The sequence below is a fragment of the Abrus precatorius genome, unplaced genomic scaffold, assembly GCF_003935025.1.
Source record: "Abrus precatorius isolate BTA unplaced genomic scaffold, Abrus_2018 Scaffold2, whole genome shotgun sequence".
NCBI classification, from domain to species: domain Eukaryota; kingdom Viridiplantae; phylum Streptophyta; class Magnoliopsida; order Fabales; family Fabaceae; genus Abrus; species Abrus precatorius.
This window is the reverse complement of record NW_020874362.1, coordinates 27,991,313-28,062,432: the sequence shown is the minus strand read 5'-3', so window position 1 is coordinate 28,062,432 and position 71,120 is coordinate 27,991,313. Positions and strand designations below refer to the sequence as shown.

Sequence of the window (71,120 nt, the reverse complement as noted above, 5' to 3'; positions counted from 1 at the left end):
GTGACAAACTTTAAAGCACCCTTCTTTAGAAACCAAAGGGACTCACTTCCTCCTGCGCGCATGCACCATTCACACGTTGAGAAGAAGAAGAAGGTTGTGAAGAAACTATAGCGAAGTGAAACAGTGTTTTGAGAAATGGTACCTCTGAAACGTGTTGCAATGGTGAATGAATGTTTCTCAGATAGTTTACTCAATTGAAAGGAAAGGCTTTGAAGAATCTGAAAGATGAAGGGTAAGAGAGGAGTTGAGAAATTGGGGTTTCATTTCAGAGGCAGAAAAGTGGAAGCTGAAATCAGAGTCAAATTGCAATGATGTATGGTACAACATGCATGGTATCAAACTCCATCGCGAACACACAAACTTCATTCACCTTTCAAACCTGCTTCTGTTTTTCTTCTTTCTTATTATGTTTTGGTTTCTTTCAGATCTCAATCAAAAAGAAAAAGGAAAACTTTTAACTTCTTCCTCTCTCTCTCTCTCTCTCTGCCCAACACAGAGAGACACTCTTCGGAACCTGTGACCGAAACAAACGACCAAACCAAGTGGTCAGCTTACCAAAAATTATAATTTATTTATTGTTTAAAATAAATTATAAGAATGTGAATTTTATTTTGGGGTTTTAATTATTGTCATATGATGTGATAAAGATGGTAGGGGTTAACGTCGCGTCGCGTTATTATGTCAGAGAATATCGCGAGTTTATATCGAACCGGGAAAACGGAAGAGAAGCAGAAAAGAAGTGTGGTAAAAATCAATATTAATATTTTCGCTTTTATTGTTTTATATTATATTTACATTCAGTTTTTTATTATATTATTTATCATATTTTATGTTCTAAAACTAATTATTTTTTATTCTTATAAAAATATTACATTTAAAACCTAATTATAAATACTATTAACTTGTAGAAATTATTTTTAAAAAAAATTAATTATAAATACAACAACTTTTATAAAAAAAAATTCATTTAAACCTTCATTTTACTTATTATCTCTCTTTTACTTTTACCATTTCATACTCTTTCCTCGGCTTTTAGAATATTATTCGGTAAAGATTGACAGTTAATTGGAAAGGCTTATATTTTTTTAATAATTTTTCCAAGGTATATTTAAAAATCGATGACTTAAATTAAGTGAACATGAAAAACAAAGCGCATGAACTGTGTGAAAATATTTTAACTTATTCGTATAATACTAAATAAAAATTTCATTATAATAATACAAAAACATTTATTATATTCTTTGTCTTTAATACATAAATTTTTATTATTGTTAAATAATGGTAACATATTTTAGTTTATATATACTAAAATATAATGTTTCAAGAAAAATTATAAAAATATGAGTATTTTTCAAAATAACAAAAATCACAAATATTTTTTTTTGTATTTGAAATTTTTTATTATGGCAAATTTTTATTATTTTAAAAAATTTGTTATTATCGAACTTTGAATTTTAAAATATTGTTAATATTTAAAAAAAATCACTTATGAGTTTTAAACTTTTTATCATATTATCTTTAAATATTTATACCACATTAAAAATCGTTATTCACAATGAATTCCATGTTTTTAAATGGGATTCAAATAGAGAATAAAAAAAAAATTAACACATAAATATAAGTAATAAATGTAAATTCAAATGAAGATTAATGTTTAGTAAAAATTTTAAAATAATAAATTTTAAGTATAATTTTAGAATGTTTTTAAAGTTAAGATTAACCTATGAATATCTCTACATATTTTTTATTAATCAACTTATAGCTTAATTAATTTATTTTAATTAATATAGAGATAGAATTGAATAAATCATTATAGATAGCTAATAGTTAAAATTCTTTTGACACCTCTATCGTTCGCGGAGATTGATGAAAGTTATTCTCGTATATTGTCCTTCTTTAATCAAACAACTACTTTCCAATTAATATTCGATTTTTTTCTTTAAAATAAAAGAAAAATATTTAAAAAGTGTTAATCAGTATTTAACAACATTGATTATGAAATAGAAAAATATTTAAAATATATAACTAAAACATTTTTCATAATTTTTGTACAATTTAATATACTTTTAAAGAATTTTATATTTTAAACTTCTTAATTAATATTTTCAAGGCATTTTATTAGTAATACTTAAAATAAAAAAGTGATTTTGATAGTAAAAAAGAATGGAATAAAAAATATTTTAAAATATATATTATGCTAATATTAATTTTCCAAAAATATATTTGACAGATAAATTTTAGAAGAGAATAGAACAGAAGATATTTTTTAATTTTAAAACAAGAAAATCATATATTATTTATAATAATAGACATATTAAATTAAAAGTAATATTAAGTTATAAATTTTATGTTAAATTGTAAATTTTAAATATATTGATTCAAAATAACAAAAAATATTATTTTCTTGTAAAAAAAAACTTCCCTTCTGAAACAAGTTTTATATAATAAGAAGAGTGGCATTTGAAAGGCTGCCAAAGTGAAACGTGGGTTGTATGTTGTGATAAAATAAAAAAATTACAAAGAGAAAAATAAAAATAAAAAAAGGAAAATAAAAGAGTTGGGTGCCAAGTATTGGATAAAGGCCGGCTCTCTACCTTAACTTTATATGCCGAAAGTAAAAGAATGATAACACTGTTAGTTCTGAAAATGAGTTTTCATCAGATTCCAAACATGAAAGCCATGTTTTCCCCCCTTTTCTAGGTTTGAGTTTTTCTCTTTTCGGTGAACTTTTCCTCCTAAAAGCCACATTTATACCTTGATATTATATTTTGTATATAGAATGAATCCAACCCTTTAAAATTGACCACAACCCTTGTACTTGTGAATACATACTTGTTATTTTCTACCAAAATAGCAATGCAAAAACAGTTCAAATCAAGGAGGATTTCTCACTACAAAATTATTTCTATTCATGTTACCATAATCTGCATTTTGCTTGGGGTTATAAGTAAAAAACCACTTATAATTTTTTTATCAACATTTTGATCATTGATGTTACCCAGTACATGTTTGGCATATCGTTTGGGTCTTTAAAAAAATTTAAATTGATAAACCCCTTTTCTTTTTTTTTCTTTCTTCATAATGTTTGATAAAAGTTCGTTTGTTATAATTCAATTTGAGCTCAAAAGGTCGGAAAAATATACTTCTTCTGTCAAAACTCATTTTGAGTTTTCAACCGTGACTCTTTGCATATTAATTATCTTGAATAATTTTTTTAATCATTAATAGAGATAAAATAACATAAAATTTAAGGACAATTTGTAAATGCACAGTTAAAAGTTAATTAGAATGACACAACTCGAATGATTTTTTTATTCGAACTACTATTAAGAAAGTGTTATCAGTACTTTAAAAATATTAGTTAAGAAATTTAAAATATTCTTTATTGAAAAACACAAGAGTGTATTTATTCATGCGATTTTAATGTATCTTAACGTGATTTTCAATAAAAAAAAATGTTATTTTGTTGATTTTTGAATTATTTTTCTTAAGAAAATAATTAACAAGACCCTTACTTTTAACAATAAAATATCCAAAAATAATTAACAACTATAAACTCATGTTTACGTCAAAAAAGATAGCAAAACTTGTTTTTGCAAATGAAAACCCAAGCACACTCCCATGTCTTTTGTTGTGTTATTTTCTGCTTCTTTGATGGTGATTGAATGATGAACAACATGGCACTTATAAATTATAAAGGTGATAGATATCAACAAGGAAGATGGGGATATCCACATGCATGCTGAAGTTAGCTTTTGTCTATAGCAAGTGAATATGCTAATAAGATGGCATCCTCATCCCAAGAATTGGCTTTCAAAAACCCCGTTTGGTGATCATAAACGAGGGGACAGAAAAAGTTTATCTTGTTCTTTTCTTGGAGGCTGCTGGCCCCCTAAATTCTCTGGTGCCTAATAACACAGTGGATCTGACTCAGTTAACCATGTAAAGATACCCAGCTTGGATTATATAATGGAAGCATAACCCTTTTATTTAAACTTGTGAATTGTGATTCAAAATACTCATGCCAAAGTAATGGTAGTAGTAGTTGTTTGAAGTAGGTGTACTTGAGTGTTCCTTCATTGAATTGTATTAGTTTTGATAAAAAAAATAAAAATTAATTAATCTTATGCAAATTTTTGTAATATCATTTGATCAATTCAAATTATAATATAAAAATAATTTTAGTCAAGTTTGAGTAATTTTTTAAAAAAGGTTTTGAAGAAAAAAATAATAAAAAAATGAATAGTTTTTTTAATAAATTATGAATAGCACATGTTTTCTATTTTTAGAAGCTTTTTCATTTAATTTTTAAAAATAAAAATAAAATAAATTATTTTTAACTTGTGAGTGAAATTTTATTACTTTTATATCATTTTTATGATAAGTTATATATATATATATAAATATGCATAAACTGACATAAACAAGTTGTACAAAGGCTAACCACCAGCTAGTACGATATATATTGCCGATTTAGAAATGTTAACATCAAATATAAAAATAATAAATGATACAATAGAAGAAAAAAGAAAATAACAAAAAATAAATACAAAATTTGACAAGCATTGTCAAGGTAAAAGTTAAAATGAATGAAGGAATAACTTTCTGAGTTTTGATCCAGCTGCAGCAAAAGGTTAGGAATCAATCAGATCTATTGCCTTTGCTACATCAATGGGGGTTTAAGTGAAGTGACAACGTTGTTACTGTCAATTAATCATAAATAAATGTCTTTCAAAAGGATTTAATGTGTGTTTTTGTACATATGCCAATAGCAAGAAAGAATGCAACAACAAGAAGAACATCAATATCAAAATCTAAATAAAAGGGGGAAAAAGGAGTTGATAAATCAACCTAAAAAAGATGAGGTTTGGAGAAGTAAAAGATTGGTTGGTTAAGGATCAACGTTGTTACCGACATACAACATGAAGACAATTAAGAGACGAAGATGAAATGATAGAAAGAATCAATGCAGAGAGAAATAACAAAAGAATTGGATTATTCATCTTATTCTTATCTTCAACTCAAAGGCCATCAACTTAACATGTCTCATTTTGCCGTCCCAAACTGTAGATTGGGGCATATTTATCATCATGCGCTTATTATTAGTAATAGTTATAATGCCTTTCTTTCTTTTCTCTATCCATTGGGAAGTGCTGCCTCGCTTGTCCTTAGTCTTGTTCCTTTATGTTGTTATGTTGTCCCTTAAGCTTAGGTAAACCTTTTTTCTCTTAGATTCTAAATATCTTTTAGTAGAGTCAATTTTAATAGAATATATTATTATAAACAATCAAATTCTTCTTTTAAATATTTAAATGATATGTTAAGCTAAAGTATAGACAACATTTAATCAAATAAATCAAATTAAAAGAAAAGAATTATTCAACCAAATACAATATAAAATAAAATTATTACAGTATAGAATTCTGGGTGTTTATAGGAAATAATAAACAGTTAAAGATTATTTTTGAAGAAATAGAGAAGGTGGTCTCTGGGATAATTGAGTGAGATGTATCCGAAAAGTGCATAAATTAATTTGGGTTGACACAAAATTGTAATAAATGTTGGCATTGGGTCCCCAGAAATTGACAAATGAACTGAAGTTTGGGCATTGTGCTTCTTTGTGACTGTGTGCCCAAAACAACCGGCCACCATGGAAAATTGAAAACTGAAAAGAAAAGGAAACCCAACCAAAGTAAGAGCGTCGCTTTCCCCTTCTCTGCCGAGGGCTGAGTCTCAGTAAGTCTGACAATAATAATTCATGATAGCATCTATGTCAATTCACACATTTAACATAATTTCATATCCCTAGCTAATTTCTTCTTTTTTTTTTTTATAATTTTTTACTACCATCTTTAGACACATGTATTTCCCAAATATTCAGATAAAACCTTTGTTACTCAGTTTGAATGTAATTGACTTAAGTAAAAATAACTGTAGTTTTAAAAAGAAGTGTAATAGAACTTACATTATATTACATAAACTCTTCAGATAATTTGTTAATATAAAAAGTTGATTAAATTGAATTGTGTGGGAGTGATTTGGGATTTGGAGTGGATGTTTAGGTTGATTGGAGCTAATTTGAATATGATTTGTTTGGACTTGAAAGTAAGAGTAGCATAGTACATATGTGACAGCTAGAGACAACCCCATGCTACATGCTATATGCTATGGTGGGTGCAGGAATGGATGGATGGATGGATGATGGTGTCAAACTCTGTTGCTCTTCGTTGGCATGGCATGGCATTTATGACATACGTAAGGTGTGGCCCCCACTGCATGTTGATGGATTGGACGTGGATGGTCTCTCTCTCTTTGGAGTAAGGAATCTCTGTCGTTGTGTTCTCTCTGTCACGGGAGAGAGAGAGAGAGAGAGTCGGACATTCACACAGTGCTCTCACACTTGACACCCCTTTTCACTGCACCACCCCATATTCTACCTTACACATAAATTACAACTACAAAGCCAAATGGCAAATTGAAAGAGCGTTAAATAGTGAAAGAATGTGTGATGAGATAGTAGATGAATCCATGGCATAGTTACTTGACAAATGATAATGGCAAGTGTCGTTTCATGCAATATAGATATTAGATAGAGTAGGGGAGCGTCACAGCGTGCCTTGAGCTCCTTTTCATCTTCATGTCGTTCTCTGCACAATTACAATGTCGGCTCAGAAGCCTGCTACCTTTCTTTGCTTCTTCTCTTACCCTTCTACTCTATTTAAGACCACTAAGCGTCTTTTTAATTTTAAATTATTAAATATAATTCAAATATATGCATGAATTTGTCTATATTATATATTTTTATTAAAACAGTATGTGTTTTATATTAGAAAATGTAGTAATTAATCTTTTAATTAAGAATCAAAGGGACTAGAATTAGTTTTCAAATAATTGATTTTTGATTGGTAGAAAGTGTGTACGCGCCTTAAAGTTTACAGAAAATGAAATTATAAATGTGTGTAATGAGTATTAATTTTTAAAAGAACATTGAAACAGATTTTAAATAATTAATGATAGTGGAATTTTATTGAAAAATATGTATTATATTTTTATAACTTTAATAGAATAAATGTAATTTTTTATGCTTAAGCAAGGTTAAGAAAAAAAAAATCTTATTGAAAATGAAAATAGTGGCTGCACCATCCATTCATTCCTTCTAATTTTGTTAATATCCCCTTAGCATGAGGAAAAGGGAAAGGAGCAATCTTTGTAGACCTCAACCCAACTAGAAAGCGACATTAATAATTAACATCATAAGGATGGAATTGAACTAAAACAAACTACATATACAACATGAACACAATTTATTGTTTGAATTGACTTTACTACCAGAAAGTATGATAAACAAAATATCTAATTCACTTTTTAATTTTTATCCATAAATGGACTAAGCTATGCATGCTTATGGACTATGGAGAGGGGATTGGGAGCATGTTACTGCCTCAAAATAGAAAGTTAGGGTACGGACCATAAAGGATGGAAGCCTATTCACCTACGTTAGGATTAATAGTGCACATGCATTGATATCATGCCAATGCTCTCATGGTATATATAATTAGCTATATACCATAGGTGTTAGGGCATGTAAATCTAGTCTTTTAGACTTTAGAGGTAGAAAGGTACATGGGCATTCAACTAAAGTTGGAAACTAGCGTTAGAAGGTGGGGATGCAAGGACATAATAGGTTATTAATTCAAGTTTCACGTTAGAAATTTTGAAAAAAATTTGTTTTTAACCATACAAATATATTTAATTCTGTAGTTACTATAATAATATATAGGGTTTTGAGTCCATGCAGTTATGTATCATGTGAGAGTCTATAATTTTGTCTTTTAAAAAAATATAAATGAAAAAATTTATAATAATTTTTTAAAAAAATAATAAATTTATAAGTAGAGATTCTCTTTCTTTCTCAAACAATAGTATCAAAATTGATGATTCATTTAAGCACATGGACATTCAACTATATTTGGAAACTAGCATTAGAGGGTGGGGATACAAGGACACACTCCTTAATCACATAGGAACATTGCAATTCATGGTGATTCTCTTCAAATGGAACATGTATATACTTAGGAGTGTCAAGGGCAAGGCATGAAAAAAGCAACAAAGTCAACAAATAAACAAACTTCCAAGTTCCAAGTGCTTAACCTTTTGTTTAATGTTTGCCCATGAACACTAAGCAAATCTTGTCGGTAAGAATTACAATAATAAGAATAAAATCTTATTTTCAACCATAAAAAATATAAGTGATAAAACTTTGGTGGTCATCCAAGTATAATTCTTCAATAATGCAAAGTGTCACCACTATTCATTTATTCCGTCTCTTAATAATGTTTATACTTTTAGTAGTTCAAATAACCAATGATGAATATTAAATGCAGGAAAACCATTCATCAAATAACGTTTCATTTAAGAAGAGGATTTACCTCCTATAAAATAAACAGTGAACTTCAAAAGATGAATTTCAAAGTTATAATTGCTGATTAAAAAATTGATATTTTAATAGCGTCAAATTTGCCCTTTGGATAATTAGGATAAGTATTGCCACTTCTCTTTATATAACGTTTTCTATAAAATATGTTTTTTATCTGTTAATTAAATCAACAACAACAACAACAATAATAATAATAATAATAATAATAATATTTAAATAAGAAACTTCAATAAAGAATAATAATAAATGAGAATAAATTTTTTTGAATAATTATAGCTTCTTTTTCTTTTTTGTTCAAGTGGATGATCATAGTTTGAATTTACTATGAAACCACTTATGCCTTGTTCCCTTGGGTTGGGAACTTCAATTGTACCATGTACATGTTCACAAATGTGACTATGGACTGCCTCAGAAATGTCCATGACTTTGGATTTACAAAGAGCTTATCGGGGGTCTGCTTTGCGGTTGTGGCAAACAAGTTTCGAAATAAGTCTACCAAAAACTCTCCATTCAGATGAATGAAGTTATCTTGACCCAAAAACGAAAAAGAATTTAATTTTAATATACTCACTTAAATATTTTTTTTTTACATTTTTAATTGATTAAAAACAACTTTATACATGCCTTTTAAAATTACTATCATAAAATCAATATTTTTTTTAATCATATGACATTTTGTGATTAAATAATAGTGTAAAAAAAAAAATCTCAATATATTTTAAATTAAATTAAAAAAGCTTAAAACGAAGAAAATGTGCCAAATGTAATGAACAAGATCATTTTTCACTCGGATTATGTTTCACTTCCCACATTCCTTTCTTGTTTTAACCTTGTAATCGATGCCATGATCCTTTGCAGACATGAATAGAATAAAAACCTTACTTTTAGTACCTAAAATTATAAATATCACTTATTTTTATCCAAAACTTTACAAATATTTATTTAATAATACAGTTAGTTATGCTAATATCTTTTACTTTATTTTCCAATATTATTTCATAAAAAAAGAGACTAGTGAATAGGATTTGCAAATTCAAGACCTAAAAGAACTTGATAAAACAAGGGAGCTAAGTGACTAATGTTCACAATTTCAAGAACTAGAATGGAGTTTAGTTGAAATAAATAACATTATTACCGAGAAGGAAGTTGAAGGGAAATCGTCATTCAGGCCTACATGTCAACAACCTAAGCGAGTTCTTTCACTATAAATTTTGTTTCTTCTCCCCCCTTCATGTTACCTGACATATTGATATCATTGTCTTTGATCGTTAAATTCATGTCTTTGCAACACATCCAGCAGGCAATTTCAAAGAACACCTTTTATTTTATTCTCTTCCTTCTCAGAATTTTCAACACATTGTTTACTTGAATGCCTAGCATGCAGTGAAGCACTGATATCATCTTATTACCTTTTATTCTACCAATCAATTTACATAAAACAAATGAATGGTGATGCTAACTTGCTAATCGATATAAGATTACACCAGAAAAAAAGTGAACAATAAACAAGGAGAATCCTGTTTAGCACTAACACTCAATAAAATCTAAACATAATATTATCCTAGAGAATTTCCAGGAAGGTTTGATGATCTAGACAACAAAGAAGAACATCTAACACTCACCTGGGTGGCTTTGTTCCTCATTTCTAAGACCACCTTGTGAGAGTTTGAGTGCAATGATGCTACAAAAGTAGGGCTAGCTGCAGGCCGGTATTCAGGAAAGAGCCGGCCAGACCTGTATCGAACTCCACAAGCGTTGCACAGGGTCTTGGGACCCATTGGTCCCTCTCTCCATTGTGGTGTCTTTGTCATCTCACAATGCATGCATTTTCTGGGTGCAACTGACTCCTGTGATGAGGATCTCTTTGTCTCCGTTTTACTAGTTAGCAGGGAAATATCCTCTTCCCTCTGCTTCTTGTTGACACTGCTTAATAATTTCCCAGTGGGCTGTATTTCTAATTCAGAGTCATCTATCCTTGGACTTTTTTGAAAAGACGGCAAAGTAGAGGAGAAAGGAATTGAGAATAGTGGGCTGGAGTTTGAGGGACGCTGGCGTTTTCCTCGGGGACGCTTTGCCAGGATAAAAGGTAACTCCAAGGTGGAGTTCACAACTGAGGAAGCACTACCACCTTCAAAAACAGAAACTGGACTGTAGGTTTGACATTGGTGCAATTCTTTTCTGTCAAAAGAGACATTCTGGATGGGAATAGTTTTGCCACATGTAGGTCCAGCAGTCTTTGCTAGCTGTTTTATTGGGGAACCAGGAAACACACATCAAATCCTCAAAAAATATATAACAATTAGATCCACAGATGATGGATATGTTGCTATGTAAGTATCAGAAAAAAATAAATTTTCAATAATGCATGATGTTTTAAGTAATCAGAGACAGAGGAACTAGGTAATTTCTTCCAATATTTACATGTGTACACCACAGAGCTGTTCATATGAAAGGAATGCTACAATTTAAAGACGTATATTTTTTAATTATCAGATGCCATAAAGAGTCAATAATATCATGAACTACAGAAGAAGTTGGTAAAATTATTCGTGTCTTTTTGCAATTTCAGTTTATGATTTGCACATGCTTGTCTATTAAGTATTTATCTCCAAATTCAAGTGTATGCTAGTAATGCTACAACTTGATCTACTTCTTATTCCTGCCATGAGACAGTTTCTACTTAATCTGTGATTCCTGATCAGTCTTAGCCTAGCTGTCACCCACCTTACTGATGCATGTTTCGTGAATTTTAAATCCATATAGACAAGAAAAGCTTTGGCCAAGAGGAGGGTTATACATTATCGTGCTACCCAGCCATAAACCAAGTTCAAGCACACACATGAAACGTCTATCATCTACTTGTAAAGTATCTGAGAAAGCAAATTTTGCATCCTTTTATGTTATAAATAGCACATATTCATCATTCAGAATAACCAAAATACTTCCAAGTAATGTTTATAGAACTTTATCACTTTCTGAGAGCAATACTCGTTAAAGTTAAGACATGAATACCAAGATAATTTTGAGACAGATTTTTATGGTGTCAACTACTATGTTTATAAACTAATAACTGCAAATTTAGCATATAATAAAAGTTCATGTCAGACATACCTTTATCTCATTAAATGCTTCCCCTTCTATGATTTGAGTTTGAAACCAAAATACTCAAAAAGGGGGAATAAAAAAAAAAAGCGTAAGCAGGACACTCCAAGGGAATTGAGAGTACCACTGTAAGCTAGCTGTATTCTTCTTAGTACTGTACTGGAAGAAACATCTAACCAGGATGGAATCAACTCACTAGCAGACCCTAAAATGTCATGCAACTATGGTAGCCCTATTATCCTGCTTACCAAGAAATGCATGAAAACTGAATCTTTGGCATATGGTTTCACCTCAAGTTTTTCTTCTGAACTGGACTGAAGTCATTCAACTAATCTTTCCAGTTACCCCCATATGATAAACTATGAACTTACATAAAGCACTGATAATCGTACCACATAATTAATCAATCAATTAATTAACTAATCAGATATAAGTGAACTGAATTGAAGTAAAACTCTGATCTTCCCTCTGCATAAGGCAAGGGTCAACATGCCACCACAAAAAAGTTAATCAGACAGAGACATCCAGAGCATAAGTGAGGACAGGAAACTCACAGAAGCAGAGAAACTGCACTCATGTTTTGCATTCTCATTTAGAGTTTGAACACTCAGCTCCGACGATGATACTGAAAAAACTCTAAGAGATGGCTCTTCAAGTTTAAACTGATCATCCCAATCTTGTTCCACCCCATCAATTTCCACATCTTCAAGTGGGAAATCAAAAAATTCAATAACATCATCAAGAATCTCATCCGATAGACCATTCAAATTATTGTCAAAAACCCAACAATTCTTCATATTAGCAATACCTGAAAAAGAAACACAACAAAGCCAACCATCCATAATTGCTCCATAAATTAAAGAAGCTTTAAAGAAAGTGATTGGAAATTTAAATAAATCTTATCTTATTCTTGTCTGACATAGCTCATTGTTATAATGGGATTATATTATTATATGAACAAAGCAAAAAATAAAATAAAAAACGGAGCAGCAACAGCTGTTAAACCTACTGGAGGAACGTTAACGTTGCCTCATAAATAACGAGATGCTGAAAATTCAAAAGCAGGAAACGTAAGAGTGTACATTGTTTAAACTATTGTAAAAACAAACGCGAAATGCATAGTAGAAGATGAAATGAAGCAGAGAATAAAGATGTGTGGTGGTGCAGAGTGACAGCGTCTGAAAAACAAAAACAAACGTTTGAAATTTGAAGACACTGACAGGGGACACATGAACTCAACTCAGTTAGATTCCTTTCAATCTCATTTCTTTTCGTTTTTACGGCGGTGGCGCTTCAATCTCCATTGCCGAAGCTTATCGTCTTAACTCTTAAATAAATAAATAAATAAATAAATAAATATTTTCTTACATTTTTGACCTTTTCTTATTCCCCCACCCTCACAATTCTATCCCACAAATATTCTTTTCCTAAATTCTTTATTGTTGACTGCTTAGTTAAATAATTAGTTACTTATGTCAATACATAAGGATTGTCTCTTACTTTTTATGCATTAAATTTATACAATTTATACAATTTTTTTATTTTATTGATTACAATTTTTTTATACATGGGTATGTGTATATGTAAAATAATATTCGCATGACCGGAATTAAATTGGAAAAAGGAATTGTTTCAAGCATAAATAAATGAACTTTATTATATCTTTTTAATTATTATTTAAAGATACACAATAAAGAAATTAATAAATAATATATTTTATTAAAAATTATAATATTTAGCATTATCAATGAATAAGTTGTGTAGTATTAAAGTTAAACACATACAAAATTTATTTTATAAAACAAATATAAAATAAAAATACAAGTATCTACTAATTTAAAAGTTTAAGTTTAATATTTGTATTTAATAATTAAGAAGATTTATATAGAAAAAAAAGTTTTTAAAAATTATTCTAAATAATTGATGGATCTGAAGAAATTAACAATCATTTTAATGATTGTGTTTTGGGCAGATTTGATGCAGCTGACGAGGAAAATCACGCTCCAATGTAAATTATTGCATTGAAATTCCTTTTCTATTTTCTTGGCAGTTAATAATTGCTGGCATCAGTAGTAGACTTGGGACCGTGCATGGCAGTTGACATTAACACTATCAATAAATCCAAAGTTAGAATACTAACACAAGTTTGGAAAAGATGTTAGGATACACGTAACAAGATGTCTTGATATGTTTACATTAACATAAAAAAACATTCATATGTAAATTCATTTTAATGTTATAATTTATTATTTTTATATTACAATATGATTACGTGATTAATGTAATTTTATTAAATTTTCAAACACGTACGTAAAAATTATAAAAATTATCTTTGACACAGGAAATACACACACCAAAATGTTTAAGTTTGGGGGGATGCAAAATAATCATAAAATAATTGAAAAAAATAACAGTTAAAAGAAATAACTTTAAATTCAAACATAAGCATCTTTTAACATATATGTATAAAATGTTTTTTACGAAATTATTGAGCCTATTGTTGGTTAGGATCAACAGTAATTTAATCTTAATTTCAATAGTGTATAGATACGTAAAAGAGAACGAGAAGATACACGAGTACTCGTCAACCTATATTGCCCTGATTCCCTTATCAAGTTATCATATTGTTTTTGTGCAAAGGTTGGTTGGCATAACAAAATCTTTGGAACGCTTTTAAACTACTTCGAATTCTCTTTATAAGAAATCCTTGCTATTACTTTTAAGTCTAAAATATTAAAAATAAAGACTTATTTTGAGATGTATGAATATGAAATATTTTTCTATATCTTTATTTAATAAAAAATTTATATTAATAAAATCTTCACTTATTATCCATATAAGTAACTACATTCATTCATTTAATTAAATCTTTAAATTACCAATTTAACTATTTATTACTATAAATTTATGACGACTTCGTTCTTAAAAGTAAAAACAAAGGAAACAGTTAATTGGTAATAATCAGAGTCATAGTTGCAGAGTCAACCCCACAACCAGCTGATTGTCGCCAAATGAAAAGGAAGAAATTTCAAGAACATGAAAATTAAAAATAGAAAGGAAACATCAAAAAGATATTCAGAACTAAGCTTTCCATTAACGGACAAAACTTGGAACAAATCCAGTTTGAGCTATATACGACCGGGAATGAGATTATCGGTCTCTCAAACAAAGGCTGAACGCTAATCTGGTCTAATATATTTGTTCAATAAAATCTTTTAGACCCTGTTATCCCAGAAATTGTAATTCAATTTTTTCACTTCTTAACTTTCGACGTTCTTCTTCTTCTCGCATTTACAATTAGTAAGAATAAGAAAAGGAGGAAGAAAAAAGTAATTGCTAACGTAAGGACCTTCCAGAGGATGATGCCATATGCACCGCTTGATATGTTGTTCCATCTCTCCTGCAATTTAACACAGTATAAGGAATCAAAATTCAAGACACAAGATTGCGCTGCAAGTTACCAAATGTCTTCAGGCATCTGTACTATTGGACATGCAGAGAGATCTAAAAGTTACCAATTGTGGTCGTGCAGCCAACTTTGCACAGTACTATCCCTCTCATTTCTTATCCATTTTTATGCCTTTTATATTTAAATAAACTTTATTTCTTGGACAACAAATACGTATAAATACATCACACATAAGCTTCATATTAAAAGATATAATTCATGAGGTTTTTGTTAAAATTAAACCTACTACAGATGAACCATTTACACTATGAAGATAAAATTTAAATAAATAATATGCATAAAATAGATAAGTAACTCTAGATATCAAGTCTCTAAGTTACTGTTGTGACCATGATTTTTATGTTTTAAAGTTGTTCAAAATTAAGATACCCAAACTATTGCAACCATCAACTCCCATGGATATATGATTATCTGAAGAGCGAGAATATATTGAACCAGCAGTCATACCTCAGTAATCTGCAATGAAGTTTTATGTTGCTTAGAGAAAATGGCTCTCGCATATTCATAGAGCTCTAAGTCAAGGTCATTAAAAGACCTTATCTCCTGGAGAACCTCTTCAGGAACCTGAAAACGTGCCTGTAAAATCACAAAAATCATTAGAAAGTAATACAATGGTACAAGCTAATAACAGGCCGTAGAACTCTCCGACACCCAGGTCAAATAGGAAAATTCATCAAACATTAGACTCAAAGCAACTGAGAACTGAAAAGTTACAGATGTTGAAACAGTTTGTCAAAGTAAAATAAGTTCCTATTCATGTCTATGTATGTATACATGCAATTTGATTTGCTTACATGATATTCTGCACCATAGATACCAATCAAAAAGGATATGCAACACATGCATTTCACACAATACATTTTTATTATCTTGTAATCAGCTTCTTTAAAAAAAAAAACATTGTATGAACCCACAATTAATTATCTTCTAAAGCAGGGATATGGATTACGCTTGTCAAGAAACCCTTGTCACAGAATCGTGCAATTTCCAGCTAAAAATGCAACCAAACTCTGTGATAAAGTGTCCTTGCTGTTTTGAAATCCTGTGGAATGATTTTAGAGATGCACAAGTTTACATAATGAAAGTGAGCACATGCACAACACAAGCATCCCAGACTGAACACCACAAATTCAAAACCAAAATCTCAATAGCTTGAAATACAGGCACCACCTACCCATGCAAGAAATACATATGCTGGACAGTGGTAGAAGTCTACACTCAAGGGTGACTTAAAGAGGAATAGATATTCATATGCACATACATAGAATGATATTATGGTTATCATTAGATTTGCTAAGCTTACCTCCTTTGTAAAGTTCACTGGAGAAATCCTCTTTAAAGAAGAGATGCGTCTGCGTGATTGGGCCTTCCGTAAATTGGAAATACAGACTTCATAAGCATTCATGAGTTCTCTAACAGTCATCTAAAATCAATTAAAGATCAGCATGCTGCTAACTATAAGAAACGGCTAATATCTGAAAAGTCCACAAGATCATCGTGCTTGCTAAGATAACAAGCTTACATGGGATTCTGCTGCTTCTCCACTTTCACTTGAAGTAACCTCACTTGCTCCCCTGTCTGAGGTGCTATTCTGTCTTGCGGCAAAAAATAATGTAAGAATTCTTCCATATTCAAACTTCAACAACAAAGTTCTTTCATCAAAGAGATGCTTCTTACCTGATGTTCACTGCTATCAGGATCAGAATCGGAAAATGAGCTCCTGTCTGCAGTACAAGTACACGATCAATACCACATGTCAATGAAAATACAACGCAATCTATGTCCAAGACTATAAATTTCAACACAAAAATATGGAGAAAGGTCATTTGAAAGCATGATATTTGACACAACCACCCATATGAAAATAGTACTTGTGTAGGTGCAAGCAAGAATATGTCCATTAGCATCATGCTCCAAATTCTAAACCATCATAATGACTGATTTGCTTTTGTAACTCAAGACAAAGTTTGATGGAAACAAAGAAGTGTTAACCTGTGTTATCAGCAGTATCCAGGCTAGTGTTTGGTGTATTAAGCTGTGATATCACCTGAGCACCAACCACATTTGCAAACATTGTTGCAGATTCTCTGTGCTCCTCAGTAAGACCAACATATAGCATATCATCCAGTCTCTTCTGCAAGATGTACAAGCAAATGTCATAAATGTATCGAGGAAAGGAACAGCAGTTGGAAGCAAATAACCATATGATGCAACTGTCACAATTTTAAAAGCTCATTTATTACCTTCGCAACTTGTAGCACATATTTTCCAAGAATCTTATAATTCTGTACACAATGCCTCACTTCATGTGCTTCTGCTGTATAAGAATTGTTTGTCAAACCTGCAACCTGTTGAAGAGTCCACCAAAATTTGTTACATATATGACAGACATTGCTATCAAGCAACTTTGTGCGTACAAGATTTAAGCTTTTTAATTATATTTTGGGGTTTAAATTTGTAGGACATATACAACTTAAAATTAGGCATTCCACATCCCATCTTGTTAGGTACGGTGTTTGGTGTTGAGGCATAAGCTGAGAGTGGGTCACGCAACAGTAATATGGGTAAGTGGTCTTGTAGCTTAAGGGTATGTTTGGGAATTAGAGGGAAAGGGGGGAGGAGGACAAACATAATGGGTTTCTCTCCTTTTTTTTCCCCTTATTTTTATAATCATATAACTATTAATTTTAAAATAAAATAATTGTCGTTTCTTCTCTTCCCTTCCCTTCCCTTCAAAAATCAAACTCCCAAACAAAATATATTTGCATCACATTTTTTGTGTCAATGATTAGTGGCATCAGAACAGAAACACAGATTCCAGGCAACATACTCTAGTAGAATCACGACTTTGGAAAACAGTAAGATATTTGTTGTATTTACAGAAATTGATGAAGCATAAAAATCTATTATGTAGATTCTGCAGAAATACCTGGAATGTGGCTCCATTATGTACAATATCCACAGCCACAGGATGATTGATGTATTCTTGTAATGGCATTGCAAAGTCTTCCATGTCATAAGAATCATTGCTCTCCATGACATTTGGTCCCCTAATATACCTAGCATCTCTCTGTCCATTAAGGTCAACATCAATCATACATCCATCACATGGAAGTATGAAGAACATATTTAAAAAGTAATGGCCACTTGGTATAATCCAGTCCTTGATAAAATGATATTACATTAGCCAACAGAGAGACAGCATGAAGTAAAAATTTCATTTTCGTTTTGGCAACTTTAATGACATATTTCCATCTTCAACAATAAATGAATGGCTACGTTTTCCTATTTAAGCACATCTACTTCTACATCCATAACCATACCAGAGAAAGCAAAATTGTGTCCAAGATTACTTTTGAAACAAGAATTAGGCTCCATGCTCTTCTTTAATACAAGTTATAGAGTATCAGCAAAATGACTCTTGTAGAACCTCACATGAATTTAGATGCATTGAAATAGAATTCACAAATAGCAAATATCAGACAGTAAAATAAAGTATACCCTCGCAAATAGGTCTTCCCTCATCCATGGAACCAGATACTTCCATGGCCAGATATCCAGTGTGCTTACTCCCTTAGTCTTAGAGCTTAGGCGAAAAGCCATCCGTGTTGCAGATGTCAAGTTTGGATGCACCAAAAATCTAGCAGCAACCTCAATTGAAAATTCGTAAGTACTAAAGATGCGGTCAACTGGATCCCTAAGTATGGTAACCACAGAAGTTCTCTCCCTTGGAAGTTTGGATGTCATGCTATAGTCATCATGTGTAACTAACAGCCTGCATTTTGGTTTACTGCAAAATCACAAAAACAATAGAAAACAACACATAAGCAATTTATGTAGGATTCTATAGTGAACATTTTTCATCTAAAATGTGCCTTTTCAACAATGGACTGAGACTATTGGTGAGAATGTTGTGACCTTAGAGAAGCTGCTATGCTTTAGATGCGAAGAAAAAACAGCTTGAAGATCTGTCATAATTTTGTTGAGTAAAAATATTACAAAGACTGCTGTGAATGGTATACAAATTAGTGTGTAAAAAGAACACCAGCAAAGAAGCCAAAAGCGTCTAGATTTACAGAAACACGGATTACAATGACAAGCTACAAAGGCCTAAACTCACGAGAGAAAATGTCAGCGGACTTAATAAATGTTAACGGACATTTCAGGTATTATAAACGTCCTTAAACAGTCACAGCAGCTTAAAAAATGTTATCTAAGGCAATCCTCAAAACCTCTAGTGACTTTTTTATCTTTTATTGTCGAAAAGTGGCACCATCAAATAAAAAGCCACAAGCCCACAACTGTGCCGAATGGAGTTACTCACTAGAAGTGCCCACAACATTACTCCACAAACAACAAAAACAACAATCATTGTAGCATTTTAAAAAACTAAGAAAAGCCACTCACAGTTATAGGCATAATAATTGAAGAACAGTTATTAAAATAACAAAGTACGATACAAAGAATTCAGGCAAAACCTTGGATCAAAGCGCAACTTATCATAAGAGCGAGGGCATTCCAGAGAGCTGGGGTACAACTTTTTCAAAAAACTGCAGAAACAACACAATCAACCTCAATATCAATGAATTTCGTAACAGAGGAAATGCTTCAAATTAAACTTGTATCAGAAATTACCAGTGAAAATAAGTGCGCCCTCCCGTTCTAGGGACATGGAGGAAAAACAGCAAATCCCTTAGCGTGTGCTTATCTTCTTGTTTCATCTCTTTAGCTAGCGACGAGTGAGCCCAACTCCTAACAACTCTTTCGCAATGTTCGAAATCATTTTTCGCAAAAGACGCATGCACTGGTACCAAAAAGTCATAAAAATCAAACATAAGTTAATCCACAAACACATAAAGAACAAAAAAAAAAAGAAAAAACGATGCATCATTGATATACCTAATCCGAGAAGGATGAGCAACAACGAAAGGAACTTGAGAGCAGGATCCATGCACGAAATCCCTACTCCTGCGAAGCGAAAACCCTAACGAGGTGAAGCGTGAATTGGAGGAGAGGGAAACGAAGGCATCAAGGAATGAGAAAGAGAAAGGAACAGCAATGGTAGATAATGGACCTACCTGTATCGAACTCCGGGATCTCGTGCTCATAAATGTGTCGGGACTCGGATGATAGAGCTGGACCCACTCGCGCAAAAACGCCTTTGTGTTTTGAGCGGAAGCTGATTTTCTCGCCAACCGAACAGGAACTTTCCCGGGAAAACAAATGGGAACGAAGTTGAAGCTCGCGGCGTTTAAATTAGGACGCAAGAATGAAGTCTAATTAATTGTTCGTTTTACTTGGAAAAGAGTTGAAACACCGAAGAAATAAGAGTGGGGACAAAATGGTAAAAACACCATTCCTGTTGGGTATTATTTTAATAAATTATTTATATTTAATACTATTATAAATTATAAATTATAATTTTAGTTGATAAATAATATTTTAAAAATTATATTTAAATTTTGTCTAAATAAAAAACGAAATCAGATCACACAAATTGGAGGGAGAATATTGAATGAATTATTTAATGCTAGTATTTGTTATAGGTTTGAAAAAAACTTGATTTTAGTGTTCTACTTCAAATAAATATTAGATTAGCATATGATATTAAATGGCTGATGGGAAAACGTAAAATGAAATATTTCAAGTTTTGAGACTTATTATATGATATTGAACCATTAGTAGTGTGAGGAAACTTTAGAAGGAGAAGCTTAGAAAGTGGTACCCAGCGTGTCCATGTCATGATGAACGGTTGGAGGTTCTGCACTTTCTGTTTGTTGATTTAACTTTTGAGTATGATAATGGATTAATGGTAGTGGACCTTCAACTCCAAATGTCACCCCCACACTTTTTAGATCACTTATCTCGATACCAAAATCATAGTCGCATGTAATGGAATCCAATTCTTCAATTTCATCGCTAGTCCGCTATTGTCACCCTCTCCACAGTAACACCATTTTGTGTCTCACTAAGTAAAAAACTTTAAACTCAACGCCATAATTATAATTTTAGTTGCTATATTTTCAATATTTTTTAACTCTTCACATTCAATTTCTTATCTTAAATTTCAATATAATATTTAATGAAAATTTAACAAAAGCATAATATAACTGTAATTTGTGTAGATTGTTTTTTTTTTAATCTCATTTTTTATTATTTTTTAATTTTTATTTAAAATGTGTATAAGATAATATATAAGGTCGGAGACTTAATTTTAACACTTAAAAATTTACTCACAAATTAAATTAAAATTATATATAAATCAAAGTAAGGAAACTAAAATATAATTAAGCCTAATATAATATTTAAAGAACGAAAGTGTTTATTTATAGAAGTTTAAGATAAATATTTCATTAACACAAAATTTATAATAAATAAAGATACATAAAAAAATTTAATAATTATTTTTTTAATAAAGAAGATGAGAGGAATATTATGTTGTTAATTCCTTGACCATCTCTACCCTTAGTATACATAAATAGACATGCATGCAGCATGCACATGTGTTGCCGGTTACCTTCTCCCCGACCGAGTGTGTCGTGTCCCCCGAGACCAATCCAGAGTGAAATAAATAACATTCAATTGAAAAGATTGAAAACAAAAAATACTAATTATAATTGAAGATACATTGCAAAGATTCATTTGGATAAATTACACACCATCATAACAATGCTCACACAGCTCCAAAAACTGCTGCAAGATTCAAATCACATTGGGTGAAATAATGGCTCTTGGGAGTAACTTTAAGAAGAAAAAATAATCTCATTTGAATTGAAAAATGATAAGATGATTATATACTCGCAACATTTATACAATTAGTCAGGAATAGAAAAAAAAAATGAAAGAAGTGATAGGTACTATAATATAACAAAAAGAGAGAGACCATGTTTTGAAGTTAGCATCTATGAATCGATCCAGAAAAGAGCATTCTGATGCATGTTCCGCTTCACTATGAGGGAAGTTTCTGAACTTGAACAAGTGTAATAATCAAAATGTGTTTGGTTTACTAATGTATCTGTTAGATAAATCACAAACTAGAAGGGGTAGCAACTTGCAAATCGTCGTTACTCTCACATATGTTAAAAGTAGAGTTGTAATACTCCTTTGAATAATTTTTTTTAGCTTTAAGATGACTAATGTTGTTTAAAAATAGTGGGAATTCTTCTTACAAAGCTTGATTAAACTTAATAATTATTAGTTTTTCATCTCAGATAAAAATAACAACCTCTAAGATTTGGGGGATTTGGGAATAAAAGGCTTGAGCAAACCTTTTTAGTTCTCCATCTCATACAAAAGTAGCAACGTCTAAGATTTGGGGCACTAGGGAGACAAAAGTTTACAATTTCCCTGTACTATAACATGTATGGTTGGTAAAACAAATTCACTTACTTGCAATTACAGTACACTTACTGAACAAAAGAATTAATTTTGTATGCAGTGATAAAAAAGTTTTATGCTATCATTCAGCGAACTATTGCCACATCATTTAATGAATTTATTATCACATGAATTATCAAACTTATTAAATAACGTGGCAAGATGACAGTTTAGAATGTTTTTACATTACCACTGCATCAAAATTGAAGTCTAAATAAAATTTGATTTACACTCGTCAAGGTACCTAAACATTGAAAGAATCTTCAAATAAAACTGATCATAATAAACACAGCCTGATCTTCTTAAACAAGAGAGTCCTTGCTTGATTTCTTAGGCTCATGACTTTCCTTTTCTTGGTTGTCCATGTTTTTCCCAGTCAAAAGTGGTGAGTTATCTTTATCTTTAACCTGTAAAGAATCAATGATAAATAACCGAATTCTTTGAACATCTATCAACATTATGGTGGCATAAAGTGCAAAGAAAATTTCAGAAAACAGAGAGAGAAAAATGATAGTTGATCACGTTCATACCTGAGATGCCAGTGGGGGATCAACTAATTGTTTCTTTTTGTTCTCCTGAGTGCAGAAATAAGAATACAAGCCCATTCCAAAAATGGCAACTAGGATTCCAATAATGTTCCTCTCAGTGAAGGGGTCATGGAGCAATGTATACCCAAATGCTAGAACAAGGCAAGTCTTGAGGTGGCCTAGAACTTGATATGTTACTGGAGATGTTTTCCCTATAACTAGAAAGGTACTAAAGTTCACTGAAACGGCTATCAAACAGGACAAAATGATGAATATCTGAAAACAAAAACCATTTAACAACATCAGTCATATTTTATATGGTAATTTTATTCATGATCTAATATAAGACATAGTGAGGCTTGATATTTCATATTATTTACCAAGACTATAGGGGAATATTTGTATGCAAAGACATTTTGCTTGGTGAGCATCTGATCCACTAGAGGGCCTGAAACAAAAAGAATTGCTGCTTGGAATGGAGCAGATTGGTAAAGCAGTTGAGTGGAAGAGACGTTAAGCTTCTTCTGTATTGTGTTGGTCAGCTGAATTTCACACAAAGTTAAGAATAGACAACCTTACAATTTTAAGTTTAGTGATTCTAAATCATTATAGCTAGTTAATATTTAATAACAATAAGTACATGCTAACAAATAACAGGAAGAGTGAGCAGTGAAGGATACAATTTGGCCAACACATGTTGTTATGATAGCTAGAACTGAAAGAACGGTTCCAACAAAATTGAGCTGAAGGTCTGTGATAGAGGCAATGCCAACTCCAACAAGTAAGAGGAGAAGAGAGAATTTTATTTTCTGGCTGCACATAGTAGCAAGAGAATTTACAATTAATAATTAACATGACCATTGTTCTCTTTAATTTCAATATTACCATTATATTTAGCCTTATTATTAACTTGTTACCTGAACTGTTTCTTGAGGAAAATAGTTTCTAGCATTACCGTGAATGGTATGATTGCAAGTTTTGTCATCTATAAATCAGGATTAAAATCAATAATCTGCTGAATAATTCAACAGTTCAACAAATGATAACATATCTTCAAGTTAAAAGATACGTTTCAATATTGCATGCAATTAAGGGTCAATTTTTGAATATATTATAATAGTAAGTATTGATATAAACCTGGTAGAACCCAATGGAATTGAAGCCAAGACTCAAGTTGAGAAATCCAATGGAAACTCCGTTCAGAATGCCAAAAAGCATGACTGTCTTCGTGTCAACGGGTTTGGCCTCAAACAGATTCAAGCGTAGAGCCGCATGAAGGGTGCAAAATGTAACCATCAAATGCCAACTTGTAAGTGTTGTAGCTGGTACAAAATGGAACAACAAAAACGTTTATAAATTGACTTTTTATCGTGAAGGGTATCTAATTTTTTTCTAAGGTGACCAAAATGATAATCACCGAAAGGGAAGCCAAGATTGCTCATCAAGGCTTTGTTGCAAATGACAATGGAGACAGAGGAAGCCACTGAGAGAAATAGTGCACCAATAACACCCAATTGGAAGCTTGATATCTCTCCCATCTTTGCTGCCTATATATTTTAAGATTCTTCTTAATGCGGGACTAAAAGCATATATAGTCACACATATATGTAACGTGGCTTATATACATAGCATTATCGATGTATGAATGTATATATATACAAAAAGACTGCTTAAAACACAAAACTGAAACGTAATATTATGGTGTTAAAATTTAAGATGAGAACACCCATTCTCGTGTATCTTTATATTTTGTGAGATCTAGAAAGGAAAAATAGGTAAAAAATTGAAAGTAAAATACCAAGTCCAGCAAGATAAAAATGATAGTTTTTGTCATGTATACTAATGACTCATTGTAGGAAATGCGTGAGTATGATAATCTTATTAATCCATAGTTAGGTACGGTTGGTGCCAAAAAGAAATTGATATAAACCTACTGTATTTAATCTTAATTATTGAGGAATAAATGCAATATTTCAGATAAAGAAACAAGATGGACCTTGCAGTACATGCAACGAGTCCTGAAAGTGAACAAGTGATCACACAATACAAGGAAATCAAGTTGAACACACAAGTCCATGCCCCATACATAACTAGTCATCATCTTATCGCATCACATACCTTAATTTGAAGAATGGAAAAACGCAAATGGCTTTAAAATTCCAAAAGATAATCACAACCCGAGTTGACCAGTTAAACAACAAGGTGTGTATGAATAAGAGCTCCAAATCTAAGTTAGAGACAAGAGAAAGAGATGACAGTGCTGAGTATAGCTTGTTTGGGAATATAGTTTTTGTGGCCTTTTTATTTTTTATGAGAAGAAGTTCACAAAGTTCATATGTAGTTTGGTTGAGTTTTGGTCTGGCATGGCTGGTGGCTCAACTTAACACTTTAACGGCCATTTGAAGCAAAAAGAAGAGCAAGTATGACAATTTGGAAATCCAAAGCCTCGTTGGTATATTGTTCTTGCAATGTCCAAAAGAAGGAGAAAATGGGCACAATAGATAGCTGAGATGTTAAAATCATGAGGGTGTTTTAGTCCAATTGGATGCAACATATTCTATTCACATTTTCATCACCAAACAATTATTTGTTCCATGTAGCTTTCATATATTTTGTGTAGTAAACGAGTCTTGGCTCACAAGGCAGGATGGTAAGTGAAATCAACATTTATTTTTAGAAGAGGTGTCTGATATTCCAAGCAATACTCTCTCTCTAAATATCTCTCTCAACCCATTTCAGCATAAGCTTGGATCACACTCCTAATTCCTGAATCAGATGGCTTTTTAAAACGTTTCCTTCTAGCATCTCCTTCCCATTATTTTAAATGTGTGAAAATTGTGTATCTAGATAATGATCGGTTTTACAATTCTTTTCTTCTTAATAAGTGCATGTAGGTCCAGAATATATGCTCTTGTGTGACTCTTTTTTTATTACACCACAATGTTATGTGAAAATTTTATGCTTGTCTTCTTTATAGACATATATAAATTTTAATAAAGTCTACCTATTTAATGTCTTTTTGAAAAAAATAAAAAAATGTTAACAATGAAAATATAAATATTCGCATGAATGATCAGTGAGGGAATCTGATATAAAAATGTCAACATTTAAATTTTATAAAATTTTAAAAGAATATTAAATAGGTGTCTATAAATGTTTTGTTTTTAACAAATGACGTTTGGCTAAAAGCTTTTTCGAGAATTTATAGAAGGATTTTTTTTTTATCTCAAAATAACTAATTTAATCATATACTCAAATGACGTTTTGCTGATAACTGTATTTTTAAAAAGAGACGTATCTGTAATAATACGTGCATCCATGTATAATATAATGCTGCATTACACAGTCAATTCATGAGTAGAAGTTATTATATATACACAGTTCAATTTCGTATCGGTAAAGGTATCAAATTAGAGATAACATGACACTTACATATCCTAACGGAACACTTCAAATGAATTAAGTTCAAGTCATGTCTCATTTATCTGTGGCCATAGGCATGTTCTAAGAGCTTGATCTATCATCTGTGTATTGTATATTTTATAAATTATAATATGTTCTACATGTAAATTGAATTTGGGTTATTTCACTATTAATCAATTCGATTTTTGTAAAGTAGAAGGCGAAATTATAACGGGTGTTCTAATTTCATTGGTGCAAAATTATAACATGGTATTGAAAGTTGTATTGTTCAAAGTAACAAAGTTAATTAGGTAATCAATCTGCCAAATAGTAAGGTAATGAAAATGCCATTACACCAACGTTATTTTAAAATGAAGGGCATCTTTTGATTATAAAAGGTATTGCACCTGGAAGAGATCAAAACTAACCTACATCCTGCAAATGATAAATAAGGTAAGAGTGTTGAGAGATTCGTTCATTCTTGCTTCTAAAAGGAAATGCGATTTTTGGTAAAATTTCAAAAAGAGTACGTTTTTAATTTAATTATTTGTTTAATAAATTATTTTTACATGATAATTTATTATATAAATTCAATTTTAAAATTGATCAGAATAAATTTTTTTATAAAATTATATCAGTAAGGTTATTAAAATAAATTATAAAAAAATTATAAAAGTATAAGCTATTTTCATAATATTTTTTTAATGTCTTCTGTTCTAATGAAAATGATAGTATTCAGCAGAAGGTACCATCCACGTTAAAATTAAGAGATTTAAGAAATTGTAAGCCATTTATAGTCCTTGTAGTTTAGTTTTTTTTTTAAAAAAAATTTCATGGTTTATAAATAATTATAAAACATATATTTTTATTTTAAATTTGTCTTATATTTTTTAATTTTGTACAAAAATGATAAAAATATTATTTTATTGTTTTTATATGTTATTATTATTTATTCTAAAATGAAAACGAATATGTTTCGAATCAGATAGTAAAATTTTGTCTTATAATTCTCATGCTTAAATTTCTCGCTTTATGAAATTTTGAGGGAATAATTTTAATTTTTTCAAAATTTCAAATACACAATTTTAGAGCTTATAATTAATATAGTCTTCATTCTTTCCTCTTCAAGTAAATATGACTTGCTATTAGTATTTTATATGATCTCCAATAGCATTTGGGGTTGTAAATAATGTTAATAAAATATTTGTAATCCTACGTTAAATATTTAAAAAGTAAAAATGCTTTGTCGGCTACAATAACCTTACTCAATATATAGCTATATTTTTTTTTTCTTGTTTGGTTTATATATTTTTTCAAAGCTACAACTTTTTTTAAGAATAGTTCATTGATCCGTTGGTATTGCAGGCAGCCCAACCCATCGCATAGTGTTGGACCTCTTTTTTGGGCCTGCTTTTTTAGAATTAGTCACCAAGTCCCAAATCTTAGTATAACTATTAAGTAGAGTACCTAGTGTTAACTGACCAAAAAGAAAAAAGAGTACCAGGGGTTACAGTGGTAAAAACAAAAGAAGAAGAAGAAGAAAGAGTATATCTTGTTACGATACAGTTTTTTTATAGGCAAATATTTTATCAACGTCAAAATGAGATATTTTGTTGTCTGGTTTAATTTTGGATATAATTTAAGATATATATATATATATATATATATTATATACCATATCAATCGTTTTTTATGTTTAAAATTTAAATAATAAAACTAAAAAATAATTATACTTTGAAGACATGACAGTTAGCCTAGTTTGATAATTAAGTTTAAATAAACAAAAGAACGCTTCAAAAAATTATGTCTAATGAAGTTCAACTATGTAGGACACGGATGCTTCAGATTCCTTAAAAGACCTGTATCATGTGCAATTTCTCATTTGATATTAGGCAAATTTTCAAACTAAATTTTACTTCATTATACTATCATAAAAACAATATCTAAATTTAGGCAGAAAATCTTAACATAACAATTAATTAATATCAACAATTAATTACAATTGCATCTCTGACTTACCTTGTCTCCTTTTGGGGAAAATGAGTTGCCTCATTCTTCTTCCCTTTATAGCAAAACCGCTGACCCAATTTCCCACTTAATTTAAAAGCAAAATAGAAACAAATTTTTAACTTAAGCAGCAAGGTGAAAGAAAAAAAGAAAATTACAAAGAATAATTAATTAATCAGAATAATGAAGATTTTCAGAATTTGGAGCAGCTATGAGGTAGACCGGTATCTTGATCAACAACAACTACCTCAGTGGCATTGTTACATCTTAGAACATCTTGGCCCAACTTAGCTCCAGCAGCTTTGAGACCCTTCAGAGAAACTGGTTGATTGAAGAGGTTTAGAGATGGAAGTCTTGAAGCTGGTGGCATTTTCATTCCTGGCAAAAAGTTTCTAAAATCTTCCTTCAACAATGGCACCTCAAAGTCCTGTTTGTTATGTTTAACAACATTGTTTTTTGCACTAATATGTGCCCCGGGTTCCATATGGTTGGTGGAAAAGCTTGCTTGTTGTGGGAAATTTGGGTAGAGACTAACATACCCTCTAAGGTACATCATGTCTATGAGGAACTTCTTCCATGAAGCTTGCCATCCATTTGTTCTAGACTTTGGAATTTGAACTGGGTTGGCCTTGGCATCCTCAGTGAACCTCATGTTCATGTACACATAGAACTCTCTCCAATGCTTAGGGAAGAACACTGCCCCCCAACTACAGGGTAATTGGTGGAGGTAAGGTGTGTTGGGATGGATGTGTTTGAAGAATTCAGTGGCATTCCATTTGGGCCTTTCTTTGACAACTTCAACAAGTCTTGGAGTGTAGAGTGAGATTGAGGAGAGTTCAGGGAGAGAAATTTGAGGATCATAGTGGTAAGCCATGAGTGCATATTTGATCCATAGGTAATAGTAAGGAGAAACTTCTATGTCATCTTCAAGTAGAAGCCCAAAGTCATCATCAGAAGATGGGTACCAGCTTTCACTAACAGCCCGGATGAGCCCACCTTGGATGATTCTCCTTCTGAGGGTTTTGGGCCCGTGAGGCCACTCAAATGAACCCACTAGTTTTATTGTTGCCTCATCTACCTTGCTATCCATGTTGAAGGTAATTGGAACTTCATCTCCTAGATAGTAGGCATTGCTGAGAGATTTTAGAAGCCTTGCTAGTGAATTGACTCTATTTTGAGTAATGATGTTCACGGAAATCCTCATCCGGTTCCAATCTGCAAGAGAAAACCTATTAGATTAACTTATTAATGAAGATGCTCACATTCATTCACAGTATCCCATCATTAATAAAATATAATCCAGAATATACATTGCAAATACACTTGATAAAAGCTGAAGACTTCATATATTCTTACTTGGCAATGCTGTTGAACGTAAATCAGCCATCCAAAGAACTTTAGACACTGAAGCCCTGGGTAAAAGAACCAATGCGGTGACATTTGAATTTGTTTCTGATGCCATCTTCAAAGCGTTTTTCACATGAGGGTCAGTGTCAGCTACAGTGATCACTACACTAGGATTGTGAATTTTGATCAAACCCTTCATGCTGGTGTACACTGCTTGTATCACTGGTGCCTCTGAGTTTGATACACCAGAGAGTGATCCAATTGCCAAATCAAAAATCTTAAAACGACGTTCTTTGCAAACCACTATAGGCCATTTCAAAGCTGTTGCAGCATCTTCACAGGGACAAAAATTGCCACCAGAGACAACAATGTAGGCCTTTTTGCCAACTGTGGACCGGAACTTTTCAAGAAGTGGTGCAAGTGCTTTTACTTCATCAAGTGAGTGCGCATAAAAAAGTGCATCAATTTTTTGAGGGTACATTGCTGCCCATTGGGTCACATAACCTGTAGAAAGTGCTTTCCACCATTGATCATCTCTGACTTGAACTATGTCCTTGAAAATCACTGTGGTTTCAGACACATATGCAAGCCTGTGTTCACTATCACCCCATGTTTCCTTGTCCGTAGGGTCTGTTGGAAGAACAAAAGAGCCAGCATTTCTGTACTTCTGAAGCTGGTAGCTGCAATAAAATAAAATCATAAGAATTTTCAGCAAGCATTATTTAGTAATATAGTTCTGTTATTAAACAAATAAAAATTGACACTATATACATGACATTATATTATATACAGTTATTGTATCTTTCACTTACTTATCATTTCTGTAAATAGTATATAGACGTCCAAACAATGTACCCTAACTATATCTTTGGGATTTCAACCTAGTTTACAAACAATAAATTTTCTGCCTAATTTGTTTCCTATTGGGTAATATTGCAATATAACAATACATTCTCTACCAAGACGTAGAAAGGTATCTCAAAAGAAAGGAAACATTTTTTTAACGCAGATGAATAATCCAGTGAGAAAACAAGATAGTATTTGATATGGTCAAATTGTAATAACTAATAAGACACATGTAATTTGGTTGACTCATGACAAAAACTATATTTCCAATTTTGACTTCAAAAGAATAACAGATTATGATGTTGGTTGCAGCTTGCACTACTTGTTAGTGTTTCTGAACCTAATGTCAATAACTAGTTGAGCCCTACCAAATGCTCTTGGTGTAGTCAAATTTATCATTGTTTGACTTGAATGGTCAACGGTCAAACAAATTCACAACTAAGCATGTCTCTTTTCACCAAATAAAATTAGTAAAAAACAAATAATATTTTTTATTAAAAACTATTATTAATACATTCTCAATTTAATTTGCAATAAAAAATATTTATTAATTCATTAAGTAATGTTATAAAAGACACTAATTGGCAACCTATATAAAATTATATTCTTTTAGCACCCCAGAATAATAAACAAATCTTCATAAAATCGAAAAAACAAATGTCAGCGTGATGTAAAATGTAGAACTTGACAAACCTGAGGTGCAGATCTTCACCAGTTGAGAAGGTAAAAGGTGTCTCAATGAAGAGTGTCTTGACAAGCTCAGCAGATAGAAACCATGAACTAGATAGAAAATCCACCTGCATAATTTTATCAACCATGATATCATAAGCAGGATCTGGCAAATAAAGCCCTGCCTCTTTAGACCGAAATTTTCTATAACTTGGAAAAGTGAAGTCCTTCTGTCTAAAAGGCAATATCCTTCCTATACTTCCCAACACAGAGTTCTTGTACTTGTCTGTCCCAGCCACATGTGCTAAAATCTGCAACATCTTCCTCCCAGGAATCATGTCATCATCAACAATATACACCAAATCAGCTTCAGTTTGCAAAGCCATTTGAAATCTCCCATAGTACTTGAAATCATAGGTTGAGCTTATGAAGCTGATTCTTGAATTGTTATATGTCTCCACAATTCTCCTGAGTGAGGCCTCATTTGGGCTCCCAAATGAGAGCACCCAAACATGATGGAAAGGGAGGGTCTGTTGGAGCAAAGAATCAAGCTGAGAACAAAGAGTTTTTCTCTTGAAGTGGTTTAACAAGACTGTGATTTTTGGCCTGTTTGGACCATTCAAGTCCCATATGGATTTCATTGCCATCAGCTCTTGAAGCGTCTCAGTGCCAATGGTTTTGCTTTGGAAGTTCAAAACCTCCTCATAAAGTTCTCTCTTTAACTTGATCATTTGCACATCATTGGACTTCTTTTGCATGAAATCTATCTTCTCATTCTCACAAACTTGGGATGGTGTTGTTGGTAGAACATTATCCTCCATGATGAGAGAAGAAGCAGCTTCTTGGTAGTGACCAACAACATGGGGTGTGATCATAAGTTGCTTCCATTGTTGGGCAATTCGTGTAGCCCATGTAAAATCTGGCCTGGTTCTTAAATCAATAGAAGGACCCATATAATACAATAGGAATGTTGCATAAACTGCAAAGAAAAACTGAAGACATGTGAGAGCTGCCACAAACTTTGTGGAGGCACTTTTTTGAGCCTTCACTTTGGCCCTTCCTCCAACATAATCATTAAGCATTCCTTCCAAGTAATCTCCACTTCTCACGGTCGAATTTCGACCAAAACCCATTTTGCAAATCGGATTTGATGATTCAATGTCCTCTGACCTGCACAAGAACACAAAGATAGACACAAAGTTAGTACCTACACATTGGCCACGTTGCAATCACAACTTTGCAAAGGAAGCTCCAAGTTGATCCTAACCAATTAGTCTTTCAAGTTTCAACACAGAAACAACTATTGATATCAATGTTTTTGTGATTAAATGGGAGAGAAGAGCAACGGTTTGTTTGCTTTATATTAGTGGAGAAGGTAATAGAAAGTTAAGAAGTTCCCATGAAAATTGCATCACAGGTCACATGGGCTAAACGTTTATTGTATAATTAAGAAATGTTAGCAAACGCGTCAGCTTCATTCACTATACACTACTTCATGCATACTTTTTTCCTTAAGATATCAACAAAAGCCAAATTTGATGCCGTAGAAAAGGGTCACCCCAGCGTTTTTGGCACTGCATGGTCTCCTAACTACTCTCAACCAAATTTTCACTTTCATAAACTTGTTATATAAGAAAAACAATTTCCACACTCATGCATGCATTCGGATATTAAGGTTGTAGAGATTAGTATATAAACTAAAAAATAAAATAACAAGAAAAACATGATATAGGGGCCTTTAGTCAAAACTGAAAATTATCAAATTCCAATAAATTATGTGCTTTAATACGTGAGATACGTTTCATATAAAGAAAAACACATTATATAACGTTTAAGGCACAAACAAACACGAGAAAGAACATGGGGGTGGAAGTCATACGTACATTACACACTAGCTTTTGGCCACAAAGAGAAAACAAAGCCTTTGCTTCTTGAGCAAAACAAGTAAGAGAGCTATAAAGATTGATACATATATAATGATTCACACCGAAATAAATGGCTGATTTGCTGTCAAAGAGTGAGGGCTAATAAATTAGTTAGGACTCATTAAATGTTACATATACGTGGGTGTATGTATATGGTGTGCTTGACCTTTGAATGAAGATACGTAAATGAAATTAGCAGCAAACTTTTGTGAATGGCTAATCGCCAAACTTAGGCGGGTTCGACGCGAGAAACTCATGCCACGGTTCACTTACAAATGAGATAATTCAAATGTATCTTTGATATCTTAGAATATGAAAAATAGGTTTTGGAATAATGACAATCATTTTTTCTCACTCCCTTCCATTTTATACGTTCTTCTCACAAAATGTACACACAAGTTAAGAAGATTAATATTCTTGTTTATAGTGCCTCTAGATATTTTTATTTAGGATCAAACTTAGATATAATAATTTAGGTAATTTTAATATTATGTTTTCGTAAATATGTGTGGGTGTGTTACAAAAATACAACTAAGAAATATAATTAATGATTTTTGTACATTAACCGGCCGCCAAGAACTTTACAAGATATGAGTTGGATAAAAGCACGGTAAGAGAAAATTTGAGGTGCTTAATATGACCTCCATGATTTATTTATGATAAGTGCAGAAAATACTTTAAACTTAAATAGAAATAATGAAATAATTAAAAATGGTTAATGATATTTTAATGTTTAAAAGAATAAATTAGTAGAAATAACTTTTTTTAAAATAAGCATAGATTAAGCAAGACGATGTTGGGTGTTAAACGTAGGTAAATGGTTCATTGACATTTGTTATTACTCATTACTCAATTCGGTTCAAATTGGTATATGCATGGAAGGATGCCTTACTTCTGTGTCACGTAAGATCTATATAATACTTTGGGGGGGTTAGATTTTAATCCCCAATGACATATTTTAATGAGAATAAAAAAAATCAACATTTACTATATTAACATATTTATTGGTTAAAATCAAAATATGATTTAGATATTGTAAATTTACATTAATATTGTGAAATATTATATCAACTTCTAGTATATTAATCATATATATTCTTTTTTATACAGACTAATTATATTTATATTAGTAGTTTAATTTTTATGAATTTTTTCTACCCTTGCTTGTTTTTCATTCCGATGATGGTGAAGGGTATGCATGTAACAAGTTATTTTGAAACTACCTCCAACCATTAAATTTAGAACAAAACTTAAATGTAATATCATTTGTAAGGTTGATATTTTTTAATTAGAGTTAAAATTTTATTTTAACAATGTATATAATAAAAATTAACATTAAATGCTAGCACATAGTATCAAAACAAAACTCTAATTTTAATTCAAAAACATCAATAATATTTATATTTTTACGCTTAAATTTTATCTTAAATCTTATTATCTCTTTCTTGTCATATTATTGCTTTTGCCTCTTTATGTTTTAAAATTATTTTTTAGTTAAACAAGTTTTACCAACTTTTTAAAATATTAATGTTAATTATTTTTTGATTTACTTGAAAATAAAATTGTTGGTCAATTTATTAAGTTGAAAAAGTATATATTATTTTTATTAATAATTAAAAATATATCGTCTCATTTTTATTTTTAAATATTTGCATAAAGAAATGGTTAATATAATAAAATATTTTTATATAATTTTAAAAATAGAAATAAAAATATTATAATTTTTTATAACTGTTATAATAAAAAAATATTTTCTTTATTTAAACAAGCTTTAATACTTTTGATGGTTTCATTGTTGATAATGTAATTATATGTATTAAACTCTTAAAAAGAAATTTTTTTTGAATAGTCTAAAACTACATAATCTCGGTCACTCATATGTGTTAATTTTTAAAAAAATACAAATGTGTTACACTTTCATTAGTTGAGATTATGATATCTAAAAGTGTAATCTTCCAATATTTTCATTTCACTAGAAGTAGGCACGTGAGGACTTATTAAATGCATAAAAATGTCAACGTTGAGGTATATAGTCTCTTCCTATTCCAAGTTTGAATTAATTGGGTTTCATTATCAATCGCATTTGGTAGTGGAAACCACATAGGCAATTGTTGGAGCTTGTGAAATTTTGTTAGGACGTTTGGACTTTGTGTAAACTTTTCAAAAAGTTTTTATAAAAAAGATTAATATAAAAAATAATAAATTTTCTTTCATAAAATTAAAAATAATTTTTATTTTTATTTTTAATTGAGAATCTCTTTTATTTAACTTCTTTAAAATTTAAAAATAAATTATTTTTAACTTGTGAGAAAAAAATTATTCATTTTTATATTATTCTTTTAATAAAAACTTCTTTATAAATTATTCAAACATGACCATAATCTTATATTCAAAGAAGGTATGTTGTATACGTTGCAAGAGTATTCACTGATCACCACCATGGCCAACACCCTTCCATTATTATTATTCGATAAATGTTAAATTTCTAGAATTGAGTTTAAATAATTAACGATACTAAAATTAATTTTAAAAACATTATTATGTTTTTATAATTTTAATATAATAATAATACATTTTTAAATAAAAATTCATCTTGCTAATAAGTATTTTTAAGATATCAGTTAAAAAATTAAAAAAGTAAGTTTTATTAGAAATTATATTAGATTGCATTAAAAATTACAGAGATAAGTACATTTATTATGTTTTTTTATTGCAAAATATTTTTCCCTTAATTAATGTTCTAAGAGCACTATTAACATTTATAAATGTTATTACCTTTTAATATGTAAACTCAATTATTATTATTATTATACCAGCGTGGGTTTGGTCGGTAATCAAATTAGTCAAACCCAAGCGAAAATTTCTGGTCTTAAATGAATTGCAAATCCTATGTTATTCTGAAAAAAAAAAAGTGTACTTACACCTAAACAAAATGGACAAACCATTCCCTCTAACAAAAACAAAATAAAATTCTGAACAAGCCATTGAACCATTGGTTCAATCCCTATCTCTCTCTGAAATTATTTAGTAACTTAGTGACTTTTTTCCAGTTGCATTTTATGCCATTATTATTTTTCAAATTGAGCTCATTTTTTTTAAGAAATTATTCTATTTCTTAGAAAGTCATGTAACTTTTCCTTCACTGATTCTCATTTAATTATATTTTTATTCTTCTTGAATATTATTACACAAATTTATTTAATCTTATTTGACTTTTAAAGATAAGGGTTAGATTTAGTTATGTTTATGTACTTCATTTATCGACAATTTCATTTTTAAAATATGAACATATTTTTTTTAATCTCTTAGAAACTAAAATGATATTTTACTGAAAGGAACAACCTAATTGCATGGGCTATTTTAACTGTCATATGTTTGAACTGAAATTATTTAGATGATAGGAAATTTTGTTAATATCTAATAATGTATTTGACCTTTTGTTTTGTTACCCTCACTAGAGTGGTTTGTGTTATGCATTATCCACCGAACAACACAGAGAACAATGTTCTAATGTGATTGCTGACTTTTCTACTTCTCTTATATTCGTTTACTTTTATTGTATTTCAATATACATCAAACACAACCAATTAAAGAGACTTGGATGGATCAAAGTTATAAAAACTTACTTTTTGAGTGAATGCTTTCCATCCAATTATAAGAACTTTCCTGTCAAACTAGCCTAAATTATTTTCCACCAAGTCTTTAAAAAATACCAGTTTAGAGATCTATCTCCATTTGCGAAAAAGTAACAACTTTTATGTCGACTGTAAAAGAAATGCTAATATTAATTTTTATACTTAAATTTAAACAATTTTTTATTAAAAAATATATTTATTAAATTGAGCATATAAAAGTGCAATAAATATTAATTTTTAAATGTTTAAAATAATCACGGAAGGCTAATATCCTAAAAGAGAAAACCATGGCAAACATTAGGACTTTTACTATTTTTTTTTTGTTGTGTTTTAATGCAACAATGGGCTTGGTGCACAATGAAAGGGTGAAAAGGGAAGAAAGAGAACAAAAATCTTACAATCCTCATCCTACACGAATCCTCTTTGTGCTGTTCCATTCCTATGTTTTTGGCAAACAAATTCAGTCTTGAAAAACCAGAATTCGCATTGAACACACAAGTTAGGCTTGAGGGCTAGATTTAAGTCAGTTCTATAGTTTACACTAACAAGAAAATGCAAGTGCATAAAAGAATTCTGGCTTGAGGAAATTGTGGCCATAATAGTAGTTGTCTCTTTAACCATTAAACTAACAATTGTCTCTACCCAACACTTCCATAATCATACAGTCACCTTGAGATGTCACAATTTGAAGAGTAATCTAGCTGCTCAGTTTCCCAGCTTAGCTTAGATGCAACTCTTTCATGTTGTGGAAAATATTCCTATAACAATGTAACCAAATCATATCAGATTCAACGAATGAATTGAAACATCTTATAAAGCTCTAGCTAAAAGAAAGGTAATAATGTTAAAGGGTACTTAAGATACTGAATATTGATTAACAAGACCCTAATAATGATAAAGAGAGAGATGGTAATTACTTCCATCTTTTTGACAAGCTCTTTTGTTGATGGGGCAGACACAATTATATGGCGAGCTTTGGGGCTAATGAAGCCTTCCTCCACAGCTTTGTCAATGAATGACAATAAGGAATTGTAGTATCCATCTACATTCAGCAACCCCACCTTCCAAATCCAAAACTTGATTTAGAAATTAATACTTTCTCCATTTAAAAAAAAATGTCACAGTAGTTTTCTTTAAGTATAATTCTTGAAGGTAATATAATATTAGTTTTTTTTAAGTCTTTGAAGAAGGAAACTTACCGGTTTATCATGGATTCCAAGCTGAGCCCAAGTTATCACCTCAAGAAGCTCCTCAAGTGTCCCATAGCCACCTTCACGAACAAAAGGAACACACAACATCATTAATTATAGTTTAAAGTTCTACCTGTTTCTCAAAGTTCTAGATCCTTACAGGCTTAAAAAAGATGATTGTAAAGTACACAGAGTTGCTATATAAAATGAAATTTAAGCAAAAAGTTACGAGATGATTGTATTTTTAACAATTACTTTGTCTAACCTGGGTGAACTGCATCAACTACATGCCACTGAAGAATTTTCATAGTTTCTTTAATTTTTGTTTATGGAATTTATATTTTCAGAAACCCATGTATTTATTTTCTTAATTGGTTTTCTTTTTTTGGTCGAGTTCTTAATTGTATTTGACTATATACATAAGATTCATTTTTGTGTTTGGTCAAGATATGCATAAGATACATTTCTGTTTGTCAATGTATAATATACATATACTCACATGCAAACAATGGCCAAAATATAAATGGGCCCAATGCTGTTTCTGATTATTTTTTGTTCTGATCCACGGTCCAATGCACTTCTTAAAAGGCAAGAAGTGTCCATGGGCCCCATGATTTACTTTTATTGGGCCTGTGAGAAATAAAAAGTTGAGGGTAAACCCTAAAAAAAAAAACTTGCTAGTTTACCAAAAAGAAAATAACTTGCTAATACCTTTTCTTCAAAAATAAAATAAAATAAAAGTTAATTGCCAACATTTCAGGTTTAAGGTATACATAATGTCCCCCCCCCCCCCCTCCTCCCCAAAAAAATGCCAAGTAAATTATATGAATATACTTTCTGCACATTATTTTTAAAAATATGTATTTTTATTATATATATTATGTAATTTGTAATATATAATTTTTAAACATTTTTTATAATGCTTCAAAGATTAAGAGGACATTGTATATGAAATAATTATTATAACCATTAATATTATATTAAATGTGTATAATAGATAATAAAAATTAATGATGTATTTTAAAAAGACATAAATATCCTTTAATTTTTAAGATATTAAAAATATCATAATTTAAAAAAATATATAAAATTTATAGGTATGGTCATAAGCACCAGATTTTTATTAATTTTTTAGCCAATATCCTTGACAATACCCTTCCTATTTAATAGATTTCATATACATTTTTGTCTAGTAATAAATATTACTGTACATGTTGAATGTATAGATACTAAAAAACAGCAGTTTTCTTAAGTGCCCCTACGTGAATCTCCTTTCGAGTTAGTGAAAATTTTAACCTGAACTTAATTTCTTTTTTTATGCCTGAAACACATGGTTATATTTTTAAACTCTATTCAGTTTCGCACAAGAAAATAACACAATAACCATTGACATGCAATTCTATTCTCACAGATTATCAATCATTAACAATTTAAAAACACAATAATTATTTTCCTAAACTTAAGAAAAGTTTTTTTAAAAGGTGGTACCGAAAAAATTTGAACAAGACAAACAAAATGTAGGTATATCCAATTACAATCTTCATATTTGGCCATGAGTTAGTGGACATGGGAAATTCATTCTATAATTATATACTTAGATCCCATCTTACAATTTTATTGGTGTAATGCACAAATAAAGTAGTGCATCTGCATCAAGTAAGTTGAAAAATCTCTTATGGATCATGTGGATTTTATCCCCGACATGTCTATATTCCACCTGTGGATGAATTTTAATGTCCTGACATTCTAACACATAAATGATTTGTAGTTGACACGTCACATGTGTAAATTTATTGACATGTAATGTAACATCATCTAGTAAGCAATTGTACTTTGAGTATCACTTTCTTACTTTATTTTGAAATTGTAATTAATGATAAATAAACATGTCATGTAAATGTTTTAATTTAAATAATTAATTACACTTTTAAAAGCATTTTAAAAAAAACTGAAGCATATACAAAATAAGGAGCGGTACCAAATACATTAAGAAAAATCTTTGTTTTTTTTTCCCTCATAATTAATCAGCACTTAAATACTTGTGTTTCGATTTTTTTAACGTATATAAAATGACACATAATAAGAAATTATATATAATAAATTTTTATTAAAAATTACAATATTAAATATAATTAATGCATTAATAGTTATAATTTGTAATAAAATTTACTGTACATAATTCTTCATTCTCTGCAATATTATATATAAGTTAAAAAATGATTGATATTTAATAATGATATGTGTTTTAAGAAGGAATATTTGTGAAACCGGGTTTTACCAACCGGGTAAGGCAATAAAGGCATCAGAGTGCTTAGCCATTTCTGCTTTTCTTTGGTGCATGTCTGCTACTGCCTTCACTTCCCCCACTGTTTCCCCAGTAATCTGCAAAAAGCCACTGCCCAAATGAATCCAAATTGTCACTGAATCCAGAAAGAGCTTTTGTGTGCATGTGTAATAGCCAGTTTAAAGATAAATATCATTCATTTTAATAAAAGTAAATTTATATCATTGAATATGATTAAGATACGTGAATATTTTAATTTATTCAATGCGTTTTTATTAAATAATATATAAAAAAAATACATGAATGCATGCATAGGAATGGAGAGGAGTAATGATGAGTAGTGCAGAAGTGGGCTCAAGCGGAAATCGTATTAAGTTGGCAATTTTCCTCGGGAGAAAAACCAAACAATAGACCAAACAAAGAAAGATCGAAAAAGTTACCTCCTCAATGATAAGAAAAAATGGGGGATCAAAGAAGGGTTGGCATAAGAATCTAAAGAGGGTACATGGAACTTGGAGAGAGAGGGACAAAATTGTTCAGAAGGAAACGACCCCAGATTGCCAGGTGTATTGATAGGTAAGTTTTGAAAGAGACCCAAATTGTGAAACCAAAACAATGTGAAAAGCAAGCACAAGCCCCACTTGGAACCTATTAGAATCACTCACACACACACACACCAAAAAAAAAAAAAAAAAAAAAAACTGCAAAATCCACATATTGGGATAACAAAAGTAAGGTGCAAATTCATTAAAAGAGTATGCGTAGTATTGGAACAAGAAAAGCATATAAACATATGGTGGTAGAAAGGGAAAGTATATGTTGTAGTGTAGATAATTCTCTCTGTCTCTCGTTCTCTGTGTCCCTCTGGGTAGCTGTTTGGTCATTTTCTTTTTATTTGCAATTGCAATCATGATTCATGAAATGCCTCCAAAACATCTTAACATTACCTCTCTTGGCATCAGTGTCTTGGGAATAACTCTGCAGACAATATCATGACAAGAGATAAATAATTGAAATTAACAGCATATCTATTAATCCATCACAACACCACCAATACAAATCATAACCAAAGATGATGCTTACCCAATTACATGGCGACCTCCATCATACACTGCCTGGGAAACCAAGCCCATCAAACCAATGCTGCCTCCTCCATAAACCAGATCAATATTTCTTGACACCTTTTTAACATTCCAAACATTATCCAAATACTTCAATTAAACCTATAATATACCAACAACTCTATTTCTGTGAAACCATGTAATCACACATGGTTTTGCAAAGACCATACTACATAACATCCGTGAAAAAACACAAGCTATTTTTTCAAAATTTGAAATGAACTAAAAGAGAGAGTAATTTTACTAACTTAAAGGGTAGCCCAGATGAAAAAAAATTTCCACTTTGCATGAGGGTCTCAATTATTTGAAATGTGGATTAAGAAAATGATGGGGGTAACAAGAAACAGATCAAGGAAGACCAAAACGCAGGAGGAACCAAAAAACAAAAGCTAAAACATACAAACCACAAAACAGTACAAGAAAAGTTAAATTTCCAAGAAGACAGCAATGTTTGAAAGTAGCAGAAACATGTTTGAAGGAACATATCAATTAACAAACATAAAAAAGAGAGAGAGAGGCATTACCAGCTCCTTCCCAAGCTCAATAGCAGCATCCTTATAACTACTCTTGTTCCCAGGACTGCTTCCACAGAACACACAAATCCTCTTGAACCTTGATTGTTTAACTTTCATCTCAGTTTCAGCTTCTTCACCCTCCATCACCTCCTTTCTCTTACACTGTGCTTGTTCTACCATTTGAGAATTTGTATGAACGGTTGAGGCAAGTGTTGTATTATGCGCGTGGCTTTATATAACGGTAGGAGAAGCACACGCATTCTATTGTGGAACCATTATCACATCATGAACCATGACGATGATGACTCTTCCCAATTTGTACGTAGGAGAAAACTTGATCCACAGACGTGTGTGAGTGTGTCTTTGTTTTCTACTTTACCATGGTCCCTCCTCTGTACCAGAAAATTAAATAATAAATAAATAAAATTTGAAAAAGAGAAAGACAATCCGTGGTCCTATGTCGATATCATTGTGCGTTTTTGTTTCACCAAATTGAGTATTGGAATCGGAACACAAAACTAGAAGGTGACCCTCAACTCTCTGTTCTCATGTTCTATAATACAGTTTCAAAGACTAGGTTTGCACAGTGTTGATGCCTGTACAATTTTCTATGACACCTTTTAAGAGTTATTAACATTTTTAAAATATTATAGCAAAGTATAATAAGTGTCAAAATAATCTTAGTTTTTTTTATTCTTAATATCCACGTGGCAACTCTGAGCTAATAGCAAAGTATAATTCAATGGTAGAGCTGGGAATTGCCTTGTTCTCGTATTTATTTTTAGTTTATACAGTTTAAGAACATTATTATTCTTTAAATATCTCTCATTTTTTTAATCATATCACATCTATTAGTTATCTTTTTTATTCTTTTTATTTTAAAGAGTGCCTATTAAAATTATAAAAATTCTATTTTTAGGGCAAACAGTTTTTTTATAGACACTCACGTTCTTTAAAATACTTTTTAAAGACAAAATCATGGAATCCACAAACATTAAAGTGAATAATACTTTAAATACCAGAAGTCTAACGATACTGTACACTTATAAAAAAAATATGGAAGAAACATGTTACCCCAGTCAATGAATATTAATGGGTGTTTCTTTACATAAAATTAAGTTTTGAATATTTTTATATATTTCTAATATTCATAAATATAACTATATGCTAATTGAGCTTTAGTGTTTTAAAAGATATTATATTGGAGGTAGTACAGATTTTATTTTATTTTATTTTTTCATATCAATTTCAAGGTAACCTACAAAATGGCTTCTATTTGGTTTGTATCCAGGATAGTGGCTAGATATTTGTTAAGACAGAGGGTGTTGACCATTACTCAATTTTTGTTGATTAATGCCATAAATGTTTTCAATTCTTAAAGAACAGTAAGAGTGTGGCACACACTGTTTATGAATGGCTCGTGAAACCCTTTCCCCTCCACAGTTCATGCTTTGAAACCTTGAATTCTAGTGTTGTAGCTAAACCATAGGTATCTTCATCATGTGTTGACTTTTAATCAACTACTTTTATCACATTCTCTTCATTTTGGTATCCAACTAAACATGTCCACTCACCAACTCCCATTGTCTATCTTCTGGACTCAATGTAAAAGCCCTGAAGATTAGACATCTAACTCTTAAGGCACACAAATATGGGTGTGGTGCCATATGCCACAATACGTGTGTACATCACGTGATGCCGTAGATTATAATGTGTAACATATAAAATAAATGTACTCTTATACCGTTACACAGAGACAAGATTTACATTTAAGCTCCCAATCACATGGTAGCCATCATCCACTTTGTGGTGTATGCTCCCTCAACCACTACCTCTGACTAGACAAACTTGATGCGTGCCTAGGAAACATTGATTCCTTTTATCACTCAGGTTTAGATTCGACATCAAATAAGTTACTCCCATTCTTATTGAACGTAGACAAAACCTTGCTGTCCCTATTCTTTTAGTCTTGATGTTGTCTTTTTTATGCTTCCCTGCCTCCAATTAATTGTTAATATGCACGAATGCTGGGTATGTGTGTGTGGTATTCATATTGTTATGTGAATTAATTCCAAAGTAATCAGTAATAATATAACATCAATTTTGTGTTGTTTGTTACTATGAATTGTAGACCCGTTTGGTAAGGATAATAATAATGCTTTCCAAAAGGAAACTTCACATCAAACAGGGTTTAGAAAATTACAGTGGCGGAACATAAATATTTCTTCCAAGCCTCTTATTTTATTTACCTACGAAATCAAAGTTTCAAATATTGTTTTGGTCAATCCACTAGCTTTTAGAAGTGGATTAATCGTGCTGTTTTATTAAGAGAAAGGTTATCGATACATTTTTTTTTAAAATATATTCTTTTATTACATTTTTTATGATTAGTTAAGTTTTAAAAAAAATTAAAGTATTTATCTCATAAATTAATCATATTTTAAAAATAATTTAAATTTTTAAAAAACAAATAAATTACATGAAATGTATTTAAAAGAATGATTTTTTATTGTTCTCATATTGATATCAATTTAATCATAAATTAATTGGCTAAAGATAATTTTATCTTAATTTATCATTTCAAGTTTGAATTAGTAAGTTTTATTAATGAATGTAATTAGGTTTGAAAGAAATATTTTATCACTTATAATAATCCTACAAGTGAATTCAGCTGTATTAAATACTTAAAATAAAAATTTTATTATCCTACAATAGTTTTACCTGACTCAAACATAATTATCTTTAAAAAAAGAGAATACATGTGGTTTAAAATGTTTTTTAAAAAATATTAGTCTTTTTGTTTAATTTTAAGTATATAAAAAATTAAAATTATTATTCTTAATTACTTTAAATAAATTGTAAAGAAATATATTAACAAAATTATTAATGAAAAAAATGAAGTTTGTTTGGTTTGAATTTCGTCAATTCATCCGTGCAATAATAGATGTTGATTAATTGAGAGGGTGATGAATGGAGAGAACAAATAATAGTGAATGTGTACTTCACTGACACCAATGTTGTTTTGATCTAGTAAGAGGATATAGATAGGAACAAGCATGTGCTATCTGCTATGAGCCATCCTTTGTGGAGAAAATTATGGGTTGTGGTCACCTAGGGCTATTGGGCAGGACCATCTCATTCTCAAGAGCCAATGAAAACTTGACGCCTATGTATAACCCCATGCCCAAATTTGCATGTTGGTTTCGCAAAATTTAGTAACATTTGATTTGTCATACGAAATTACCCCTTCTGCCACTTTCATTCTATGCAAACAGTCAAATCTTTTGACTATGTTAATCAATTAGCAACGAGCTATGAGGATTGTGCTTATTCCCATAACTCATCAGATAAGATGTTTGGCATTATGTTGGGTAAACAATTGCTATCAATCCATATCTTTATCCTTTGTTGGGGGAAAGCATTACAACCAGTTGTTTATTAGATAAATATGTTAGATATATCTTTCGTCAAATTAAAATAATGAATAAAGTTAGAACTAGTCAAGATTGTGGGTGAAGAAATCATTGGTCAAATCTTGATTGAATAAATATATTATATTACCTAAGTTTTCTTTGGTGGAGGGAAGTAGTGTTAACACCTTGCCATGTTTGCTTAAGTTGCATCGACGTATTTGCAATTATAAATGAATAATTGAGTTGCACAATTCATGGTGGGAATCCTACTCAGATGATAATCCACTCATAGGTTCAGAACCTATGTATGCCCTTTTCATTTTTTTGATTTATGTTTTGTAATTTTCTTCGTGTCTTTTAAAAAAGAAAATTAGTTTTCCAATTTCCTATCAACTCTCTACCCTACTTTCTTCCTTTGTGGGCTTGTGCCACAAAATAAGAAGAAAAATTCTTCTTCATTTTTTGGGCATCCACAAGAGCGATTAAAATATGTATACACTAAAAGCTGGTAAATATGTTTTCTAGGAACTAATAAAGTCAAGTTATTTTATTGTCTTTATTCATAAAAAAATAAAATGCTCGTCCAAAGGTTGCCTTTTCGGATAAGGCACACATCTCTTTCATCAAATTGAGAACTTACAAGCATTAGACCAATCCATGCACAATGGTATCCTGTCCAGAGCACGTTGTAGAAAATGGGGTCACTTTTGTTGTTAATCAAAAGACTAGTCAATTTTTAAGAAAGCATTTGATGCAAAATTATGTGGGGAGATTTTTTTATGAATGATAGAATTGGTTAATGGGCAAAGAATTAACAACATTGTGTGAAACTTAGGAATGGGTTGAATTTGGTGATACTCTTACCTACCTTCCATATTGATTGGTACGAGTCAGTTTTGGTCCCTGCTTTCATTATTTTTATCGTAGAAAAGCTTCCCCTTTTCTTTTCCACTCTCATCAGAAAAAAGTGTATTGGAATTTCAGGGCTTTCTTTAATTCGCCTAGCATCCAATAAATTTTCAGATATCCTTTTGAGAGGGTTCTTGTGTGGTCACTTATCATTCCCATTCATCTATTAAAGTCTCCACCTTTTCATTTTAAAATCTCATTCCTCCACGTTACCCATAACACTCATAAATAGAGGTTTAGATGAATTCAATTGAATATTTAAAGTTTTTTTTAAAAAAAGTAAAAGTGACTCATCTATTTAAATGGGTTAGATTTAAATTTTAAATTTGACTTAATTTGACCAAGTATAAAAACCTTATTTGATCATAATATATGACCTCATTTGCTCTTTTTTACTTGGATCTTCTCTGTATTATCATGATGTGTGGGTTTGCTTTCTCGACTCTTTTGAATATTTAAAATCAAATGTGATTCAATAATAATAATAATAATAATAATAATAATAAACTAGTTTTCTATACAATCAAAACTGTTTCACACCTTTATTGATTGTTGTATAACAACCTTTAAAACCATATTTTAAAAAATTAGCTAGTAATTAGTTCATCAAACTATGATAATGTATGCACCACAGCAAATTATTTAGTTAATCAATAACCTCATCACTTGGAGTATGCCCTGCCATTAACAATCAATTATTTTCTTGGCGTAAATTAAGTTACGAAGAAATAAAGTTGTCTCATCTTTTGTCTACTTTCTTATTCTGAAAGATAATTTGCTTCCTAATTAGTAATCAGATCACAGTTACGTGAGTTATTTTAGATTTGCAAAAAGAATAAAGTTATTCAATTTTCTTTTTATATTCATACAATGCTTGAACTTAATAACTTAACTAGCTCATAACTTATTTCTGAGTTTGAGTTTGTTTGACTAAAATAAAAGTGCTTGACAGATAAAATTAGGTTTAAATATATTTTTACTCTTTATAATTTTATGAGATTATAATTTAATTTTTTTCTTTTTGTTTCTAAATTTTTGTAACATTTTTTTGTCATGATGTAACCTAATAAAAAATTAAACATGCAACACTAAGAAACAAAACACAAATATAGAAAGACCAAAAAGAAAAGAGGATAACATTTTATTTTTAAACTAAGAAAAACATAATATTTACAAAATAAATAAAATATTAGGTCATTAAATTTATGTTTATTTATCATAATTTTTTATTTTAAATTTATGAAATTATATTTTTTAAAAGATAAATATATTTTATTTTCATTTTAAAAATTCTCACTAAATATACCTTAATTCCTTGTTTAGTTTGGTTTATGAGGAGGGAAAGATAATGTTTCCTTGTGTGGTTTGCAAAGGATAGTGAGAGAAAATATATATAACATATTGTTCCCTTGTAAATAATATTGGAGGGATGTGAGGTAAAATAAGAATTCAGTACAACTTAGTTAACATAGTTCAAAAATTCGAAACTTTACTTATCCAAAATTATGAATATGTAAATTATCTAAATAAAATTATTATGCAATTTTTGTGATGATATTAAAAAGAATTAATAGTTTTTTAATAAAATTTATTTTTGATGAAAAGTTGTTTAGATGTATCATTTTATTAAGTTTAAAATTTGATACCATTTGATCCTAACCCAAGAGTTAAATTAAGCTAAAAGATTTTCCTTAATTGTGATATTTTCTATTTTAAACTTATTTTACTTAAAATATGAAAATATTCACTAATTAAGGGGAATGAAGGACGTTTTGAAAAGGAAAAGTAGGGCAAGGTTATGCATGTACCTTCTTAAATTACAAATGGATTAATCAAAGTCTAAAATTGTAAAGATGAGGAATGGCATGGTTGATGATGAATGGTAGTGGGTGTCAAGTTCTTGGCAATTAAACAAGTTATAATCTCGAACCACCGACTCTTGCTTTGTCCTTTGAGGAATGTGTGTCACATAATTTTCATGGCTCGTCACTTTCTTGAATTTCAACATCAAAATAAAGAATGGGGTGGGAGAAGCAAAGTGGAATACGTAATTAAGGGGTTTCCCAACCCATTTTATTGTTGGGTCCTAAAAATTCCTTTTTGCTTTATAGTTTCTGTATATTCCATCCAGTTTAAACAAATATTCCTCTTCCATTCCCCTCATTGTTTCTCCAAGGAAGACCAACCAAACACATTTTCTTCCACTTCATAATTGTACTAATCATAAATTTTTTTGTCAACCAAGACTTTCCAAAATATATTAAAGAAAAAGTTTGAATAAACTTGTGAATAAGTCCTTACAAATAAATAAATAAATTTTTCCTATAAATTAAAAATAATTTATCTATCCAAATTTTAGAGAAGTTAAATGAAAATAATTTTTAAAAAATAGAAAAATATAAGTTAATTTTAATTTATGAAAAAAATTAATTCATATCATTACTTAATTTTTTACTCTTATAAATATGTATAGAAAAGTTTATCCAATCTGCGTCAGAAATTAAGAGTTGTTTGGCTCAGTTTTTTCCTTAAAAAAATCACATTTATCTTAATAAAATTACTTTCAGTAGTTTCCAAAAGAAGTTAAAATTATTATAATTTTTTAACATTAAAAATGGTTTTATAATTATAATCTAACGAAAAATAAAATTTTATCTTTTATACAATCTCTTATACCAAACCTTTGTATACAATCTTCAAATGAAGAGAGTTGAGCCCTAAGTAATTGTAAAAAATAAATGAAATGAGCCCTAAAAGCTTAAAATTTTCATTTTTCTTTATCTTTCTTTTTTTTAAAGAAAAGTTAAACAAACAGAAATGAAGTTGAGGTATATATAAGGCAACAACTCTTATAGGAACAACATAAACACCAATAACAAGCACTCGCTGTTTATGTTTATGAACAGAATTCCTCTCATATTCCTCTTATACTCACTCATCTTTTTATAAACAAATTTTACATGATTTTATGGATATTTGTAAACATTTATGAATATTTACAAATATTTCTTAAAATATTGAAAGAATAAGAGTAAACTTTTGTTATACTCGTGCAATGTCTATTTCCTTGTAGTTGTTTTTAGCTTAGTAACTTCTTGCTTATTTTTAAATAAATTGAGAAAAATAACCATTTTTTTAATAAATATCATTTTAAGGAAAGAAATATATACTCTAAGAGTGTTGAAAAAAAAATTAGAAAGTGATAAAAGTCTTTGAAATAAATTAATTTAGAGATATTTATATATAAAGTCAGAACTAACAAAAAAATTGCTTAAAATTATATATATATATATATATATATATATATATATATATGATTTTATCATGAAATAAAAAGATTATAATATTTTATAAACAATTTGTAACAATTTCTTTTTATTACATCACTCTTTTTTTTAAACATCAACATTTTATTAAAGACAAATTTACAATATAAGGGTTAATCTAACATGTTATAATCCTAAAAAAAATTAACAATACATATCAAAGATCCTTAATACAATTCATATATAGAATCGATCTTTCCAAAGATTTTTGCCGTAAGTCACTTTCAAAATTAATATTTTAAACATTTGACCCAAGTTTTGATCCCTTCATATAATTAGATTGAGCTATAACTTGGAGTTGTGCTTCTTCCTCCTCGTATTGCAAAGCTAACATTAATTTTTTTTTTGCACTAATGCTTCAATAACAACATTGAATTGAAGGAAATCTAGTCATTGACTCAATACGTGATTAGTCTTATCTGACTTATGAGAAGACTCAATAATCATGTTATCAGATTTGTCAATAAACTCTTTTTGTATCACATCCTTGCCTCCTATTGATCCCTTATCAATAACATTAATTTGTCATAATCTTTCGTCAACTCTCATGCTTTACCAATTTCTTTTCTCATAAGTTTCGATCAATAAAGACTCACCTTGTTTCTTTTAAATACATCTTCACTCAATTACACAACTTCTACATTATTATTAAAAATCAAATCAATATTGATATTCACTTCCTAATTTAAAATATATCACTCATTTTATTATTATTTTTGTTCTTTTCTTATTTCTTTAAGTTTTATGAAAAAAGTATACAAATATTATTTTTCAATAAACATTGCAATATATTCTCTATCTTAATATAAGATCTCTATGTAAAACTTAACTATTAAAACCTTGCCATATGCTGCCATCAATAATTGAAAACCCACTTAAGATAAGATTAAATTATTGACATGGTCCCTTGCTTCGGGTTGTAAATTTTATTTTCTTCTAAGTAGCATAACAGACGAAGTTAGAGGGGCTACGGAAAATATATGCATATCCCTTTTGCTTTGACTAATGACAATTCAAATGAGTATTAAACTCTTTTGATTTTACTATTATTGATTTCATTCAACCCCCAAAGACAAATCATAACATGGCACGGTGAATGCATTTATTGACTCGTAAACTAATCCAATGCATTAAGCCCAATGCTTTTTCTTCCAAGAACCAATTGCCTATGTACCCTAAATTTACCCTCTTTCGTTGAACTAGCGAATTAAATGCAACATAGTCGACGATGAAACGTGACAAATCAATAAACATCACCATCCTTCGGGTGAATATAGGCGGCATTGGACTTCAATGTACTCTTTTCATCGTCATGGACTTACTTCATAATATATATCTTATATTTTTGTATTTTTCTTTCGAGCTATTGAATAATCATAATAGTTGGACTTTTTTCATCTGAAAAATATAATTTAAAATGGTGATACTATGTGTTAATGTAAAAAAAAAAAAATTATTTAAAAAATTTGTTTTTAAAATTTATTTTTATATATAAAAAAGGGTAATAGTTGCGTGGTACTAGTGAAAAGGACAGAGTTGAGATAGAAAGTGACAATAAGGAGTCTACTTGTAGTTGTTGTCGGGGGGAATGATGGTGTTCCATTCCATTGGAGGGACACTAACATTGCGCCCATAACTGTTAATTATGACCTTATATCATTTTTCTCAACTCATGACATTGCATTGACATCTTAAACTTGAAACGGGATTATCCCACTCAGCTTCCATTCAGACCTAAATTGTTTGCCACTTGCCAGCGTGCTAAGGGCCTTCTCATTTAATTAATACTTTTTTTATATTTTAATTCTCTTTTCACCCACCTTTTAATATTAATCCCTCAAACGTTCCCAATTTTTTGTTGTTGAAAAGTCTGCTTAATTGGAATGGGTTTATCATAAACCAACCTCTCCTTACTCATCCATGTCCTCATAATTGTTTTAATACAGTGCTTAGTAAGAGGATTTTTATAAGTTTTTCAAAATCTTAAATTAAAATGTTCTATTTTAATTATATTGAACATAGATACTTCAAAAAAATCAATATAAAATCAAACACATTTTCTTTAACTTTTTTAAAAATTATGTTTTTTAACAAAATATTTATGTTTTTAAGTGATTTTTGCCATTATTAATTATGTACTAAACTTTAAAATCTTTTTGGTGTCGATTATTTTTAAATATTCAAAAAAATAATTTTGAAAAAAAAATGTCATTTTTATGTATGAAACATTCTCAATAATTTATTATTGCATTTTTCTTGATTTTAAGGTATTTTTTATAACTTGTAAAGTGATAATATGAATAAGATATACACTTACAGTTTTTCAGCATTTAAATTAAATAGTTAAATTATATATATATATATATATATACACACACACACATAATCTTGCACCCTTTTAATGATAATGGATTAATTTTAAGGCTTGAATTTGTGACTATACCTGTAATACTTATTCGCATACACTGTTAAATTATTTGAAATTTCAAATATAAAAATCACTTCTTAATATATAAGATTTTGTTTGCAAGAAAAATATATTATTTTTTAACAACGTTTTCGCTGATTAATAATTTTTAAGAATAAAGAGAATGAATTTGATGAATTTAAAAAATTAAATTATTTTAGTTTAAAATAAAAAGTTTAACATCTAAACAAATGAAAGGTTTAATTTTAAAAAAAACTTAATATTATATACAATAAATACTATTTTTTAATTATAGTTAGAGTTTTATTTTAATAATGTGCATGATAAAAAACAACATTAAAAATTTAAAAATACTGAGATTAAAGTTCTACATATTTTATTGAGATAAACTTTAAATTTTATAAAAAAAAATAACATTAATAATATTTATAAAATTACATTTAAAATTTGTTTCTTTAACTCTTTTTTTTCCTTTTTTACCCTTTAAATTGTACTTTTTTTAAAAAAAATAAACAAAGTTTGAAAAATAAGAAGACAGATAGAAAGTGATAAAGAAATTAATAAAATTTGAAGTTAGTTGGTGAAAGAGAAATATGAAAGAAAAAAAATCTTTTGTAAATAGAAAATTATGTTCTTAAAATTTTTTTAAAAAAAGTGTCAAAAAAGAAGGTATATAAGGGCATAAAGAGAAAGCTTTTTAAGTGGGACACAAGTCTTATTTTCCCCCCTTGTTTTCCCGACCAAACCGAAGAAAGAGGCAATTTCTTATATCTTTTTTTTTTTCACAATTTATTTTTCCTTTTTTCCCCCTTAAAACAAATGTAGCGCACATATTGTTTATACAAATTATTCGGTAAATTTAGAAATAGTTAATTTTGTTATAAAATTGCTTACTTTGGTTAATTAGGAGCCCTTTTTCTTTTTATTTACTTTAATTTAATGACAATATATTATTATGATGTGTGCATTTTTTTTATTGAATGGGCATGGATTCCAAAACTTAATTAAGCGGGGAACAATTGAATTGGAGGAGAATGGATATGAGAAAAGACGAGAGCAGATAAAAGAAAGGAAGGTTTAAATCTCTCTCTTCCAGATTTTGTTTCTTCTTTAATATTGAGAAAAATAAAAGGAAGAAATTTCTTTAGACCGCAATAATTTAATTATTTTTAATTTAAAACTTGATTTTAATTATTTTATATGTCCATTATAAGAATTAATAATAATTTTTAAATTTTCTTATAAATTAACTAAATAAGGGGTTCGCTACCTCCTCTTCCATTCCATAATAAAGATGTTCCCTTCTTCTCTCTTCCATGAAACTTAAACTCCCTCTTTCTTCTCCCTTATAAACTAATTAGTGCAATATCTCATTGTTTAAAATGCTTAATAATGGCTTTTTCATAACATTTTACTAAACTTCAAATAAATTTAAGAATTAGGAGTCTTTGGGATGGATCTTGAATTTTATAATTATTGATATAGAGATTTTATTTTTCTCTATACCAAATATCCTCCATGTGATTGTTGATCATATGCTTAATGCTGATAACGAGCAAACGTAAAAGTTTTCATAAAAGGTTGATTTTATCTTTTGGAGGTCGTTCATCAAAGGTTGCTTAAAAGTTAAAAGTAAAACCACACAATTCCACATGAAACTAGCTAGCCAGGCCAATTGTCAAAGTGGGTCCATAGTTAATCACATTGCATAAGAGAATGCACTGGGCAAGTTACTGAGAGCAACATTAATAGACAAATAGCCCATTAAAACGGCTAAGGACTGAAGATTATTAATTATGAGGAATCACTAGACTATAACAATGGGGTCCAAATCTGTTTCCCTTTCCTAGCTGTTGTCCCTCTTTTGGATGTCTACTTCATATTTCAACCGCTCAAATGTCTACCAACCTTTTCCTTTAGGAGAAAAATTTCATGATTTGTTGTTGTTTTTCTCTAATAGTTAATTTTGGCACATCAAATACTTGTTTAGATTCACATTTAAATAATTCTAATTCATTTTTACTTTAATATTATTAGTTATGTTTTTTTTTGGATTAAATTCACATTTACAATATTTTCAACTTGTTTTCAATCAGATTAATTAGAGTACATACTAAAATTTACATGCTTATTAATTTTTCCAAAGCAATGAAAACACAAGAGAATTAGGTTTGTGCTGTGAGAGCATTGTAGAACAGTAGAGGGCTATGAAGCGGGGTTTGTAGTAGAAATAGTGCACTGGCGGCAAACTTTTCCAACTTGTTCGAAATATTTTTGAATAAGCTTCCTTTTCATGTCACGCAAGAACTTCACGTGGTGCCATACAATTTTCTTGTGCTATGCAAATGAATGTTTCGGTGGAACACATTCACGTTCATGATTCGACCTAATGTATGCAATATGCAGAGTCAAGTATTATGCACCATCATGAATTCGTTTTCAGTGCGTAAAGTGACTACACAAACAACAAAATAGCCCCCACCGAAAAATGAAGAAATCAACAACAAAATAGCGTAAAGAAATATAAATGATTGCCACTTTTATATTTTGATTCCTATTTTCTAGGAAATATAAAAATCCAAAGGGAATCATATAAAGCAGTTGCAAGTAAGGAAGATCCTTTAGTTACGCTCGATAGATATTCAGACAGAAATCAATCAGTCAAAGATTGTGACTTTAAAAGTTAACAATTTCAAAAATCATTGTGTTCACTTCTTTTGGTTTCTGTTTAAAGTTTCTTTACAATTTTGAAGATCTTAAGTGTAATTATTTATTCTTACATGGTAAACTTAAATTTTCATTCCTGAAAATGAAACAATTTATATACTTAATTAATTATTCTCATTTTCATATAATTATTTGTCTTTTATCATGGCATTTAATAAGTTTTTATATCAATTGAATTACTATTTTCTCTCTAATTTGTTATAATAATCTATTAATTAGTTATTTGTTAAGAATATTAATTGGGATACTTTTTAGTGAAGTAATAATTATGGCGGCAAATAAAGCATGTGAACTTTTGAGAGTGACACAGTGCATGATTAATATATGCTTAATTAGTTGATTATCTAATAGATTAGAACGCTATAATGAAAATAACTAGTACATATTATTTTGTAAAATGAATATTTTTGAAGAGTATTGTTTATTGGGTACGAAACAATCCTTTCGAATCTTGAACGATTGACAAGGCTGTTAACTGAGGGAAATTTTGAGAAATAAAATTGATCATCACACAACCAGATACACACGATCATGATTTTTCGTAAGAATTTGGCACCAAAACAATTCGTACCAATACACATTTCTACCTTTTAAAACACCATTGGTTTCACGTGAAAGGCATGCTCATTTTTCTTTTTCTTCTTTTTCGTGCAAAAACAGATTCCTTTGTCTCATTCCTACAATGTTTTTTCTACACAGAAAGTCATATATTTATTCATTATATTTATTAATTAGAACCAAAATTCAAATCACTCACTTTGGGCTATCTTAATCTCTTTCTGTCTGTCTCAAATAAAATTAATATTTTTTCATTATTGGCATAAAGACAATAAATTAACATTCGGCCGACAGTGTCTACACTATACACACAAAGTAGTCTCTTTTATTTAATTTTATTAGCTACCCATAAAGACAATACGAATTAAGTTTTGACAAATCAGACTCTGAGTGACCATGCATGGTGGTTCCAACTTAAATTTATCATTTTTTTTCCCCAAAATCAATGCACGTAGTTTTTCATGCAATTTATATATATAAGAAATATTTTCGAACCATTTATCTTTTCCCTTAGTTTAGTTTTTCTAACTTGTGAATTAGTCCAACCGATTACAAACCTATATTGGTGGGTAAGGTCATTTCAAGCATTTAATTTGCAAGGTTTTGGAGAGTTTTGAGTTGGATGTCCTACCTTAAATATATCATCTCACAATAAAAAAAGAAAAAGAATGCATGCATAAAGATACCGGCATTGAACAGTTTTTTTTTTTTTTTTTTTGGGTCATGGAATCTTTTAGGTCAATCTTTGGTCATCGATTTGAATCACCAATTTTCTTTTTGTCTTAATCACCTAATTATATTTAGTGATTTTTGTTGATCGAATGGCCCAGCAGAAGAAAACAAACAATGCTGTATCCTATGCGGCCCGTTGGGCCTACGCCTTGTCTCTGACCCACAAATTTTGTAGAATGCGAATAAATGTCTTCAAAGTGAAAAATTTAAACAAAAATGTTATTTATATATTTATACCACATTTTTAAACATATTTTTACTAAAATTTTATTTATTAATTTCATAATTGATATTTTTAAAACACTTGTTACTCACCATCTCAATAATTGTGGAAATTATTTATTGTAATACTAAAATATGTATTTTTTCTTAGACCATAAATATTTTTTCAAAAAATTATTTTATTTGAGAAGAATAAAATTAATATGGGCGAGTTTTTTTTTTTCTTCTAAAATATGTGTTTGAATATCTATCAAATATTTGTTACCCACATTGTAAGAAAGAAAATGTGAGAGAATAAAAATTGTAAACTCAACAGAAAACCAAACATGCTAAAGTTAGACAACTTTTATTGTCCTTTTTAATTTTAAAAAGTACTTTAAAAGATTTGTATATAAAAAGATAAAAAAAATATAAAAATTGTATAAAATATCAAATATAATCTCAAATATTTGATATTTATATAATGACATTCACTAATAACGAGAAAAAGGATACCGAGCAATGTCATTAAATTGAGATTAAAAATCAAACATACACTAAAATTAAGTAAAATTAATTTTAATATGTTGAATGTAGGTAAAATATATGGACAAATTAATTTGTTATATTTATTTATTTATGGCATTGAAAGTATGATAATTTATTTTTAAATTGGTTTTCAAACAAGCACTATAATTTAATGACAACAATTAAACTATTCAAAATAGATATATAAAATAAATATATGTATTTAAAAAAACATGTTTGAAACATGATCGCACATAACATGATGAGATAGGATATTCGGCAGCTTCCCATTCTAACTTTACACTTATTTGAACGCGATACAAGAATTCCTACGCTGTAATTCACATGAATGAATAAACAATAAAAGAATAGGAGGAGGCCAAAGAGGTAGTACGAAGCACAGGGCATGCATATATATAACAATCCAAATCCATTACTCATCAACAGAAAAGTCTGGTTCTTCTGGCTTCCTCAAAGAGTTAACAACTCCAGAACCTGTTCCAGAATGCATATTCATACCCTTCCTAGTAGTGCTCTTAGTGGCATACACAACTAATGCAGATCTACATGTTGGTGTTTCAACCTCAGCAACTGAGAGAATATTATTATTATTGTTATTCTCTTTGGCTCTAAGTTGAGCAGCATCCTTTCTTTTCTTATAGCGTCTCCATGCAGCTTGTATGAAACATGCAGCCCACGTTCTCCATTGGTGTGAGTAAAACCTGAACTTGTGCCTTAGTTGTTTACTGTGTAGCCTTCTGAACTGTGATGCAACGAACTTTAAGTCTTCTGCTATGAGTGCAAAGGCCTCTACTTCTGAGATGGCCTTAACTGTTCTAGTGGAAGAGGGAAGTGTCACACTTGGTCTTGGATCCAATGCCCATGTTAACAGTTCCTCACCACAGAAATCACCTGGCCCAATACGGCATGAGTTGAAGAAACCGGTGCGGCCTCCGTTGGTGGTGTATGAATCAAGATGCCCTCTTATTATGAAGAGCATTTCATTCACTGGATCACCCTCTCGAACTAGGTATGTGCTCTCTGTGCACAATGCTGGCTTCAGCCTTTCGCATATTGCATCTAGCATCCTCTCATCCATTTGATCAAACAATGGAACCTGTTGATTTGATACACATGTCATGAACAACTATTTCAATTACTAATGAAAATAATTTATGACTCTCATTAAATTCTGTTCAATAAACTTCTTCTTTAGTTTATTAAAATAAGTTCTTTGCAGCTTATGTCAATAAGTTTTATGGTCATATTTATGGTATGAACCCATTATGTAATAAGAGCTTATTGAATAAGCGTTTCATTAAGTTATCACCTAAATGCATCCTAAAATGTGAAGGGCATTTGTAAAATCAAATGCTAAAGTGCCACTATGATTCTAGAGAGAAGCAAACAAGGTTTCAGAAGGGGTATTTTTTAGTGATCTTTAATCTGTATAAGGATTGAAAGCTATCTGTTAACCAAATAAAATTAAGTGACTTACTCGTCGAACTAGCTCGAGACAAAGGTGGCGTTTGATGTCTCTCCTAAGATCAGCTGGAAGTCCTTTGAGAAGAGTTTCTTCATCTACCCCTCGTGTGGCAAGCCATTTATATTGATCATATTTACGCACAGATTGTCTTAATTCTGTGGGTAACTGCCTGTGATGCATCCATTGCTCTGTATCAGTTCTTCTGACCCTCCATTCTTCTAGGCGGACAGTTGTTGATTGCAGGTATGTCTGTCAAAATTTTGAGTTCTATTAGTACACCTATAGAACAAAGTCAATTTAAGCTAGTAAAGTCCTTTCACACAATTCAATGTGGCAAACATTAAGCAAAATTGTTTCCTGTAGTACTAGTACTACAAAGCGATTTTAGAAGTAATTCAGGAAAGTATTCGAAGTTTTCTATCAATTTTTTTTCTCAGAATGAAACACGAGTGCAAAAAGGGATTTTTTTTCTCTGCAGGAAGAACAAACTGATCCCACCCTCCAAGCAATCAACAATGTGAGTCTGGCTGATACAAAGCTGGTTTTGGACTCGTCTTCAAGCATTAGCTTTCCATTTGTAAGGATTAAAAGAGAAATTACTGGTATATGCAAAGTAGCTATAGGCTAAGAGAGAGAAGTTAAGTTCACTTACCTGCATATTACCAATCAGCAAAGCAAAAAGAACCAATCCAAGGGTTGCTACAACAATGGCGAACATTATTTCTCCAACGAAAGTGCTAGTGAGAAGACCTTGTCCCAAAGAACTGCAACCAACAATCAGTAAAACTTTTAGTGAGTCATGATTCATGATCACCTAGATGAGAGATTTTTATCTATTTAATAGGGAAGACACCTTATCATTCACTCTAGAAAAAGTAAAAATTTGAAGTAGATCAGAAGTAGCATTTTGAAGCATAGGGTTAAATGATGATAACTAGAAATTCCAACTTTCATCTGTTCCTTAACAAACTTGACTATAAATCAAAATGACCTTAATTATTTTTATATCCTTATTCTCATATCCAAAATAATCCTTATTTCCAGCCACATGAAAAATAGAAAAACTAAAATATTTGTTTTTGGTTAAGCAGAAAATAAAAATATGAAGAAAGCAAGATAATCTTAACATAGGTGGAATTATGGAAATATGGTAGCACTGGCACAACAAGACTTACCTGAGATTCCTTAGGCCCCACCACAGACAAAAGAAGTACTTATTAAAGAATGCCGAGGTTGTAACTTCGGATGTCACAGCATCACCATATATACCAAACTGATAAAAGTTAATGTTTGGTGAGCATAAATTTGTGACATTACTTGCTATGAACCAGGAGATTCTGAGGGAATCTTTAACCCTTTTGCAGTCAAAGAATCCATATTGACAAGTTGACTCCAGATCGCAAACACTCCTCCAGCATGCTTCTTGCCGTTCAATTGATAGAAGGTACCAGCTAGCTCCTAAAAGCTTCAACCAAAAAAGAAGTTTTAGTGAAGTATATAATATTAAGTTTCTTTATATTATTAATCTAGCGCACACACATACTTATTGCTCAAAAAATAAAATAGTTACTTAACAGCCAATCCTGAAATAAATTTTGCAAGACTAAAATATACTCTCAAAGCTACTAGAACCTAAGAGCATATGAAGAATTTACTAACAAATAATAGCTATAGATGTCAGTAAAACAGATCATTTTGGGGCAAATAAGTAAAGCAGACCAACATTTTAGTTTAGCTTGGCATAAATTACTTGAATCAAGAATTTAAAGTCCTTAGAAACTCAGCTTAATCAATTTGCTATTAATGTCTTCCAGCACCTCTTATAGCATAGAATTTGGTCTACACATCAAATCTTTTCCTCTATGTAAAACTAAGTTTTCCTTAATAAATGTTTAAGAAAAGAGAAATAAAAAAAAGGAAAAATCTATCAAGTGTCATATATATAGTGGGAGTGGCAGTGTCCAGATACGAACAATAAAAAAAGTCTAGTTTTCATATACTAACATGGCTAGCCAACATGTACAGCATCAAGTTGTAAGCTGCCCCTGCCCATGCTGTTTCTGTCACAACCCCTGTAGCTTTTACAATTTGAGATGAAAGTGGAAAAATCAGAAATAGCCTCGGCAAATACTGGAAAATGATGATAAACCGAAGGACATTTTTGGTGTTTGCCATGGTAGAACCTCCAAGATTGGGGATCACAATCCAAATTAACACCTATAACAAACATAACAAAAGGAGCATTTTTAGCAAATTAAAAGACCGTTTTTCGTTCTAGATAAAGGAAATCTCCAGTAACTTACCTGAGGAAGAGGCAATGCAGCAATGAAGTCTAACCAAAAACCCTTGCTCAAGTACCTAGCTGCTATCTTAGAAGAGTCTATAACAAGTTCTCCTCTCCCAAATACCCGAGAAGAAGGAGCAACATAAGCTGTTCTAAACCTCATGAGAATCTGAATCATGTAAAACACATCTGCTATTGATCTTATAAGTGTGAGGAAAACTTCAAGTGCTGTTCCAATATCAATGCACACTTCATCTCTAACTAGTGGCAAATAAAAGAATAGAGGGTCCACAAACAAAGAAACTAAACATGCTACCAAGAAAATCTTGTTCCAACGGTGAATGGTTTGTCCCCTGGGATCTAATATTCTTCTTCTAACTCTATCATAGTCCTCTGAGAACACTCTTGACAATACTCTTGCTTTCAAGAACTTCCTTGTCTTCCTTGTCTCCTTCTGAGCCTTTTTGCCACTATTCTCAGCTAATTGTGTTCCATTTGGCTTGATTCCATTGTCAACATTAGTTATTGACATTTTCACTAATTCAGGATCATCTTGAAATCTAAAATGTGAAACATTGCATTAAAGACTTATAAATTGTGAAAATCATTTTATTATGTTAATGAAAGCATGCAATTAACACTTGATTAGCATAGAAGTTCAATAATCTAAGAAGTGGTAACTTGAAAGGAACTAGGAAAGAGACTCACCTCACAAATCTAGAACTACCAGAAGCCATATTGATTTTCCACAAGTGTCAACTTCTCTTAATCACAGCAATAGGAAAGACCCATCCATGTTTGATAAAAACAGGATTGTTGTGAACAATGAAATAAAATATAAATGAAACTTGGAGATGAAGCTATTAGAGAGACTCTTCAGTAATGAATACAAATTCCTTTGTAACTGCATCTCAGTGGAGATTATGTCCAATATCCTTAAATTCAGCAGAAGTTGTGGAGAAAACTTCTGAATTATAAATCAAACAGTCAAACCCAAAACCAGTTTCATACACCAGCGATAGTAAAAAAGTAGGGAGTCCCCAAAAAGCATGTAAAGAAGATCCCAACAAAAAAACAAATCAACCACTGAAACACTAGTGGCCAAAAACTGAAACTTTAGAACGGTTTCAGCTTATAATAGATAAAAAAAAATCATATGGGGCTCACGGATTTCGTGAATAAAAGATGCACTTTATGGGAAACTTTAGTTCCTTACTTCAGGTAAAGTGAGACACACCCCCAACCATTTCGCTCTGCTGCAACTGCAAGCAAAGCCATGTCACATAAAACCAACTAATTCTTCCATTTGCAGGTCTTGTAACAATCTCTAGCTATGCAAATCAGAATACCATTTTGAGGATTGAAAAGTGGAAGATAGGTTGGTTGCAGAATGTGAGAAGCAGAGTTTGTCCCTAAAACATAGGTGATCATGCACTATACAACCAAAACAAAAAACAAAACCGAATTCATAATCCAAAGGGTTACTTTAAAATAGTTCAAGACGGAACAGCCTATGCAAATACAATGAAAATCACCTAAAACTTCTAGTAAATGGTCCAGTTGTCACGGTCTTTCTTTATTTCTGATGGATTGCATAAATATATAAAGGTCACATAAAAAAAAAATATTTTTTATAAATTTTTTTTAACATTAAATAATATTAATATATAAAATTATATAATATTACGCGAGATATCTGAAAAATTGATATATAATATTTTAAAAAATATTAACATTAACTCTTAAGATTGATGTCAAGTAATTAAAAATAGTAAACTTTATTTAAATATATTTATTACATTAAAATATAATAAAAAATATGATTTTTTCCATATCCTATGATATTAACATATTAGATCGGTACAGTGCTTTTACACTCTTCCCCACCTTAAATTTTCTGTATCTCTCATCCTTTGTGTATGCATCACATTTTTTTTTTACCTATTTTTCTTCTCTTCTTATCTGTCGGTATATGCATTTAATGAGTATATAAATAACATTTTTCTATATAATAAAGAGAAATGAACAGAAGAACAAGTTGTGTTTGAGAAGCGTGTAAAAAGCAATGAGCATGGATGAGGTAAAGCCAGAGATGCAGTGTGTGCAAGTCCAACTAAATAATCTGGCTGGAGACAGAGGAAAAGATGGTCCTAAAGGATACAGTAACTGCTTTCTCCAACGTGTGAAGTTGACTACGTTATATACGTTATTAGGGAACCTTAACATGTGTCATTTTTTTCTCACTGATTCCCACTTTTGAGGCACTTGACTTATTCATCAATTAATATATGTGTACTCATAAACATTAAGGATATCAGTATCTTAAAAAAATCATAAAAGTGATTTCTTAGATAGAGTTTTGTGTAAAATAATATAAGGGTATTCAAAGTTAGACAATATTAAAAAGAAAAAAAGAAAAAAAAAACACATGAAAACCGTTGTGGGTCACTTGACAGCAAACTCTTTTACGACTTTGTTAGACGTAATTATCGGAACAAAGTGGCTGTCGGTGTAATAGTTTTCTTTCCTTTGTGATCCATTTCCAAATTTCCAACCTTACCACAATCGGTTTTAACTTTTAACCTAACATTGGTTGTTAATTTCGAATCATGATTTAAAGGGTACAGATTACTTTTTAAAATAGTTATTGCTTAAGATTTTATACAAGGACTAAAAGGTTAATTTCTTTTTTGGGAAAAAATATAAAATTTTTGTTACACTTGCATTTTATGGAGAAAATAATTAATGCCATCTTTTTATGAGTGAAAAGTAATTTGAAATAAATTTAACTTCAAAAGCGATAATCATTTTAAAATAATGGATAGAGTAAGTTATAGACTAAGTCATAAAGTTAGTCTTTTTCTTAAAAGGAAAGAGAAAGAAGAAGAAAGCTTTGAGTGTGATAATTTTTGTTCAAAATTTTTTTGGTGAAAGTAAAAGATTTTATAAATTCTTTAAAATTCTTTTAATTTTATGTTTTTAAATTCTTTCAATTTAAAAGATTTTGTAATAATCTTTATTTTCTGTTCTTTCTCTCTTTTTTGTTTATTCTTCAAACTCTTTTTTTATTATTTTCTTTCAATAACATGATTTGAATAAAAGATTGCTACTTTTACGTAGAGTGTGGTATATGTGTAACAAAATATAATATTTCAACTCATTTTTTAGATAAACACGTATAGGGACATAATTTTTTTTTTTGCAAATATACTTTTTTTATTATCAAAACTGAGTTTACGAAATCAAGTTAATCTTAATATACATGCCCGCACACGATGAATCTAGAAAACAATTGTTTGTTTGGGAGTAGATTAAGTAAAAAGTAATAATTACTTTTTTGAAGATTTTATCAGAAAGTTTTTTAAAAAAAAAAATAAACTAAACCAAAAACACTCATTTTCGTTTATAGCACCAACTCAAATATGTGCTACTCACCATATAGAGTGTACGCATTTCCTAATTATATAAACCTTACAAAGTGGTAGTAAGTAGATTTTACGACATTGGATGAATTTAATTAGTAAATTCATATTTCATTACATTATATCATATCATACTATATATGACAAGCACATAGCAGCAACCACAAACACATTACCCCATGGGAAGGGACAGAGGCATGTATATTATATAAATATAAAGTCACAAGATAGCATGGCCTTGATAGAAGTAATGTGAACGCCAATAGTCCCAACTCAACCTCATCCTCAAGGCACATATTGTTTCTCTGTCCCGTTATCCGTGTGTGACGGTGCAACATTTTCGTATACATAAAGTAAATTCAGTACTTATTATACATAGCCTATATTATTATTATTATTATTATTATGGTATAAACTAGCTGTGCCTGTAACATTGTTTTAATAGTATGGTATAGTTACACTAATCTGGTTTTCATTAAGTGTTAATCCGACAAGTCAGCGAGATCTCGTTGCGTTGATCAACTGCTTTAGGCCTTTTATTATCAACATATATCAGACAGTTTTTAATATTTTTACCCCCAATAGCTACTACAAAAGCGTTTATTCCATCTGTGTTTATTATTTTAATTTGATTTAAAATATCATGTTGATTATTCTGCCAATTTTAAATCTATATTTATCGTCGTTAATCATCCAAGTCAACGTAACATTTTAAAAGTGGGTTTAAAAAAATAATTGTCTGATGTAACATTTTGAATGTAAAAGAAGAATTGCTTGAATGTTAAAATAAAAAATTGTTTTAGTATTAATCTCAATTTTTACATTCTCTTTATTCAATTATTTGTGGAAGTTTGATAAATATTAACGGAATGTGTATTACTACTATATTTTGCCGGATATAGGATTCCCTGTCGTTATGTGAAATGATGGGGAAGGAAAAGATAAATAAATACAATATATGCATATTGAAAGAATGGATTTCAAAGCCTTGACAGCCCTTGTGTTAGCTTTAAATGAAGAACTGTGATTGGTTGTACCTTCCGGATGATACCAAATCAACTTGTACAGACTGTCTCCACTGTGCGTAAGAACTTGTGAATAGCACGAGTTTGGATGCACAGTTTTGTGACCCATATGTTAGCATGTTCACCCAAAATAAAGCACTGCTGAGTTCAAAGATCTATGATCTGTCTCCAAGCTAGTGTCTTCTCGGGTTAAATTAAGTTTTAGGACACATTTGTGATTTGTTGTATGGCCTTACTTTATAGATATTACAAAAAACACAAAATTAGACTACGTCATTGAGAAATTGACGAAACCGAATCGTTATTTTCAGTTTAGTCACAATTCATTAACGAACCCAATTCACGTGGGGATCAAGTTGCAAGAAAAGAAAAAACCATTCACGAACACTTGATGTTATTTAAGTTTTTTTATCTGTTACCTGGTTTACAAGTTAGACCAAGTCAACCCAAAATGAACTGGGTTTAAGACAATTATTTTCTTAAAAAAATTCTTTCAAATTTGTTATCACGTTCAGAAATAATTTAAGACACCCAAGTTCCCCTTAAGTAAAAATCATCCCCTCACACAGTCATGGTCACATCCTTTCTAGCCTTCGGCATCGTTCGAGTCTCCAGATTGCAAGCAACGCCACCAAGTGACACACTACTACTCTTATTCGTTCCAGAGACTCACGGACATAGTTGCTATTATCGTTCAGGTTCTTTTACACTTTGCCCAATTGAAGGTTTATGCAACTTGTGTAGTAGTCTTGACATTTTTGTTCGTCTCCGATATAATAGTGGCATGATATCCTGATGGTTGAGATTGAATGTGCACAACTAAATGCATTTAATTGAAAAGGAAAGAAAAAATAATTGCCATGACTGGTTAAGATAATTGCTTGAATGACCATGGGAAGAATATCCAAGAACTCGTTAATTTTTTTACTTTGCATGTTTTTTTTTTTTTTTGGCTTTTCTGTTTTCTTTCAGATTTTTTTTCTATTAAGATGGTCAGCTCGGCTCAACCTCCCCAAGCTAGCATTTTCGTGACTCACCAAAGGTGAGATAGTGATTTGACTCACTAAACTATGTAGCATGCATATTGCCGTAGCTATAAGAATAACTTTTAAAGCACCTTTGACAAGCTCATAAACACAAAATTTGCAGGACATGCAATGCAAGACACATCTCTCCCTACCTCCCCCTCCAACACAATTATCTAAACATTGAGGTAGAAACCAAAGAAAAATTAACAGCACATCTTCCGATTCATGTGTCTCTCATTCTATTCCTGTGAATCCGAAGCAGCTTCTTTCAAACATGACCTCATAATCTTAGCAAGCTTTGCACAAGCATCCAGGCACAGCTGCATTCCCTGCATGCAAAAAACTAAAATGTCACGTAGAGTTCGTTACATCTATATCCATTATATGATGTTAATAATATCACCAGTTCCGAACAGGAGGTATTTTATAACATATCTTTACATCCACTTGCACCTCTATAAATTGGAGATAGCCGTGACTCAATTCCAGTTATATTTATTAACTGCGATTAAATAAAGTACTAATAGGCACCATATATGCTTACACGAATTTAAACATGTGCACACACATATTTGAAATAAATTTACAATACTAGTAATGAAACATTGATTATTTCTCATGAATACATAACCATATCAGTGGATGATGATTAATGAAAAAGATGCTTCAATGATCGGTGAAGGGGTGTCTGTGATGTGCAAGACTAGAGAACATGCAAGATCAATGATCATGCAATGCAGAAGTGACAGAACAGAAGTGACGCATGAGACCAATATGTTTGAGACCATCAAGCACTGGTCCTTTCCCATTTTGCTGTGATTTTCCTGTGACAATGCTACGTTCGTAACAGAGGCTTTGGGTCAATATTGAAACACAGTTGTTTCAATTGAAAGATATCAACGTTTCGTATCTTTGTTTATTAAGTCGTATTGGAACTATATAATAAATTTAAAGTATAAACTAAAAAAAATTAGAGGATTTTCCCTGGATATGTATCTTGGAATATCATATCCGTATCAGTATTGGATACACATTTGATATCGATATTTTACCAATTTTAGAGTATTTATTTGGGCATCATAGGTCAAGACGTAAGTTCATGACTTTAAAATAGGCATTTCTGCAAAAGCTAAAAGATTTCAAATTCGGCATTTCCATAAAACAATAAAAGAAAAATCAAAATAATCAGACCTCATTAATCTTTGGGGTGGACCATTCCCCAGTAACAGTGAGCTGGGTGATTTCATAGCGAGAAGGCATGCAAGTAATCATTAGGCTACCATCTTGGCAGTTTTCCTCCTCCAGAATAGGATCAATAACAAGGTTCTTACAGAGACATGACTGCAATAATAATAATAATAATAATAATAAAAATAATAGTTAATTACATTTTATGAGATAAAGGAATTAAATGAGACTCTGCAAAATAAGCATGTCACGAAGGAACAATTTATGGTAGAGTCATGATAGGTAAAAGGTCATTTAGCCTTCCTCACGATGATCTCGTTTTCTCATAATTATTTTTGTAAGAGAACTGAGAACCTAATATTAACAAATCCAGATTACCCATCCAATAAAAATAGCACGCAAACTCACAATTATGCCATAGAATTTGGTATCCGCAGAAAAATAGTTGGCATTAAAAAAATGTGGTTAAAAATGTGTTTTTAGGCTACAGAAGACAAAGTACATAACGTGTTGCACATGTAAGTCAGAAATAAGACGAGAAAAGGAATGCAGAACATGATATTATAGTAAATCGATTTCAAGAGAAGTTATAAATGGGAAATACAGTTATAGCACCCTACAAAGCAAGTATATATTAGGGATAGTGACATTACAGAAGAGCGTAACTGAGTAAGATTCATACCACAGAAACTGAGGCAACAAGATCATACATCATTATTCCAGCATCTGCCAGGGCAAGGCTAGCACACGATATGACAACTGGGAGATCACCTGCCACAAGCTCACTAATGTTACTACTGCCACAATAAACTAAGGCTTATTTTTGACTGTTTTTTGGATAATTTATATTCAACATGTTTTTGTCCATAAACTTCTAACCATCAAAATCAATATCATGACGAATTAAAAATGAAACCAATATAGCATTGTAAGCTTACTGCCACTAGATTCCAGCACCAAAGCAAAAACATCGACAGTTGTCTTGGGGAAACTTTCCAGTATTATTGCACCCTCCAAAGCTTTATGAAGCATCGAAGTGTACTCTTTGTGGTCTGAACCCTAACTTTGTGGGATTTAAGATATCAAAGGCTACTTAAAAATTAAAGTAGCCACAAGGTATAAGAAGTACAAGAATGCATAACAGAATCAGTAACTGTATATCCTTTTAAATACCTGCCCACGAACTGGAGTTGCAAACGTTGTGAAGCTGACATTGCAATTCAGACGCCCTATATCACTGTACATCATCGCCTTCTTGCTCTCTCTTGGCCCAAATCTAAATTTTAAAAGAATACAAATAAATAACCACATTAGGCAGAAAGCATAACAAACAACAAAAACAGAAGAAACACATTTCTTAGGTGAAAGAGCCACTCACACAGATACAATGACCTTGGTATTTCCGAACTCCGTGTAAGCAGATCCAGATGCAGCATTCACAGCACCAGTCCTGAAAACTGCAAGTCATTAACTATTAATGTGCTTATCATAAACCAATCAACCATCGAGGAATCAACACTTCAAAGCAAATAAGTGATTCCAATGGTTCATTCCAACGATCAGACACGCTTAAAAGTCATGCAATGAAACCCTTACTTTTAGAATTCAGCATGTAATGTTAATAATCGAAACAGTTCAGTGTTAGAAATCACTATTAAGACTTTGTACACATAAAAACCTTAACACTACGCTAAATTAAACAAAGTCTCACTAATCATAAATAATGATGATAAAGCATCAACTAAGATTGCAATTGCATTGAGAACAAATAAACAAAATGGTTCCATTTGAAAAGAGGTGTGGCTTACAGGCAGGTCTGCACTGGTGGAAACCGCGACCATCGGGTCGGATCCAATCTTCTTTGAAAAGCGGTGATTTCTTTTTATCGGTCGTCGGAGACGGCGAGTATGTCGCCGGGGTCGTTCCACCTTTGCCGGCCATTACCAACGGCGGTCACCACTCACTCTGCGTCGTTTTCCTTCTTCGGGTTTTTTTCACTTCTTTATATATGGCCCAAGGAACGGTGCGTTTAAGAGTCACTCTAACTACTGATCCGGGCCCGGGCCCAGACCACCTACCCTATACTCAAGGCCCAGCTCAAAATATAAAAGTATGTGGTACTCGATTAGAATCAAACTAATCTAATTAAGTTTGGATTGGTTTAGGTCAGATTATTAGATAAAAATTTGTAATTTTCGAAATAAAATAAATAAATAAAAAATAGATTATTTTTACTTTTTTTAATTTAGGATTATTTTAGTTGGACACGTTTAAAATTTACTAACTCAATATACAACATGAATTAGCACTTTGTTTTAGTTAGAAAATTTAAAACCGATTTTGAGTAAGCAAATCAACCACTAGAACAAAAGATGAACAAATTACGAAGCACTACGGGTGGCAGTATTTTTATTTTTATTTTCTGATTATAGCATGATCGATTTTCAATTTTGATTAATCAGGCCATCAATGAGTTGGAAGACTTTTTATTCAATTCAAACCAAATATTCAATCCTAAATAGTTTTTTATGTAGGAATTGCTAAGGTTTACATGTGTAGTTGTCTACTCAAATTCAGACCCGCCCCTACTAAATGATAAAAAATAAAAAAATAGAAAATAAATAAATATATTATCATCTCCTTACCAAATGAATGGGGTAAATATAAGATATGAAGTTTGTATGTACTTACATTGATTTGGAGTAAACTTTAGAAAGGTCAAATATGATGTACTTTTATATTATAAAGTATATAAGTTTAATTATATATGATTTTTTATACAACAGTGACACAAGGTTTGAATCTATCACTTTTTCTAAGCTATTCAAACCTATTAATGTTATAGTATTACCACACTTCTGGGGTTTGTAATTATATATAGTTTAGGAAATAGTAGTATTAAAGTATAGCAATTATGCAGTTGGGTGAGAAGCTTGCATTGTAAAAGAAGAAGAATCGAACACTTCTTAGAGCTCATATTGTACAGCCTATTTGTACAGAATTATATTTTGAATTGTTTCTGATTTTATTTTGTTTTTCCTTGCATTGCAAGTTATATATAATCGGTAGATTCTAGAGGATTCTAAAAAGGCTGAGTTGTATTCTCTAAGCTGTAACTTTCTGTTATTATTTGTTCTTATCCTTTTAGGTCATTGTCAGTATATATGTTCTATTCATGGATTTCATTAATACCAATCATCATTCTCAATCATTTGTCCCATATTCCGTCTTGTCATTATTTTCTTTTATGGTATCAGAGCTCCAATTGGAGCTCTGCTAATTCGAACGTCTCTCCACCATGTCTGAAGAAGAAAATTCTAACACTGGTCCTGACAACAACTCCAATACTGGAAATAAATAATAATCCTCAACCAGATCCAAGTCTCAATCCCTCTAGTCCCTATTACATTCATCCCAGTGAAGGTCCTACTTCGGTCACCGTTACCCCTGCTCTCATCGGTTCCAACTATCACTCTTGGTCTCGTTCATTTCGCATGGCTTTGATTTCCAAAAACAAAATGGATACACTCATTATGTCTTGGCTCATCAACTCAATGTCTCCTTCCATTGCACAGAGTGTGATTTATTTTGATCAAGCAATAGATATTTGGACCGATCTCAAAGAACGCTTTTCATAGAGCGACTTGCTTCGAATTGTAGAGCTCCAAGAAGAAATTTATGCGCTCAAGCAAGGCTCCCGTACTGTTTCTAATTATTATACAGCTCTCAAAACCCTTTGGGAGGAACTTGACAACTTTTGCCCATTTCCTGTATGCACTTGTTCTGCGAAAGTCTACCATCAACAGGACTTCGTCATTCGTTTCTTGAAGGGTTTAGATGATCATTTTTCTGTAGTTCGTTCTCAGATCTTGTTGTTAGACCCTATGCCCTCCGTCAACTGCATCTTCTCTATGGTTGTTCAACAAGAACGACAACACTCCTCCCTTTCTATAATTAACGAACCCAACTCCTTTGTCAATGTTGGTTACTCCTCTTCCGGCAAAGGTCATGG

The 71,120-nt window shown here is 30.7% G+C and overlaps 8 protein-coding genes across 18 annotated transcripts in view; all 8 read right to left on the bottom strand.

Annotated features, from left to right (window-relative positions):
* Positions 1-563, bottom strand: part of LOC113858290 (auxin response factor 18-like) — a 5,107-nt gene extending 4,544 nt beyond the window's left edge. The window contains exon 1 of the mRNA XM_027490854.1: positions 1-563. This exon is cut by the window's left edge and continues 1,197 nt beyond it. The gene's annotated coding sequence lies outside the window, so the exon portion shown is untranslated.
* Positions 564-9,504: 8,941 nt separating this feature from the next.
* Positions 9,505-12,857, bottom strand: LOC113857883 (GATA transcription factor 11). Of its 7 annotated transcripts, none has more exons than XM_027490147.1 (3): positions 12,780-12,857; positions 12,094-12,347; positions 9,505-10,680 (listed from the first exon to the last, which is right to left on the bottom strand). In XM_027490147.1, exons 2-3 carry the CDS (start codon positions 12,334-12,336, stop codon positions 9,994-9,996), a joined length of 930 nt encoding a protein of 309 aa, XP_027345948.1. In that variant the 5' UTR covers positions 12,337-12,347; positions 12,780-12,857; the 3' UTR covers positions 9,505-9,993. The 7 variants fall into 7 exon arrangements, with proteins under 7 accessions (XP_027345948.1, XP_027345950.1, XP_027345951.1 ...); XM_027490149.1 differs by having other exon boundaries at positions 12,760-12,844; XM_027490150.1 differs by lacking the exon at positions 12,780-12,857 and having other exon boundaries at positions 9,505-9,810; positions 10,060-10,680; positions 12,094-12,762.
* A 1,823-nt stretch (positions 12,858-14,680) lies between these two features.
* Positions 14,681-20,271, bottom strand: LOC113858624 (protein-tyrosine sulfotransferase). Of its 4 annotated transcripts, none has more exons than XM_027491335.1 (13): positions 20,087-20,271; positions 19,908-19,992; positions 19,644-19,812; positions 19,487-19,558; positions 18,510-18,798; positions 17,938-18,078; positions 17,252-17,356; positions 17,001-17,142; positions 16,686-16,732; positions 16,531-16,599; positions 16,312-16,431; positions 15,456-15,584; positions 14,681-14,939 (listed from the first exon to the last, which is right to left on the bottom strand). In XM_027491335.1, exons 1-13 carry the CDS (start codon positions 20,114-20,116, stop codon positions 14,793-14,795), a joined length of 1,545 nt encoding a protein of 514 aa, XP_027347136.1. In that variant the 5' UTR covers positions 20,117-20,271; the 3' UTR covers positions 14,681-14,792. The 4 variants fall into 4 exon arrangements, with proteins under 4 accessions (XP_027347136.1, XP_027347137.1, XP_027347138.1 ...); XM_027491336.1 differs by having other exon boundaries at positions 19,505-19,558; XM_027491337.1 differs by having other exon boundaries at positions 19,908-19,976.
* Positions 20,272-22,553: 2,282 nt separating this feature from the next.
* LOC113858749 (UDP-xylose transporter 1-like) lies at positions 22,554-25,343 on the bottom strand. 2 transcript variants are annotated; one of them, XM_027491495.1, is made up of 8 exons: positions 25,031-25,343; positions 24,330-24,455; positions 24,050-24,234; positions 23,830-23,897; positions 23,593-23,725; positions 23,293-23,454; positions 22,916-23,188; positions 22,554-22,792 (listed from the first exon to the last, which is right to left on the bottom strand). In XM_027491495.1, exons 2-8 carry the CDS (start codon positions 24,448-24,450, stop codon positions 22,688-22,690), a joined length of 1,047 nt encoding a protein of 348 aa, XP_027347296.1. In that variant the 5' UTR covers positions 24,451-24,455; positions 25,031-25,343; the 3' UTR covers positions 22,554-22,687. The 2 variants fall into 2 exon arrangements, with proteins under 2 accessions (XP_027347296.1, XP_027347297.1); XM_027491496.1 differs by having other exon boundaries at positions 24,330-24,450.
* Positions 25,344-28,514: 3,171 nt separating this feature from the next.
* Positions 28,515-32,316, bottom strand: LOC113860122. Its single transcript, XM_027492776.1, has 3 exons — positions 31,208-32,316; positions 29,678-30,348; positions 28,515-29,536 (listed from the first exon to the last, which is right to left on the bottom strand). Exons 1-3 carry the CDS (start codon positions 32,314-32,316, stop codon positions 28,515-28,517), a joined length of 2,802 nt encoding a protein of 933 aa, XP_027348577.1.
* A 4,984-nt stretch (positions 32,317-37,300) lies between these two features.
* Positions 37,301-42,452, bottom strand: LOC113857465 (cytokinin riboside 5'-monophosphate phosphoribohydrolase LOG1). The gene is made up of 7 exons (XM_027489393.1): positions 41,863-42,452; positions 41,301-41,398; positions 41,165-41,195; positions 40,216-40,315; positions 37,943-38,013; positions 37,661-37,804; positions 37,301-37,501 (listed from the first exon to the last, which is right to left on the bottom strand). The coding sequence occupies exons 1-7, from the start codon at positions 42,031-42,033 to the stop codon at positions 37,409-37,411; spliced, it is 708 nt and encodes a 235-aa protein (XP_027345194.1). The 5' UTR covers positions 42,034-42,452; the 3' UTR covers positions 37,301-37,408.
* A 14,656-nt stretch (positions 42,453-57,108) lies between these two features.
* Positions 57,109-61,268, bottom strand: LOC113858451 (protein CNGC15b-like). The gene is made up of 7 exons (XM_027491113.1): positions 61,154-61,268; positions 60,465-61,005; positions 60,166-60,378; positions 59,337-59,626; positions 58,814-58,925; positions 58,174-58,410; positions 57,109-57,792 (listed from the first exon to the last, which is right to left on the bottom strand). The coding sequence occupies exons 1-7, from the start codon at positions 61,180-61,182 to the stop codon at positions 57,109-57,111; spliced, it is 2,106 nt and encodes a 701-aa protein (XP_027346914.1). The 5' UTR covers positions 61,183-61,268.
* A 4,576-nt stretch (positions 61,269-65,844) lies between these two features.
* Positions 65,845-69,074, bottom strand: LOC113857526 (exosome complex component RRP41-like). Its single transcript, XM_027489517.1, has 7 exons — positions 68,917-69,074; positions 68,487-68,565; positions 68,282-68,384; positions 68,047-68,167; positions 67,791-67,879; positions 67,112-67,261; positions 65,845-66,249 (listed from the first exon to the last, which is right to left on the bottom strand). Exons 1-7 carry the CDS (start codon positions 69,047-69,049, stop codon positions 66,160-66,162), a joined length of 765 nt encoding a protein of 254 aa, XP_027345318.1. The 5' UTR covers positions 69,050-69,074; the 3' UTR covers positions 65,845-66,159.
* Between the last annotated feature and the right edge of the window lie 2,046 nt (positions 69,075-71,120).

Excerpts from the sequence above, each read along its gene's own strand:
- LOC113857883 (XM_027490144.1), bottom strand. The coding sequence starts at position 12,381 with ATGGATGGTTGGCTTTGTTGTGTTTCTTTTTCAGGTATTGCTAATATG. Across the intron at positions 10,681-12,093 it reads AGTGCAGTTTCTCTGCTTCT|CTAGCAAAGACTGCTGGACC; the intron begins GTGAGTTTCCTG and ends CCAATAAAACAG.
- LOC113858624 (XM_027491335.1), bottom strand. The coding sequence starts at position 20,116 with ATGAGCACGAGATCCCGGAGTTCGATACAG. Across the intron at positions 19,559-19,643 it reads GGGCGCACTTATTTTCACTG|TTTTTTGAAAAAGTTGTACC; the intron begins GTAATTTCTGAT and ends TTGTTTCTGCAG. Across the intron at positions 16,600-16,685 it reads CTGATAGCAGTGAACATCAG|AATAGCACCTCAGACAGGGG; the intron begins GTAAGAAGCATC and ends GCCGCAAGACAG.
- LOC113858749 (XM_027491495.1), bottom strand. The coding sequence starts at position 24,450 with ATGGGAGAGATATCAAGCTTCCAATTGGGTGTTATTGGTGCACTATTT. Across the intron at positions 23,726-23,829 it reads TTCCTCAAGAAACAGTTCAG|CCAGAAAATAAAATTCTCTC; the intron begins GTAACAAGTTAA and ends TACTATGTGCAG. Across the intron at positions 23,189-23,292 it reads AATATTCCCCTATAGTCTTG|ATATTCATCATTTTGTCCTG; the intron begins GTAAATAATATG and ends TTTTGTTTTCAG.
- LOC113860122 (XM_027492776.1), bottom strand. The coding sequence starts at position 32,316 with ATGGGTTTTGGTCGAAATTCGACCGTGAGAAGTGGAGATTACTTGGAA. Across the intron at positions 30,349-31,207 it reads GGTGAAGATCTGCACCTCAG|CTACCAGCTTCAGAAGTACA; the intron begins GTTTGTCAAGTT and ends ATTTTATTGCAG. Across the intron at positions 29,537-29,677 it reads ACGTTCAACAGCATTGCCAA|ATTGGAACCGGATGAGGATT; the intron begins GTAAGAATATAT and ends TTTCTCTTGCAG.
- LOC113857465 (XM_027489393.1), bottom strand. The coding sequence starts at position 42,033 with ATGGTAGAACAAGCACAGTGTAAGAGAAAGGAGGTGATGGAGGGTGAA. Across the intron at positions 41,399-41,862 it reads TTGAGCTTGGGAAGGAGCTG|GTGTCAAGAAATATTGATCT; the intron begins GTAATGCCTCTC and ends AATGTTAAAAAG. Across the intron at positions 37,805-37,942 it reads TTGGAATCCATGATAAACCG|GTGGGGTTGCTGAATGTAGA; the intron begins GTAAGTTTCCTT and ends TGGATTTGGAAG.
- LOC113858451 (XM_027491113.1), bottom strand. The coding sequence starts at position 61,182 with ATGGCTTCTGGTAGTTCTAGATTTGTGAG. Across the intron at positions 61,006-61,153 it reads GGTAGTTCTAGATTTGTGAG|ATTTCAAGATGATCCTGAAT; the intron begins GTGAGTCTCTTT and ends TTCACATTTTAG. Across the intron at positions 58,411-58,813 it reads TGCTGATTGGTAATATGCAG|ACATACCTGCAATCAACAAC; the intron begins GTAAGTGAACTT and ends AAATTTTGACAG.
- LOC113857526 (XM_027489517.1), bottom strand. The coding sequence starts at position 69,049 with ATGGCCGGCAAAGGTGGAACGACCCCGGCGACATACTCGCCGTCTCCG. Across the intron at positions 68,566-68,916 it reads CCACCAGTGCAGACCTGCCT|TTTTCAGGACTGGTGCTGTG; the intron begins GTAAGCCACACC and ends AATGACTTGCAG. Across the intron at positions 68,168-68,281 it reads CAACTCCAGTTCGTGGGCAG|GGTTCAGACCACAAAGAGTA; the intron begins GTATTTAAAAGG and ends CCACAAAGTTAG.